Genomic DNA, 70,788 nt, shown 5'->3' on the forward strand with positions numbered 1-70,788 from the left:
ATAAATGTTTTATTTGAGTTATGCGCGGTTCTTAAAAAAATGATTAGATATGTTAATTTTAATGATAAAATTAGTATCATTTATTAAAACGTGAAAGTTAATAAATAGTGGTATAGTAGTGGAAAAAAATAATAAATGTTGTATTGGTATTTGAAATAGACATTTATTTTAAGACAAGGAAAAAATATAAATAAAACACTTATTATGAGACGGAGAGAGTAATAAACTATTTTTTTAACAAAATAAACGTATAATTCACTTACACGTGAATTTAATGTATTTGGGGTGTACATAAAAAGTGCATTTCCGAATTTCAATACATTTTTAGTTTTATGCAGAGCAACCCTCTCTTTGAGGTGAGGAAAGTAATCCCCTTCATCTAAAGATTTGAAAGGGGTGGAATGGAGAATATTAGTCAAAGTCATTTAGATATGTTATTTAGATTCATAATAAGAGTTAGTTATTGTGTTTTTTAAACCATTACCCTGTCCTTCTCTTTTCAGGTACTTCTTTTCAACTTCGCACTTTCTAAATAATTCGTTGTATTCATTTTAAATGATAAAATAACTTCGGTCGCAAGGCCGGATACCAAGATTTTCAAATATATATATATATATATATATATATATATATATATATATATATATATATATATATATATATATATATATATATATATATATATATATATATATATATATATATATATATAAAAATAACTAAGATAATTTTATTAATCATACTTAGATGAATTTAAGTACAACAAAAAAATTTTGTAGGAAAGATGGAGTGAATAGTTATATCAACAAACTGTTAAGTTTCTAGTTCCTTATCTTTGTTGTAAAGTCTTGACTCTTTTGTAAGCAACACAATCTTAGAAGACAATCTTATAATAAACAATTGTTCTAGTTAATATTTAACGCAATCTGTTAAGAGTAGAGAAGGTCAGGAAAACAATTACATTGTAAAAAGAGATCAAGGTGATGAGGTTTTCTTTGGTAGAAACGGTACAAACAAATCAATGGAACAAATAAACAAAATGTGAGGACTATTAACAACTTGAAACTAGATACAATTCTACAGACATGAAGCAGATGATATTTACATAAGACAAGATTCTAATTAAAGACTATGACACAAACAAGGCAGATTGCTTTCTTGCATGCGAAGGAATCAGCTTCACCAGCATTTCGGCAGGCACTCCCTTAAGCTCTGTGACAGATAAGCAACACCAGTATTACAGAATAGTTCGATGCGATGATATAAGAACATGATACTCGGATGAAAATTAGTTCTTACCATTCGCTTTGAAGTTAAATAAAGGAGGAAGATGACGCCCATTTGGTAGGCGGGTATTTGGATCACGCAATTCATCAAAGAACGGATGAACCAGAGCCTCCAACTACATTTCACAAGGCACAAAACAAAACAATTTTTATAATTCTATATTGGAAATGATTGTAGGACTATTTACGGCTTCTGCATATCTTGAGAAAATTATACACTCACAGCTGTGCTTCGAAGATTTGGAGAGTATTGCAGTAGTCTTGAGACGAGATCCACAGCCTCAGGTGGCATACGCTTGCGAAAGATCTGATGATGACCATTTGTATATATTATAAATAGCACTACGAAAGAATATGAATAAATGGACTGGAAAAAATACCATTACAGTACCTTGTGCCATGGATGAGCTTTGATTTGTGGGAATTTGAACTCGGTGTAATTAGGATTCATACACTTTATTTCTTCCCTTGTTGGGGTACCTAAAACCTGCACGTGAATCCCGAAATTCGTAAGTGATGAAAGTTATCGCATGGAATTGAACAGCATAAGAAAATAGGGGACTAATTGTAATGAATATCTACAACCTAGTTACTTAAATTTAAGTGACGATCATTCAAAGCAAATATCAGTCGTGCAAGGAAAAAAAATGAAAGTAAACAGATATCTTGGATTTTAGAGTAAAATAATTCAGAATTCATCTAACCTTGATAATTTCAACAAGCTGATCAACTCCACTCGCACCAGGAAAGAGAGGCTGATAAGAATATGAATTCATTCTTAGATTCTAGAGATATGAATTCCAAATAGATGATAATCAGATATACTTAACAGGTAGATAGATACCTGGCCAAGCAAAAGTTCCCCAAGTACACATCCAGCTGACCAAATGTCAATAGCCGTGGTGTACTCAGTTGCGCCAAAGATAAGCTCGGGAGCTCGATAATATCTAGAACAGATGTAAGATATGTTTGGTTCACCTTTGACCTGTCAAATATATACAAAACTTAATCCCGATAATATAATGGATAGACCGTGAAAACAGACAATAGGGTTTTCAAGTTGAAGATTACAAACCAGGACTTTTGCACTTCCAAAGTCACAAAGCTTCAGCTGGTGGGTGTGAGGATTGACCTGTTATGAGATAACAGTCAAATGAGATATACATAAACTATTCTATCGGATATGAAACTAAATTAGTCTCATAAAAGGAAAAGTACATCTAGAAACAAACTAGAACTACTCCATACAATGATTTAAGTTGCATGATGCAAATCAACACAAATAGACTATAACATTAAAGAAAAAAGTTACCAAACATACCAGTAGATTTTGAGGTTTTATGTCCCTATGAGACACTCCAACACAGTTATGTATATAAGCTAGTGCTCTACATATCTACAAAATAAGAAATAGAAGGAATGAGAAACAAAAAAAGTGGTATGCACAGTAAATACCATAATATCTCTAAAATTTACGGTAAATACAAAATTTGATAAAGTACATCGAAGCATACCTGGTAAGAATAAAGTTTTACATATATCAATGGCATCCTCTGATTCATTTTGCTATAGTGTCTGATCACACGATGGACAGTCTCAGGAACAAACTCAAGTACCAAGTTAAGATATAGCTCGTCTTTTTCAGTTGTTGAAAAGAAACAATGCTTCAAAGTTACAACATTAGGGTGGTCCAAAAGGCGCATTGTTTGTAATTCCCGGTTCTTGTACCTCTTGTCTTGAAGAACCTTCTTTATAGCCACAGTTTCACCTGTCTCCAAGCATTTTGCCTGCACGGTAAATGAAAAAGAATATAATAAGCATCAGTTAACTTCAGACTATATCCAATTAAAAGATGCAAATGAAAAAAACACGGAAGAGACTAACCTGAAAAACTATGCCAAATGATCCTTGTCCAACCGCACGCTCAGCCATGTAACTTATTGTCTACAATCATAAAATCGTCACAAACATCAAACAATGCATAAATGACCATGTAAATATCAACACACCGACAAATAATCCGTCCAAGAAACGAAATAATAGAAACAAACCTGCTTTGGCTGACCATTTTTACCACCAATGGTAGTGACAATTACATGTCCTGCTTCAGTACTACTTCCATCTACCACACTTGCTTCCATTTCCTGCATTTTTTTCGACAAAGTTTTGACATAAGCCGAGTGTATGTTAGGATAAACAATTTAATTAAGTGTTTATTCCATGACTTATATATAAGCTATTTCTATATAAAATCCATTATCCTACTTTTGATAATTCTTCAAAGTTTATACAGAAATAGAAGGCAAACGTGCAACAAGTTGCGCCACTACTCCTTTTTTAATTGCGCCACTACTCCTTTTTTAATGACAAAACCATTTTTCATAAAAACTACGTTCATAGACCTAAGAGATACAACATTGATATTCATAAGCCTTTAGACTCTCTGGAAAAGATATATTAATAACTCCTTCCAAACAGTCTCACGAATATTTTTGTCGGTAAATAAGCTAAAATAAGTCAATCCAAATAGTCCCTAAATGTTTACGAAGTTGCTATAGGAAAATAAAATAGACATTTTCTATGATTTATATTCACCTTGTCATCCTTAATCCTCATGCCAAGAATCTCCTCAGGTAACCTATCAGCAGCAATTACTGAACTTGCATTCACATCTCTTAATCCAGAAGCAGGTGCTACACCCGCTGTTGCCATCATCACCACCACAAGCAAAGTAGATCACAAAGATTTCTTTCGCCTTCAATTCAACCAACAACTACCTAGGTCATATAACCGAAGAAAATTGAACTAAACCCTAAACAAAACAAAAAACTAGCTATTTCAACACCAATTTCAATTTAGCACCAAAATCTGCACAAACAAAAAATTAAAAAAAAATGTTAATTTAATATACTAAAATGGAAATGAAACCAGAGACAAAGAAAACAAAATATAATTAACTGAAAAAATTGTTTAAAATGATTACAGCAATAAAACCTAATCATTAACAGATTATATCCAGAAAAATATATGAGAGGTTGAATTGGGAAGAGAAACTCACGGATCCTGATTGAGGGAAAACAAGAGAAGAGTGAAATGAAGGAGAAGTTTTGAGAAAATGCAGAGATGTTATTGTTTTGGTTTTTGTTTTGTGGTGTGTGATTTTATCTTGTTATCTAATCTTGTTAGTCAACAAAGACAATAAAAGCGCTCAGACAATTCTTGTTCTTTATTTTCAGAACTTTTGACCATTCAATGGAAAAATAACCAATGCCTTTTACTTTATTGATAAACACGTTACACATGGCACGTTATCTTTCATCCTACCAAATCACCTTCTATCATTGGTCTTTATTAATTTATTTTTTTATATTAAATTTTGAAAAACTAAAATTTTAAATGTTTATTTCTATCCATTAATATTCTGGAAGTGAATTTAAGATTCAAACTTATTAATACTCCTCTGAAGGAGAACATTTATGAATCTTAAAGTCGAAGCATCTTTTCTTCTAATGTCGAAGCAAGATCTCTTAGACATATGGGAAAGATGTGATGCAACAACATTGTTGTTTTTTGGATTGATGCTTCAATTTCTGTTGAAATTTTATATAGTCTTTCTTTCTTATATTGAAAATGTTCAAACACTTGTGATTGAAGTATTGAACTAAAGATTCAATTTTTCAGAAGAGGTCATTTTTGCATGACTGTTCTTCTTCAACATTTTCATTCAGTATATATTATCAAGGTAACAAAAATTGTAAGTACATTTTATAATAATCTCAAGACTATATGAGTAGATCTTGTAAGTTTATGGTCTTAATCTATTGTACATGTGAAGCTACACATTCAATCAATAAATAGCGTGATGCGGATTTCATCATACGTTTTTCAAAAGAATTGAATGATTCTTTCAGTAATAGCAAGACTAGTATACAAACGATGAAACTCTTTTTAGAAATTTGTAACTTTTATATCTTATTCTTTAGTAAGAAAGACAAAATGGGAGTATCTTATCTAAAAACCCTTACATTTTGTACAACGATTACAATCAATCATCCTACCCTAAAAGATACTCCTTGAGGAAGAGGATGATCCTTTAGTCGGTGATGTGGTTTGCATTCATAAAAAAATACTCTTTTGTGCCAAATGTGATCATATTATTGACATTTATTACTTTAAGCATGTCATTCTCCTTGGATTCAAACTCAAAAATAACAACACCGCCAATAATGCTATTATTGATGACTTGGGTGAAGAAAATTTCTCATCACCTTCTTCTGAAGAAGGTTCCAAGACTTTAACCTTGGAGATAAAGTCTCATATATATCACAAATTAATAGCTCTTATCAGCAAATTTAATTATTCTAAAATTTGTTACCACAATTAGTCATGTTGTATCAGGTATTGTACTCATTTGTAGCCAATTAGGTAACACATTTCATGGTATATAGATAATAGAAATAAGGGCCACTAATTACATTTGTCACACTCTAAATATTTCTAATCTTGTACTAGTTAAAAAGTACAGGTGTGTGTGTGTGTGTTTTCCCTGCAATGGATGGGAGACTCAAAGTCTTTGTAGGTATATTATGTTATATGATGGGTAGGAATTGTCCACGACGGCGAGAAACCCTATACAATGGTGTTTTACGGTGGTTTTAGGAGTCCTGCTCAATTGAGGTGAAAGGCTTTGCAGATGACCGGTGTGCTTAGGTATACGCGTATGAGATATGGTCAGTATGTGTTAATACCTTGTTAAGCGTTATGCTTTAGAGTGTAATGATTTGTCCATCCCTTCCTTGAAGGGAGGAATTATATATATATATATATATATATATATATATATATATATATATATACCTTTTGAGCCTAGGGTTTTAGTAACCCTAGGTGGCAACAACCTCTCCCCCTAATCAGGAGAAGTTATTGACCGCGCATCCTTCAAGAGTTATTGGAGGACTATCTCTCCTTTGACTAACATCCTTACATGTCATTAGTACTCTCGAGTGAGTCTTCAAGTTATCGCTTGGGTGATACAATTCTCAGGCGAGAGCGCCCTAGTTTAAGACCTTCACAAATATAACATTACATAATCCTTCAAGAACAATGGTTTTGCTAAGGACAAAATATCTTTAAGCCTTTTTTTCATTCGAAGTGCGCCCTTCGCCTTACTAGTGAGTCCCTTAGTTGAAGGTGACCATACTTAAAGAGAGAGTCCCTTGGCTATGGGCGAGTCCCTCACCTAAATGCGACTATATTTAAAGGGCGAGTCCCTAAGCTAGGGCGAGTCCCTCACCTGAAGTGACTGTATTTAAAAGGCAAGTCCCTCAGCTATCGACGACTTTTCTTTAACGACAATACTATAGGAGAATATGTCTCGTTTCTTTTAGGTTAGGACTCGAGATGTTAAAACGTCACTCACTAGTGAAATCTTGAGTGTTTTGTGGTAGAAAGAGCATGGATGGTAATTAATGTCACTCATGATGAGGTTTCTTGGGAAAAATAATCGATTCTACTTCTTGCACGCGTCTTCTAGGTGTATAGATTTTACCATTTTTTGTGACAGTTACCCCATTGGATGAATGTATGCTATGTGCCATTGGGTTTCCCCTATATTATTTTAGAAACCCTTTTCCTTCCTTTTTCTTATTTTTCTTTCTCTAGAAACGCACTTGGGTGAAAACATCTATTCTCCTCCTCCTACGTTCCCATCGATCATGGGAAAGAAAACTAGACTTGACTATAGAAAATTCATGCTTGAAACCACTCCAAAAAAAGAGAAAACATGATGTTTGATGCAACCACTACCCTTGATGACCTTACATCTAGGAATCCTGGCTCAAGAATTATTAAAATGTAACATGTCCCAGCAAGAGCTTGAGATTAGAAGCATCATTCAAAATTGAAAGAGCCCTAATTTCAAGACCTCCCTCTTTGGCATGCCTACAAATTTTATTCCATGCCACAACTCCTAGCTTCCTTTAACTAGGGTCTCCAAATCAAATAAAGTTCATGAACCCTTTTTCCAAGTCCTTAAATAGCTAGTATTAGAAACCTATTTTTTTTTTAAAAAAGCATTGTCATAGTTATAGTCAACACAACATGTTCTTAAGTGTTTCAATTTTTTAAATAATTTTAAGACTCTTGATTTTTTTAAGGAGATTAATTACTATGCACTGTCAAAGTAAAAAAGTTTATACTGTCAATTGATCACCATCATCCATTTATATTACTTTATAAATGGTTAAAATAAAAATCAAACTTTTCTCAACATCAAACATCTATGATTAATTGACGGTATAAAATCATTTTATATTGTTAGTGCATTTCATTTAAATTCTTTTCTAAATACTTACAATTTTAATTTTTTAGATAATACACATAGACACATGTCAAATTTGTACTTATTTTTTATTCACTTCTTTTTTATTTAAATATAAATTCTTGGAATAATTACTTGAATTCGCGAGGCTTTAATAATGAGTTATTCCTTATTTTAAAAGTGATTAATGAACACTTATATCTAGTTAATAAACAAGGTAACACTATCAATATTGCCAGAGAAATCGGTCTAGTGGTGATTTGCGCTGGACTTGGTAGGGAGAATTACGGTTCGATCCACCGCAACTGTGATCGGGAGGGGGCTGGAACCACTTGATGCCATAACTGACCCCCGAACCGGACTAAACTGGTGGTGATAAACCAAAAAAAATCACTCAGAGGGTAAGAGTAGCTCCAGCGGGTGGTTGTTTCACATATTTTCCACCTGGCCAACGTAGCATTCAATTTTATAACCGTTGGAGGCTGCTTAGATGTACAACCGTTGCACTGCACTGCAACGACACTTTAGAATAAAATAATAATAAATTTTAAAATTTGTGTCTTAACGTCTCTTTCCTTTTTCTTTTCTTTTTTTAAAACAGTTTTAGTTAGCTATAAATACACCCTATTTGAAAAAATTTACACACAAATTTTCTTTCACTCTTTTATTTTCTCTTACGTTTTCAATTTCTCTCTCAAAATGTCATCACTTTACTCTAAATTTTGAAATTTTTATCTTACAATTTATTCTCATTAGTCTTCATTTGACAATATATTTAACCAAATTTTCACCTTTTTATTTCAAAATTAATATTGTTTAGGCCAAATGGATCCTAATCAATTTAATTATCAACAATCTATGTTCAATTTCATGCAAAATTATCAAAATCCTAATCCTCAAAATTCTCAACTCCCATCGATGCCAACAAACTCCGCCGCTTTTTTTCCGTCATCAACCGGAAACACTCCGCCGCATTTTTTCCGTCACCAAACTCCGCCATATGGTCAACCGTCTATGGAATTTTTTCGTCATGAACCGGAAACATCGATCATGTTTATGTCCGAAAGTCAAGTTCCACCATTTTCAACTCAAGTCGGTATTGGAAAAGAAGAAAGTTGTCCCGTTACAAAAAAAGCTCGAGAGGTATTTTCGAGGGATGAAGATATACTTCTTATCCAATCATGGCTCAATGTTTCAAAGGATTCAATTGTAGGAGTTGATCAAAAAGCTGAAAGTTTTTGGTTAAGAATCACTACCAATTATAACGGTATCATGGAGAGTTGCGGGAAAAACTACGTGGACAATTAAAATCTTGATGGCATCGAATAAATGGCTTGGTTCAAAAATTTGTTGGGTGTTACAAACAAGTTGTTAATGGAAAGAAAAGTGGGACATCAGAGAAAGATATCTTGGCTGCTGCATATGCATTTTTTGCTCAGGATGAAGGTACACCATTCAATCTTGAGTATGCATGGTGATTGTTAAAGGATGAACCTAAATGGCATTAATGTGTTAAACCAATCCAATGTGTTTAACGATATTTTGGATGGACATGCTCCCACTGTGAACTATACAATCACTGGAATATCATATAATATGGGATATTATTTAGCGGATGGTATATATCCTAAGTGGGCTACATTTGTCAAGACCATTTCAATACCGTAGGGAGAAAAGAGAAAACTATTTGCTCAACATCAAGAATCAGCTAGAAAGGATGTGGAACGGGCATTTGGAATGCTTCAATCTTGATTTGCAATTATACATGTCCCAGCGCGTGCCTGGCATATGAAAACCCTCAAGCATACCATATATGCTTGCATCATATTGCACAACACGATTGTTGAAGACGAACGCCACACATATGGAGGTGATTTTGATTACTCTTATGATAAAGTAGATGATACATACTTAACAACTGAGACATTTAACGGTCCTCATCCGAATCTTGCAACAAGACTACAAAGAAGAGTAAGTCTTCGTGAAAAACAAGTTCATCGCCAACTTCAAGGAGATCTAGTTGGGCATATTTGGGAGCGTTTTGGACATGAGAATGATGAAAATTAAATTTGAGTAATTCTGTTATGTTATTTATTTTTATTGTTTTTAATTATATGTCGTGTATTTGAGATTAATTTTAATTATCATTATGTTTAATTTTAATTATTTATTTTATATTAATTTAAATGTAAATTATTATTTTAAATCAATTTAAAATGAATAAAATATTAATATATAAAGTAAAGACGTGGGATCTAAAATGAGTTACATCATTGGAGTGAAAATTAAGTGAGTTGCTTCAAGATGATATGACTTAGTAGATCAAAAAAACCCAAAATTAAGTTGTACCATTGAAGGTGCTGTTAATCTTTACATTTTATTTAAAGCCTTTTAAGCTCATGTTTTAATTCAGTGATCAAAGTATGTAGAAATAAATTGTCAACTAATGACTATAAATTCAAAGTTTCAAACTACCATTTCACACGCAAGTTAACAGAATTGTTGAAGACTTCCAAGCTTTGTGAAAAATATAAATAAGGGGTGCTTGATTTGACCAACTATAAATCTCTTGTAGTAATCAATTTTGAACGCTGGCCATTTAAGAGGCTTCAAGTGATTGGCTATCTTTCATATGTTGACTATAAATTCAAATCATTGATTAGCTGTTTTTGACAAATTCTATGAGTTTCAAGCTAGCATTGTCGGTCATTAATTATCGCTACTACTAGGAGTAATTTGCTTCAATAATTGTTTATTTGATGGAAATTATTTACTTAATACTTTACTCTAACTTAGGGGACAAAACTACAAAGATTATTATCCGATGAATCATTAGATAAAGCCAATGCATTCCTCCAACCCTCAAAGATTCAGATAACCAAGAGTGGCCTCACATATTTTTAAAGAAAATTAATTTCATATTTTCAGAAAATCTGCATTATCCAAACTATTCTCCATTAGAATTTATTTTATAAGAATAAAAGTAATTAAATTAATGTAGTATACCTTGTTAAAAGAATAAAAGTTATTAAATTAATGTAGTATACCTTGTTAAAAGAATAAAAGTTATTAAATTAATGTAGTATACCTTGTTAAAAGAATAAAAGTAATTAAATTAGTGTAGTATACCTTGTTAAATATCTGCATTATCCGAACTATTCTCCACATTTGGTTGCTTATATTTGAGGATGATGATACAATACTCTACCACTACATGTCTTAAAGTGACTACTAAGTGAGGGTTTAGTTTTGCGGCAATCAAAGTTGATTCAAAATGAATTAATTATATAAAATTAATTATAATTAAAAGTGAGTTGAAAATAAAACATTTTAAGTTTGCATGTGTATAAGTGAGTTGAATTATAAATTTTAGAGTAATAATCAATTTTAAACTAAAAAACTCTAAATTATATATGAGTTAAAAGATAGTGCACTGACAGTGTAAAATAGTTTTACACTGTCATCCAATAGGGAGTCATGAATGTGTATGTCATTAAAGTTTTTTTAAAATAAAAGAATGTTTTAATTGGATGCATGGTGGTGATTGATTGACAGTAGTGTATGACCCATTTTCTCATTATATATCTTAAAATGGAATCAATTTATCTTTAAATAGAATAGGTTTTAAAAAAAATATTAATTTCACTATAAGAAAAATAAATATCTGAAAAATCAATTTTATACCTTTCGAATCGATTTTGTGTCTTCCAAATATAAAATCTAAGTTGGATGGAAATGTTGGGCGTGGACATTTGAATTAAGAAGTGTTGTTTTATGTTGAAAGTTGAAACACACTAATTTAGCATGTTAGAGAAACACGCTTGCATTGTTAATTGTTAATGAGGATTTATAAGGAGTTCCAAACTAAATTTGGTAATACATTATTCTTTAATTTTTTGTTTATTATTAGTCATAACTGTTTGGTTAAAAGTTTATATTGTCCTTTTGGAATTATATAATGTTTCTTATTTTTTTAATTTTTTAATGTGTGATTATGGATTTTATTTTTTATTGGGCTTAATAGTGAGACGACCACCATCTTTCTTAGGTGTAGTGTAGGAATAAATAACAATGTTATGATTATTTTTCAAACATATTTGTTGTTAAAAATCCCTCCCCACTCCTTGTGAACCAAACATACTTGTTGTTAAAAATCTCTCCCCTCCCCTCCCCCTCCCTTCTTTGAACCAAACATATATTTAGTTAAATTTCCTCCCCTCCCTTCCCCTCCATTCCCCTCCCCTCGATTAAATTCCCTCCCCTCCCCTCCCCTCCCCTTCGTTGAACCAAACGGACCCTAAGAGATTTTATTTTTACATCAGTGATACTTCTTAGAATTTCATGAAATTGACAAAAGTTCCTTCAAAGTTCTAGAATCTGGAACGTGTTTTTGAAGAATTCGGATTCTAGAATATAAAATTGTTGAATACATAAACAAACACAACAGATTACATTTCAAATACAACCAATAAATTGTGAATCATTAAAAACATCAATTGAATACAAATGATATTATAGATCATACAAACTTGTTACTTCATCAAGCTCAACCATGTATGCTATAATCTCATTGAATGTTCTAGGTCAAGTCAAGCTGGAATAAATAGAATATGTATAAGATAGCATCTAACTAGACCAATCATTAGATACTATTTAGACCAAATATTGAGAACATGATTCTCAAATCATTGTCGTTTTGAAGTTGCATATAGTGAATTGAACATGTCCATCGTTGTCGACTGACGGACATCAATACTTAACATTTACCACCCTCTACATGTCACGATGGTTGAGACAAAAAATTATTTTATCCTATGAATGCTTTAGATTAGATAGTGTAACGTCAATATTCCTCGTGAGAAAATGAGGATCAACCCATTTGTTGTTGTAAACTGCTCTTAGGCTATAATTCATTCGGACTAGGTATGGAAAGGAAAATTTCATTGTTTTTTCTTATGTGAACTCCAAATGAATCATACACATTGTTTTATACAAATTCTTGTGTACTCTAGTCCATGAAAACTGTGGGTACAACTGTTGCAAATTATTAATGATAATTAATAATATGATTGTGTTCCAAAATGACAAGGAAAATATGTTATGATTTGAATTTTGAATTCGAAGAGTGGTAACTCTTCATGGAATGTTGCAACTGTTGGTGAACCATGCTGTGGGCCAAAAGTCATAACTCTTGGAAAAGAAATTGTTTCACCAAGGGTCGCTACCTTGTGAAACAATATCAGCATGGCCTATAAAATCATAACTTTGGATTCAGAATTCTTAATCAGAAAAAATGCAAATCCTTTAGAACAATTCCAGAGCACTTTTCGCTACATTCGAGTTTTCGCCGGTCTTGCGCAAACTCGATAAGGCTGAATTATCCTGGGTATTCCTGCGTAGAAACTCCAAGACAAATTGGGAGTGCTTGAAATACTATAAGGAAAGTGTTCCGTACACGATTCTAGCCTCGATTCCATTCGGTTTAAATTGATTTTTCTAACAATCTTATAGTAGATCAAGCAATGACAAATCGAGGCTTTCGTTTCAAGCATCAAATGATGAACAATTGTGTCGGTGATACATTCTAAACACAAGAATATTTTCGTTATTATAAATCCGGGTATGTTTTATTGTTTTTCATAGAAAGTAGAAGAGTGCAAAAATCATGATATCAAAATCTTAAATATTATGATTTTTCAATAATAATTAATTTATATAAATCAATGATAAAGAAAACAGTAGTGCACAAGAACATTATCGCATTATAGTTCTGTAACTATATGTATATTTTTTCATTCTATATTTATATTCATGAAGTTCATGTTAATATATGTTAATATAGTACGCTGTTCTAAATGCGTATCTAAATGTCATGGAAATACTGTGTTCCAAATTGTATTCATAAAATTAACATGTGGCGACAATGCTTATATATATAAACTAATCAAAGATAATGAATAAATAAACTATACACCTGTTTGTTTGATAATTAGTGATTAAAGTGTATAATTGAAAGTAAGTTTTGTTTTGGAATAAGTTTTTCCGAAAATATTTTTGAATATTCGGAATCGAATCGAATTGCTTGATTTGAACAGTAGAATTGTTAATACAAATTGGTACTGTATGATCAGATTTTGAAAAAAAAATATATATATATGTTTTGTCCTCTGAAAATACATAAACAATTTTCTTTTTCAAACTTATCATGTGAATAATTATTCAAAGACTTGTAATATCTTTACACAAGGAATTGTGATGCAACCAATTTTCAATCTCATAATATTCAGTGGTTTGATTGTAAAGTTTTGTCCTTTTGTTTATTTTGAAATTAATTTGCACAAAGAAAATAATTATGTCGTGATAAATAAATCGGTGGAAAGATAAATTAAAATTAAAAGTTTAAAATTTTAAAGTATAAATTGAACTGGTTGATTATTAAAGTAGTCAAATTTATTAAAATTTATGATTTCTAATCATGCAATTGAGTTTTGATTCGATTTATATGAGAATACTTGTTTGTATTCAACGAGACTTATCATTATAAGACATATAATGATCATTAAAAGATGATTCATAACGAGATGTAGAATTTTGAGAATCTTATCACGGAAGATAAGGAATTCGAGATTCATATAAATAAGAACCTCGTGAGGAAGGTTCTCCGCGGATTGTTGAAATACAAACCGAAAGTTCATCAATGATTGTTGAAAAACAAATCGAACATAGAATAAGCAGAAAGTCTAAAAGGCTAAGGATTTAGGACCAAACAAAATCGACTGTTGACATATTTCTTTTATCTAGTAGAAGAAAATAGTGAAAATTTTGTTCGTAAGACTCCTATTATTCTTCAAGTGGAAGATGATCCTAAGATTTACAATGAAGATGTAATTTCAAGGGACTCTTGGAATAATGTTATCCAAGATGAAATGAATTGAATTATGTCAAAACAGAATTCCTAAATGGAAATCTCGATGAGGAGATTTATATGGACAAATCAGAAGGTTATATGCCTCCTGGCAATGAATAAAAGGTGTGCAAGTTTTTCAAATCCTTGTATGAATTAAAATATGCACCAAAACAATGGCACCAAAAGTTTGATTCTATCATTGCAAGATTTACAAATTAAAGAGGAGACACACAAGTTAGGGGGAGAATTTTCAATATTATCAAAACAAGAATTCAAAGAGTTTGTCATCATCAAAAAGGGGGAGATTGTGAAAAATACATCTTATATTTAGTTTTGATGAAGACAAAGGTTGTCAAATAAGAAAAGGATCTAAAGTGTCATGTACGTTAATGATGTGGTTGATCAAGAAGGTTGAACATAGAAGTTCAAGAGAAGATTTGAGAGAAGTGAACATAACTAAGGTACTCATTGCAATTCATACTATTTATTTTAAATTGCTCATAATTTAATCTCTCACTTCATCTAAAAAACTTCTTGCATCATCATGCATGATTATCTAAAAACCTTTTTCATCTAATTCTTATGATAAGTGTTTGTACACAAAGTTGTGTAAGAATTTTGTGATATTCCTCTGTCTCCATGTTGATCATTATCAAAGAGACGAATGAAATCTTAGAAACAAAGAGGTTTCTAACTTCCACATTCAAGATGAAAAATCTTGAAATAGTGGGCACTCTTTGCGATCAAAGTAAAACGAAAGAGTGGGGGTTGAGAAAACCACATTCAAGATGAAAAATCTTGAAATAATGGACACTCCTTTCGATCAAAGTAAAGCGAAAGAGTGGGGGTTAAAAATATAGTCAAATGCACTATATTGAGAAAACTTCCACATTCAAGATGAAAGATCTTGGACTATTTGACATTCTTTGGGGATCAAAGTAATGAGAAAATAGTGGGGGTTGTGAACTTAGTCAAATACACTTTGTTGATAAAGTTCTTGATAAGTTCAAACGGTCACGTTTCAAGAAAGTGAATATTAAATTTGATCTTAGTGTCAAAATGATGATGGAAGAGTTATGGCTATATTAGAATACACAAGTGAAATTGGTTTTCTAATGCAATGTACTATATGCGATATAGCAGTTGCAAATAGTAAATGAGTAAATTTACTAGCAATACAAATAGTGAGTATTGGAAGGTCATCACAAGGATTTTCGGTCACAAGGTTTTTTGATTATTTCTTAAAAACCAAATCTTGACTTCCATTATGGTAGGTTTCCTGCCATATTAGAAGGATATACCAATATGAGTTGGATATCTAATGTTGGAGATCATATATTTACAACTAAGTGGATATTTACACTAGTTGGGGGTGAGATTTCTTGGAAGGGCAAGAAACAAAGATGCCTCACTCTCTTGACCATGGAGCCATATTATGTGAATCTCGCTTCCACTGGTCAAGAAGTTGAATGTTTGAATGACCTTCTGTTGGAAGCTCCATTGGCTAAACACAATGTTTCAAAAGTGTTAACACAACGTGACAGTTAAAGCCAGTTTAGCAAGAGAATTCAGATAAGTGTAAAATGAAAAGTTTGGGCAGGAGGCCTTAAACATTCTTTCGTGAGAAAATTGATTAAAGATGTAATCATTTCATTCACATATATACGATCGATCTATAATTTGAATGATTCATTTACTAAACCACTGGTCAGGGATTTAGTAAAGACAATCTCAAAAGGTGTGAGGTTGAAACTCCTTGAATAAGTGTTCCAACAATGATAGCAACCCAATCTGAAGTTAATACATCTTAACATAAGATTCAATGGGTAACAACAAGTCGTTGATTTGGAAGTTGGTGCAACATTTTGTTACAATGTTGACTATTACATAATTGAGGGTTGAGTTTTTTTAGAAACTCTTAATGAAGTTCTATATCGAGGAGGATATGTATCTCAAGAAATAGATACAAACTGAACTTCACCTATATGAATTTCAAGATGGTGCCGTCTTAAAGTGAGAGTTGGAGTTTCTCTCATGGAAAATTCATGAAAACAGGAAAAGCACATGGCCATAAATAGTGCTAGGCGAGATATGTAGGCGAAGAACCTTTAAAGAGTGTGTGTATAGTAACGCCGGTCTGATCACATGGGATAACGGTTCAAAGCATAGCTACCTAACGTTCCGATTAGGCTTTGCGTTGTCTTTACTAAGGTTAAGTTCAAATCGAAAGATACTTAATTGTATTAACACTCTTTTGCTTTCTATATTCTGGAATTAGACTTGTCATTATTAGAACAAGCGGGGGATTGTTGCAAATTATTAATGATAATTAATAATATGATTGTGTTCCAAAATGACAAGGAAAATATGTTATGATTTGAATTTTGAATTCGAAGAGTGGTAACTCTTCATGGAATGTTGCAACTGTTGGTGAACCATGCTGTGGGCCAAAAGTCATAACTCTTGGAAAAGAAATTGTTTCACCAAGGGTCGCTACCTTGTGAAACAATATCAGCATGGCCTATAAAATCATAACTTTGGATTCAGAATTCTTAATCAGAAAAAATGCAAATCCTTTAGAATAATTCCAGAGCACTCTTCGCTACATTCGAGTTTTCGCCGGTCTTGCGCAAACTCGATAAGGCTGAATTATCCTGGGTATTCCTGCGTAGAAACTCCAAGACAAATTGGGAGTGCTTGAAATACTACAAGGAAAGTGTTCCGTACACGATTCTAGCCTCGATTCCATTCGGTTTAAATTGATTTTTCTAACAACAACCTATAAGATACAAAACAATTTTAATGACATATTTCAGATTATAAAATTCAAACCATGCACACACAAAAATTCAACATGAGTTTATATTATAGAATTTAAGTCCAAATGAAACTTCACATAATGATTTTAGATTATAATGATACCTTTCAGATTAAAGAATTCGAACCTTAGAAAAAAAACTTAACATGGATTTAGATTATATAATAACTCAAATGACACCTCTTAGGGTGGTTTCGAATTCTATAATCTGAAATAGTTTGTACGAAATAAGGGTATTTTTTTCTAATAACACCTTTAAATTACACCAACATAAATAGTAACCTTAAATAACATTAAAAAATAATTTAACCAAAAATATTGAAAGTCATGTACTAGTATAATGTAATGTGCCAAGCTGATTACATGATAATGTTGTACACAAAATGCAATCTAATTCAAACGAAACGATCCAAAAAACATTGCATCCTACGGAATTGCCGGAATTGCAAGGGAAATATTGAACTCATCATCTTCTTCATCAACAATCAACAATGTAATCTTGACTTCCCTCAAAATCTCCTATAAAATTGTGTGGATATCAATGTTCATACAACTTTTGTTGAATATTATACGAGTGTGTTTTATAGTATAGAATTTGTCATAAAAAATTTCAAAATATTTATCATCTTCACAAGGAGGATTGTTATAAGTTGAATAAGAGTAAAAAAATCATGTTGGGTGAGAATATGGAGTAGAGAAACCGTATAGAGGGGTGAATTGACCCTTTTACAAAATTTACCATTTTTCAAAAAGAGATATCATAGGTTTTCAAACGCGCGGAAGTCTTAAAGCAAAAATAAAGACATTATGCTTTAATTGGAAGTCAATCACAATTATATACACAATTCACAAATATCACAAATTGTTCAAAGACAGTATACAAAAAGTCACACATTATATTCAATTAATAAGTTTTAAATTACACAAAATGTGTTCTTTACAAGAATTTAATTATTGTAGGATTCTAACACCCTAATCCGCAGATTTTAACCGGCACTAAAACTTAATTAGGTTCCAATTCTAACAAAACCTAAGCTCATCTAATGAATCGTTACCAACAAGAATTAACGATAAACTACGCTAAGAAACAATAACCTAACATGCAATAACCTACAAAAATTAAAATGCAAGAGAGAGAGAGAGAGAGAGAGAGAGAGAGAGAGAGAGAGAGAGAGAGAAGAGAGTACACCATAATGTATAGTGGTTCGGCTCTATCGTCCTTGTATGAGGCTAATCCATTCTCCAATGGTTTCTCATTGAAAGTAAATCATCTAATATGTTTTGAAAAATATTACACGAGTTTATACAATCACCAATCCACAATAATGCTGAGAAAAATGAATCTCCCATCTTAATGTCGAACTCTTCTGCAAAATCTTGATCGGATTCTCGCTTCTTGAATCTTCCAGCTTCAATAATCTGCTTCAAGTCTTCATGTGTGACAATCATCCTTGATCCCACTGATTTCTTGAGTGATAAATTGTCCAAAGATAAAGAAGAACTCATATCCTGTCTATAGACTTCCACATAACACTACTAGGTTCAACCTGGAGAGAAGAACATCCTTATTTTCACTGAAATTTGTTACTACCAATCACAATAACTATAATCTTCCAAGCTTCTTGAAATCTTTACCAAACCTCTAAAAATGTTTAGTTTTAAGGCGCGTTTCCTTCAACAACTACAAATCTCCATGATTAATATCTAAAATCAAACCAGTGGTTGAAGATGAAAGAAATTTTGTTTGCAAGAGTTTTTTAGTTTTAAACAAAATGAGAGGTTGTTGATTTCAAAAAATAAAAATGTTGATTATGAAATTACTTTTTAAAAATAAGATGACAAAATAAATGTATATGTGCTAGAGATTATGCACAAAAATAGGTGAAAAATGGTTGTTAGATTCGAGTCAAGAGCATTTGTGATTTGAGTCAAATCAGTAAGTAGAGTGGAACAAAATCAACATAAAGAAAAATGACCCTTTTCCTTTCATTCGAGTCATGTTGTATCTATAATTCGAGTCATGAAGGCTCGTGATTCGAGTCATTTACAAAGCTTGACTCGAGTCAAATTATTTACAACTAAACAGGAAAAAGTGAAACGAATTGTGATTCGAGTCATGTAGGATGTGTGATTCGAGTCAAATGAGGCCGTGGCTAACCTGAGATATTTGATTCAAATCATGTGCAACTTGTGATTCGAGCCGCAGTGTTGTGTGATTTGAATCATATGTAAATTGCGATTCGAGTCACGAACACTAAAATTTTCATGTTCTCCTCTGTTTGATTTGATTTGAATCATAGATTGTGAGTGACTCGAATCACACATTAAATTTTTCAAGTTTTTCAAAATATATAGCTTGATATTTTACTTCCCACGCAACTTGAATCAACCTCAAATATGGTTTTTGTTCCATTAACTCAAGCAATTGGCTGAAAACATAATGATCATACTCAAATACAAACTATTTAATTATGTATGATAAAACGAATGATGTAAAATTGTGAAGGAGACTCAATAAACAATAATAACCATAAGAAAGCTTAGAAGACATGCAACAAAACCGTATTAGAGTTTTCCCCTTGAATAAAATAAAGACATGCAACTTCAAATTATACTTGTATTTAGAACATTAAATGACATGATCTAATTGATTTTCTCATTAGATTTCCTACACATTCATTTTACATTTATGAAGTGTTACCATTGTTCACAAACCAACTATATATGCAATATGTATCCCCGGTAAAGTCATTAGTTGTTGTGGTGGGAAAATTTGAGGGTTGCTCGAAAAGTAATAAAGTCGCCGTCAAAGTTTGTTAAAAGAGAAAAACGTTAATAAAACCCTTTCAAAATAAAAAAATGGTCTTTGAAACCAAATTTAGGTTCAAAATTCGATTATGCGTATGGAAGTTATTAGCACCCTACAACAAGCGTTTTAAGAAAATAGTTAGCTCTAATTGATTTTGCAAGAAGATATTGTTAACCTTATTATATTGATTTTCTCATACTCATCGAATAAGAAATATAACATATTTACAGGCAAAGAGAAAAAATGATTTTTTTATTATTATTGTGCTTGTAAATATCTGATTCTTTCTCCTACGTATCTCCCAATGCCATGGAGAACTTAAATTTACGTAGTTGTTGTGTGTAAAAATATTGTGTATGATTGATTTTAAAGAAAAAAAGGTTTGATCGTATAAACAAGGAAAAAAATTGTTTGTTATGATTGTTTTTAGAAGGAAGACAAGTGTTAGAACAAGCACGCGGTGCGACTTATGTCCGAACACTCGAGGATAAAAAATGATGTACATCAAGTTAATCCATTTTTAATCCAATTTTATTTTTAAGAGAAATGACTTAAAACAAATAGAGTTGTAATCTTTTAAAGGAAGATTAGCATAAGAAAAAGAAAGTTTTACGACTTGCGTTCAAACACTTGATGATAAAAGGGATGTACATCTAGTTAATCCTTTTTCCATCCAATAAAAGGATGAGCTCAAAATGATCAAGTTGTTATTTTTTAGAAAGGAAGACAGATGTTAGAACAAGTAAGGAGTACAACTTGTGTCTAACCACTTTAGGATAAAAAGGATGTACATCTAGTTAATATTTTTCAATCCAATTTTGTTTTTAAAAAGATGAGATTCAAAACTATTAAGTTATACAAATTGCCTCTAGAAAACTCGACGATTAAGATAGATGTACATATATTTAACTGTTTCCCAAAGGGTTTTGGTTTTATTATTTTCCTAATGAACGAAATTAAAAAATGGCCAAATTATTGTTGGAACAAGTTTGGTTCATCAACTAGTCGTTGAAGTTTTGATGATAACAAGAACTTTTGTATGAAGAACAATTTTTTACTCTAAAGGTTTGTTTAAAGAGTGCAGATTTTACTCATAGATTATGGACTCTAAGTATGCAAGTTGTGGACTCTGGTCAAGTGGACTCGTTGAAGTGTCCCTCCTTAAGTCCAATATAGAACTCCCACAGAAAAATTTCTTGGTTTGGTGGGATGAACATGATGACGGCCTCGTTAAAGTGAGCAAGATAGTACCTCAGTGATTCTAACGGACCCTGTAAAATGTTAAACAGGCTTGTTGTGGATATATTCCTATGACGGCTGGTGGCAGACTCGTGTACTAGGATCTTTACCAGTTCCTGATAGCTATTGATGAAATCACATGGTAAACCTATGTACCATCTTAAAGTGGCCTCTGAAAGTTCTAAATGGTAGTTTACAATTCATGGAGTCATGCGCTCTTATGATGGCCGGTTGTGTATTGATGGAGAAAATATGCTCGTAAGGATTGTTGCGCCCATCAAACTTGCCCAAGGAGGGGGGCTTGAAGCCCTCGAGGACATATGCCCTCATATCTCATCTGAGAGTGGTTAGGGGTCGAACAATTCCATCTCCTCTAGGAGATTAAAGTCATGTTGGTGCAGTCTGATGTTGCGGACGTCATCCTTTTGTGTATGATTATGGCGGCATAGCTCGTCCATGACGACACACAACTCCTCAAGAGCATGGGCATCACCGCTACCGTTGGTACCTTCTAGCGTAGTTGATACCTTCTAGTGTATTCTTGTGGCATATCAATAGTTAAATTCAAAAGGATTTTGTTTTACACAATGTTATTTATGTTCGTGCACTAAAAGAAAAAAAACATTTGAGATTGTTATTTTTAGAAGTTGTGGAGGTTTGAACTGTTAGTAACCTAGATTGCGAAAATTTATCAATTATTGCAAGACCATGTGTCACTAACCTATTTTAAGACCCCTTAACCTTTTGATACTTAATAACATAATTGTGACTGTTGTAACCGTCATCAATCGTGGTTGATGTTTTGTATTTGAAAATTTATTGCAAGAGTTGAAACTATTTTTAAATTATGACAGTTCAAATCGTCATCATGTGTTTTTGATAAGTGCCAAAGTGTAATTATTTTTTATATAGTTTTACGGCACTTATTGTCTCTTTTCCTCAACTTGTGCGTGAATTCGCACGTTTTAGTTATATTTGTACATATTGTATTTAATTTGTGTTTTTGATTTATTTGTGTACCATTTGATAGTTTTCTATTCATTTTGTAGGTATTGATGCGTATTTAGAGCATAAGCAATAAAGTACCGAAAACACAACTTCAAACACGCGATTTTGAGCAATTCATCAACTAATAAAGCTCAATATAAAGATGAGAAAAATCATCAATTTGGTTTCCATTTAGTCATTTTTAGTTAGACTATTGAATAAGCTTTCCAACGCTTCGAACCGGGCGCAAATTGGAGTTACGGTTCTTAAGTTATGGTCAAAATAAGATTTCATTTTTCAGTTGAGTGTGCTAAGCGCGGATTTGAACGCTAAAGGTGGTCTGGCTGGTTTGGAAAGTGTTTAAATAGGGAAAAATCATATTTTTTTTAGGGTTATGCTTTGAGGTATTTGTTTCCAAAGTCATCACCTTCATTTTTCTTAGGTTAAAGCTTAGAAAACAACAATTGGTGGTTGTAATCGGATGATCCGGAGTCGAAGCTTCTTTGCTCGTGATTGACACCGCGAAAGATTTGGTTTTCTTCTCCATTCATCTCTTTATAAGCTTCATTTGTTGGGTTTTTTTGTACGTATGCTTGTTTTGTATGTATATTAATTACTCATGGTGTTGTATAAAACCTCTTTTATAAATCAATGTTAATGTTTATCCTTGTATTTGCTTTGTGCTTGGATTTGCGTTGTGCTTGGATTTGCGTTGCTTTAGAGATAAAATCCTTAAATTTTTTATTGGATGAATATTTGCTAGGTTATAGACTCTAGAGATATATTTAGGCTTAGTAACCATTGTGGGTATCGATTCTTAATGCCTATGTGTTGTTTGTGTTGTGCTGAGAGATCGTCAACACGAGCAAAACGGTTGATTTCTCACTTTGTATTAGACATAACCTCTGTGTGAGTCATATGTGATGATGTTGACGAGTGATTTAGGTTGAGTACAACTGAGTGATGAGTTTAAGTATTTAATGGGTATGTGAAATTCAATCCCGAGAGTTCTCTCTTTTCCGAAGAATGAAATTCTTCTTATGTTCATATTTACTTTTCTATTTTTATGCTTTACCAATTCAATCCAAACTCATAAATGCGAGACTTATCGAGCGGCAATTCAGTACCACTAATCCTATGGAGACGATAATTTCCCGGATAAATATTTCCAAAAAATTTTGTTTCTTGCCGCTTTACCGCTCAAGCAAAATGGCGTCGTTACCGAGGATTGATGTTTCTATTGGATCACATTGTGATAGTTTGTTTGTTTTTTAGTTTTGTAGATATCGTATATTGATACTTGTATACTTGTGTATAGTTATACATACTTCAATTTTGTTTGGTGAACTGACTAAACAAATTGGACTCGGATTAGCTCTTTAATTAGAAATCTTCACTTTTCAACTTGTTTATTCATTTTCACCATTCCGTTTAATAAAAATTGTGTTTTTCTTATTATTCAAGTATGTGCACATATGTGTTGTTTACATATTGTTGTAAATTATATTGTTTCGTAATGTTTGTTCAAGTGCGTGGTTAGGACACTTTCTTTAGATTTGCGTTGATGCAAAATCGTTGGCGTGTCGTAGAGGAAGTTACTACCAAAGCACAACAAAGACGTCTAGCTAACGATGTAAAATAAGCGCTTGCTGGGAGGTACCCTAATACTTGTAAATTACGTTTAGTTGTGTAAATGAGGTGTGTAGGTGATAAATGGAGGTTACACTAGTTGTGTAGTCTGCTGAACTGGTTTTTCTACAACTGGTGTAGTGTGCGTAACCGCGCTTAACGGGCCTTGCTCGGAAGAGCTAGTGAATTATTTTTATTATTTCACTTGGATCTTCTTTTTTTTCCACTTCCACCAAGGCTTTATTGCATAATAATTAATAGTAATGTTTTTAATTCTTTTGTTGTTGTTTGGATTCAAATTTTGACCCGATTACTTGAAATTGCATTTGGTCTTACATATATTTTCAATCACTGTTTCATGCAACTACCACCTTCTTTGAGAACCTTGTATTGGCACCATCACTACATTACAGGCTATCACCATTCGACCATGATTACTCACCATAAACGTTTTCACTAGAAAACAAAATTTTCTTTCCCCAGCAGATATCAAAAGCAAGAAAAAGGCAATTACACCATCTTTTCAGGTCAAATTTCAGGGCTTGGTATTTAATCTTCTTCTACCTTGAATGTTCGAAAGGCTGACACCAATCTCACCTTCAGGTTCAAGATGATTAAATAGGGGCAGCTATCATACCCCAAATTTGTCCTACCTTTTCAATTTTATCTGGATTATGATTTGCATCCATATGCATACTTTCACTAGGTCATTAAACACATCATGCATCACTAATCAATAATTTGGCATGGGATCAATAACCTTGAAGTTAAGGTTTCTCTATACTTTGAGGCATGCATCTTTGCACAAGCTATTCAAGGTGTTTTCCTCATCATCATGGTTTGTGGAACTAAGGTTGTGTTTTCACAATCATTGTGAACTTCTTCTTTCTCTCAAGCTACAGAGCTCGTCAAGTTTTTATTAGTTACTTCAAAAGGAAAAAAGATCAGGGTTCTTTATCCAGGTTTTTGTTAATTCAATTGATGTTAATTGCATTTCATCTTAAGGTTTCCTTTATGCTTCCAGTCTCATCTTCTTCAAGGATTTCTTAAGGCATTATTGTTATGTTGAATTGAAGTACAAGCGTAATTAAGCATTAGATGACACACCCTTTGATTAAAAACAACAAGAGTGGATCCCGTAGAGTACTACAAACATGAGAAGTGCTAATACCTCCCTCTTGCGTAACCGACTTCCGTACCCATCTCTTGGTCGCGAGACCATCCTTTCCTTGTTTGAGGTTTGTTGGATATTTCCTTTCCTTTATTATGATAAATAAATTTTAGTGGTGACTCTGTTGTTTTTTTCACGGTAGCGACAAAAGGGCAGGACAAATTTAAGGTATGACAATTGCCCCTATTTAATAGTCCTAAACCCGAAGGTGAGATTGACACCGAACTTTCAAAAATTCAAGGTAGAAGAAGGTTAAATATCAAGACCTGAAATTTGTCCTAAAAAGTTGGAGTAAGTGTCTTTGATATCTGCTGGGGGAAGGAAAAAAAGTTTTATGGTAAAGAGGCTTATGGTAGTAACATGTAACATGGTACAAAATATTTTTACAAGTGAGTAGAATTGGTTAACACGAACGAGTATTAAAAGAAAAGATTAACATGGACGAGTGTTGAATGATACACTTTATTGGTATTTTTACTATTTTAAGCAAATATGAATTCTAGATTATTTTGAGAGTTGTTTTATAAACTAAAACAAATTAAAGTAAATATTAATAATTCTAGATAGATGTTGGGATTAGATTACAATTACTATAACCAAAATGTATCAATGATCAATCATACACATTTTAGCCATCAATTTATATAAGAGTTGTTGTGCTATATTGACACCACCAATTTGACATTGTGTCCTTTACACTGTATCATTTACACTTCATTGCAAGTGAGGTCCAAATTACAATACATTCATATATTTAAAAAAAGAAGAAAAAAGTAGATGGAATGGTATAAATGTACGGTGTATATGTCATATTTTGGTGTAATTCTATCATTTCTCTTTATATAATTACCGATTGTTCAACAACATTATTCATATTTAAAATAACGTCATAATATCAATCATATTATTTATTCAACAATCTCCTAACCTTATGAACAGTTAATATTATCATATGAATGTAAATTTTTAAAAATGAGACGGAATATAATCTATTTTGCAAAAACACATCTCAATAGGGTAAAACATGAGCTTACCACTAAATCAACATGTTTAAAATTTCAAAATTTTAATGTAACCGTGAATCTAAAATTAATTCAAGCTTAAAGATAGTATGAATAAGGAAAAATACCCTTTTTTCGTCCTTTAACTTTCACTCGGGGTCCATTTTGGTCTCTTAATTTTTAAAAGTTCAAATCACTCCCTTATCTGTTAAATTGGTATCACGTTTATCCTTCCGTTTGGTTCCTTTAGTTGTCTAATGTTTTTATTATCTACGTGACTTGTTTGAATGCAAATGTGGATAATATACTTTTATATGTTTTTATCCTACAAAGAACAAGTCTCATTTCCACCATTCTCATTTCCATACTTATCATCTACTGAATACAAAAGGTTGAAGCTCTGGGTTATCTCCATTTGAAGGTTGCAATCGGAAGAGCCAAGATTGACACAACTGAAGCACCACAGGTTTGTCATTTATAACCCTAAATGGTTCTGGTTTTTGCTTATGTTACGCATTTTTTAGGGTTATTTGTAGGGATCGTTCGCACTTAGGGTTAAATCAGGGATTGTTATTTTTAAGGTTCGTTCGTTCTGATTTAGGCTTTTTAAAACACGATTCTTATTTAGGGTTTGTTTTGATTCAGTTCTAATGGACAAGTTTATGTATCTAACTATTCACCGTAGTGGTGAATTCGTTGATATTAACAATAGTCAGTATGAAGGAGGAGATATTTCAGACTTGAAAATAGATGCAAACACGTGGGTCTATTTTGAATTTGTTGGTGTTCTTAAGGAGTTAGGTTATAGGGAGTTTGAGAGAATTTGGTACAGAGATCCTACATTTGGCATGATTGAATTAGTTGATGATAAAGGAACCTTAGAAATAACTTATCTTTACAGGGTGTATTTAAGTGTTCACATTTATATTTAACATACAGTGTGTGAGCCAGAATATTGTGATATGCCTATAGAAGCAGAAGTATGGAATGATGATATTGCAGATGATGAAGAAGAGTTGATTTCAAAAATGTGTGAGGAAGTAGTTGGTCAAGAGGAATGTAATGTGACTGTTAAGAAAGAGAATGTGGATTTGGATGAAGGCAATGTGGAGAGGGAAGAAGGAAATGTGGTTAGGGATGAGGGCAATATGGTTAGGGATAAGGGCAATGTGGTAAAGGATGAAGATAATGTTGTGAGGGATGAAGGAAATGTTGGTGAGGTGCATGATGAGTCTAGTATTGATAGTGGAGACGACAATGTTTATGAGAATTATGAGAGTGGTATGGAAGTGGGATTTGATGATTCATCTGATGGTTTTAATGATTTATAGGAAGAAGATTTGGATAATCTTGTTGAATATGAATCAAAACTTGAGGAGGAACAAAGCAAAAAGCAATTGGATAATGATAGTTTGGAAAAGGAAATAGATAATGATAATGAATAACTTGAAAGTGGATGTGATAGTGATAATAGCAATGGTGGTGTTAGAAAGAAGAGTTACCCAATGTTCAAAGTGAAGAAAGACATGGCAGATTTCAAATGGGAAGTTGGAATGTTATTTAGGTCAAAGGATGACTTAAAGGAAGCTATAACATCATAAGTTGACCAAAGTGGGAGAAAAATGAAGTTCACAAAGAATGACAAAGTGAGGGTGAGGGTTAGATGCAAGGATGGGTGTCAATGGGAAGCTTATTGTTCCAAATTTCCAAATGAAGAAACATGGCAATTAAGGAAGCTGGTTGACAAGCATGAGTGCAGTAGAGACTACAATGTGAAAATGATGACCACTAAATGGCTAAGAAAGAGAATTCAAAATTCTCTGAAAAACAACCCAAGGATGAAGATTAAGGACATAAAGGTAAAGGCTCAAAGGAAGTGGAATATGGGTGTTAATAAGACCAAGGCTATAAGGGTGGTATTTAGAGCTAGAGACATGGTTGATGGATCTTTCTTAGGGGATTATACAAGGATATATCCTTATTGTCATGAGATTTTAAGAGCTAACCTATGGTCCACTGTGAAGCTTAATGTTGATCCAGTTCCAGAAGGTAATGATGACCAAAGACCATATTTTAGAAGATTGTATGTTTGCTTTGCAGCATGTAAGGAAAGCTTCAAGTTATCTATACATATCATAGGTCTAGATGGTTGTTTTTTAAAAGGGCTATGTGGTGTGAAGATTCTGGTTGCAATAGATAGGAATCCAAATGATCAGATGCTCCCAATTGCCTTTGCACTTGTAGAAGGAGAGAATATAGATAATTGGACATGGTTTTTGCAACTGTTGATTGATGACCTAGGAGGGCAAGAAGAAAGCTTGACATACACATTCATCTCAGACTAACAAAAGGTTATGGTTTATATTGTTTGTTATTATGATTTATATATATTGTTTGTCATGAATTATATTGGTTGTTCTGAATTATATTGTTATGTGATATTGCAGGGTCTACTACCATCCATGGATGAACTGTTGCCAGGTGTTAAACAAAAATTCTACATGAGGCACCTTTATAATAACTTTAGGAAGAAGTACCCTGGTAAAATGTTAAAATATGTTATCTGAAAGGCTGCAAAGTCAACATACGTACAAGCATGGGAGAGAGAAATGAGGTCTATGAGGCTTATCAGTGAGGAGGCATATTTACATATGATGAAGACATCTCCAAGATTCTGGAGTAAATCATACATTAAGATTATATGAATTTAACAAGTTGTAATTTGTAATATGAAACTGTCTGCCTAGTTTAATAATGTATTATAATGTTGTAATATGTAATCAGGTAACTAACAAATGTGTTACCCTACTCAACAACATGTCTGAGGCATTCAATCGTGTGATCCTTGAGTCAAAGTCTAAGCCTTTAGTAACAATGCTGGAAGAGATCAAGACTTATTTTATGGAGAGGTAGGCTACCAATAGGACGAGGTTTCAGAATTTATATGATGATGCAGTGCTGCCAAACATTAGAAAACAAGTGGAGAAAACAAGTTCCTACACCAACACGTGGATTGTAAGGTAAACATATGCAGGATTTCATTATGTAATGTGAATTTTTGAAGTTAATCATGTAATCTGATAATTGGTTATTCTATTATGTAGGATATCTGATGGACATATTTTTGAAGTTAAGCATGTGCAAGATTCAACTAATATGTTCACTATAAACTTGAAAGACCACTTATGTTCATGTAGAAAGTAGCAACTGTCTGGTTTGCCATGTGTTCATGTCTTGTCATGTATGAAGAGTAGGAACTTTATATTCGAAGATTACATTCCTCAATACTATAAAAAGAGTAGGTATGTTGCAGTCTACAAACCGGTTATATATCCTGTGAATGGTTCAAATTTATGGGAAAGGGTACAATATCTAGATGTGCATCCTCCAAAGTACAGAAAGATGCTTGGTAGACCAATGAAGAAGAGGAATATTTCACAAGGAGAGATTGATGGGACCGATAGAAAAATTAGGAGGATAGGGATGATTCTGAAGTGCAGTAGATGCAAGAAGTCAGGGCATAACAAAGCCATATGTGAGGTGACAGGGCCTGCACAACCTACTCAACAATTTTCACAACAACCTTCTCAAGCTACTTCACACCAAACTGCTCAACATGCTGCACAACCTACTCAACAATCTTCACAACAACCTACTCAAGCTACTTCACATCAAATTGATCAACATGTTGCATAACAAAGTCAACAATCTTCATAACAACCTACTTTATCTGCTGCTCAGTCTTCTTAGACATCCAGAATTAGACAGTCTTGCAAATAAGACAACAATAGGCAAGGCAAAGAAGTTGGGTGTGAGAAGGACACCTACTCCTTGGGTACTACCAGGACCAACCATAAGATTAGGTGCATAAAGAATTGGACCAACAACTAGGACGACAACCCCAACAAAGAGAACCACATCCAAGAAGAATGTCTAGATTGTTTTTTATATTTTGACATTTATTTCCTAGATTATATTTTGGATATTTAGCACTTTTGAAACCTCATTTGGGTTTATACCATGTTTGTTATAAACATGTCTATTTGGAACATGTCTGTTTTAAACATGTTTGTTTTGATGGTTGTTGTAATCTTCAAGCCCAAACTAGTTTTGGTGTCTATTTAAAGTGGTACATTAGAACTTCAAATCGGTGCTTTATAACTTCAAAATTATTGATTCCATTTGTTCAAAATTAAAAGACATAACTGGTAAATAAAAGGCAAAATACTGATTTCAAGTTCATAATACTGCTACAGAACTGGTACAACTGATACAGAACCATGACTAACACATAACCTAAACTTTAAAAAAACACATGACCAACAAAATTATCACAATCATCAAGCTACAACATTTTCCCAAATTCATCATCTTGTTCAACTGCCTCTATATTTGATGAGTGTTTTTCCTTATTTCTTCAGTTGACAGTCTAATTTTGACAACATCCATTTGTAAGTCTTCAATATTCTTTCCAAGCTTTTCCAACCTAACCATCCTAATTTGCCCATTGTTATCTTTAGCTTCGTCGAAGAACCATTCGAAAAACCCACACCCAAGATGCACAAGTCCCTACATGTCACACATATTGATGTTCAATTTCTTAAACTTAAAAACCAACAATCTGTGAACAAATAACATACCTTAAAATGAGGACACCCCCAAAATTGTCTTCCAAATCTCTTAGCCGTCTTTGCCCTTCGTAGAATGGCCTTATCTCCAAAATGGCAAACCAGTTTCCATGGCAGATTCGACATCGTACAAAGCTGGAAATTCAAACTTTCATGGCTTCCTTGTATCATAGAGGAAGAACAAGTCGACGATTTCATGACTCTGGATTTCTAGAAAACCCTAGCCCTCAAATACTTCATAAGATAAAATTATTAGTTTTAAAGAAACCTTAACCCCCAATTTGTTCAGACTCTATTTTACGTGATTTCTAGAAAATACCCTTTTAATGAAGGAGATGAAGCCCAACCTCCACGTCATATGCCACGTAAGCAGTTCAAACGTCCGTTTCCATAAAACAGACAGAAAGGACTTACGTGATACCATTTTAATAGATAAGGGAGTGATTTGAACTTTTTAAAAATTAAAAGGCCAAAATAAACTCCAAATAATAATTAAAGGACGAAAAAAAATATTTTGTCTAACATCAAACACAAGTTACCATTAATTCAACCTTTTATTAACGTGACTATTATTCAATTTACCATCTACTCAAGTGTAAAATTTTCTATTTTATTTACATTTTTTTTTATTATGGTTTAAACTCATTTTAATAAATACCTACTCCAAAATAATTTTGATCTAAATTATTCAAACACTATAAATTATAAAAAAAAAACATTTTTTTAATTAAAATATTAAAAATACAAACCCCATTACATTTAATTAATTTTATGCTAAAATCCATTCATGCAAAATTTATTTTTATCATTACATAACAAAAATAATCTTATTGAATTGAAATCAACTATACACTCATTAAACCTCCCACTTTACTTTTACCACTAAAAAAAAGAAGAAAAAAAAGAATTAATTAAAGCGTAGGTGAAGCCATGTCACACGTCACCAGTAGTGGTGAAAATGAGAAACCCGTCAACAAGTCTGAACACAAGAGCAGATTAAGATCCTCGGTCGGCGCCAATCCAATACCCATATTGCCCCTATCCCATCTCTAACCAAACACTCCACAAAGTCAAACCTCCAACATACACCTATAAGTATAGGCAATTCCGTCTTTCCATCATAACAACTTCCAACACGTCAAACATCACGCGTCAGCCAGAAAGTACATCCACGCGTCACCCCATTGCGTGCATGACAAACGCTTCTCAAGAATCCTATGGTTCACAAAACTACACGTGTCTCTCATCCGAAGAAGTTTACCGGTAGCCGCCAGTACCTACCATAGCCACTTATATTGTTTTTCAACACAAGCGTTGTGGAAACTATTGATCATTATTTTTCCATCGAAATAGAAACCGCGAGAAAATTCGCAAGAAAACCTCAACAGAAAAAAAATAACAAGATAATAAAAATCGTTAGCGTCGAATCTTTTCTACAATTGATAGCATTCAGCTCTGTGAAACGTTGAAATTTCAATCGGTTTTTCGTTTGGTAAAGAACACGGAGGTTGTTAGAAGAAGAGAAAATGGTGGCTGAAGCAGAGGTTGTGTGTCAACAAAGCGTGGGGGTGTTGGATGTGAAGTATTTTCCGAATAAAGGAAGCAATATTCATGAGATCGGTGATGCAGATGCTGTAACGCCTTCGAGTTTCGATCGAGTTCGTGCTTCTGAATCAGTTTCGGCTGAGTTACTTACTACAAAAGAAGTTAGTTTTTTTATTTAGACCCTTTTGATGATTTCTTCTTTTTCTCGTGATTTTGTGTTGTTGGGCTGTGTAGATGCTGATTGGGTTTGATGGGTTTCTTTTTTTCTTCGGTTGTGATGTGAATTCTTTGAGTTCTCTTTTGGATCGAGGTTCTAACAGAAGCAAAAAGAAGCAAAATTGAATTTTATTTTGGGATCAGTAATCTGCTTATGTATTGAATTGTTGATTGATTGATCTTAGGAGATGCCTGATTTTGATAATTCTTATGGTTTGTTTACTTTTTTGTTGCTTGTTTTTGATTTGGGAAGTTTTAGTCCAATCGGTTTTTATGACGATCCCGAGTTTTTTGTTTGTGAAACTCTCTCTTTCAGTTGTGATTCTTTGTTGACATAGATACGTGTGTGATTGATCTTATAGTTGTTGATGATACCGAGAATTGACCAAATCCTCCATTAAGTTGTTAGTGATTTTGCATTAGATTTTAGAAATTGTAATTATAATATGATTGTGCCTTCACTGTGCACTCAAAATGTTTGTAATTGTGTTCATGCATGGAAAACTAACTGCTCTGCAATGTGACTTGAGAGCTTAAGGATAGCGATTTTTATTGAATAAGAACTCTGTTAGTTGTATAACTTGCATCAAACATCTCATGTGGTAGTTTGAGTATTGTTTTTTCTGTGTATAGTGCATTTAGTCTCTTGATACACTGGTTCTCATTTTCTGATTTGTATTTTGTTGTTCTGGTGTAGGATGTAAAGACTGCAGACATAATCTCAGAAGCTGCAGTTCTGCAATTTGTACCCTGCATCCGTTCGGGTAGTTTTTCCGACATTGGGCCACGGAGATACATGGAAGATGAACATATAAGGATAGATGATTTGACTTCTCATCTAGGATCACTATATAAATTTCCTAAACCAAGTGCCTTTTACGGGGTAATTATCTTTTTCACTTGGGTCCTTTGTTTTTAGTTAATCTCAGTTCTAAATCTAATTGAGCTTTGGCAAATGTCTCAGGTGTTCGATGGTCATGGAGGACCTGAAGCAGCAGCTTATATAAGAAAAAATGTTATAAAATTCTTCTTTGAGGATGTCAATTTCCCTCAGACATCTGAAGTTGATAACATATTTTTACAAGACGTAGAGAATTCCCTCAGAAAGGCTTTTCTTTTGGCAGACTCGGCTATGGCTGATGATTGCAGTGTGAACACTTCTTCAGGGACCACAGCTCTTACTGCAATGATATTTGGAAGGTAGGTCCATCTATCTTTTCAATCCACTATCTTATGTTTGTCTCTTTTCTACATTTGTTATAGCTCTAATGTATGGTTGCTATTAGCTTGACATGTTGGTGCAAGAATTTGGAAGTTGAAAGAGGATAGCAAAAGCTATATCTCAAACCTTTAAGAAGAATTTGAGTTTAATGAATTTCACTACACTAAACATGTTTCATTAGATATGATTCATGTAGGATATTATGACATTGTATGACCTAGGTAGTAAATCCCACTTAATCGAAAAAGAACAAAATTTTATTGTTGCATTAGCTATGGAGACGAGACAGCCTTCCTGAATATTTGCTTGACTGATTTCTAATATGTTTTTTTCAGACTTCTAATGGTGGCTAATGCTGGTGACTGTCGAGCAGTTCTCAGTCGAAAAGGAGAGGCCATTGATATGTCTCAAGATCACCGGCCTATTTATCCATTAGAGCGGAGACGAGTTGAAGAATTGGGCGGCTATGTAGAAGATGGTTACCTAAATGGTGTTTTATCAGTTACCAGAGCATTAGGGGACTGGGACATGAAGTTACCTAGGGGTGTTCCCTCACCATTGATTGCAGAGCCCGAGTTCCGTCAAATGGTTCTAACAGACGACGACGAATTCCTCATCATAGGATGTGATGGCATCTGGGATGTGATGTCAAGCCAGCATGCCGTTAGCCTTGTACGTAAAGGTTTGAGGAGGCACGATGACCCAGATAAGTGCGCCAGGGATCTAGTTATGGAGGCATTACGACTCAATACATTTGACAATCTTACAGTGATCATAATATGTCTCTCTTCCATTGACCATGGGGAGTCAGAGCCATCCCCACCCCCCCAACGGAAACTGAGATGCTGCAGCCTCTCTGCAGAGGCTCTCTGTAGCTTGAGAAATTTGTTGGAAGGAAGTGCGAGCAACTGAATGTATATACAGTTCATTAAATAAAGTGTTGTGGAGGTTACATACGCTGTTTTTGACTGCTTCAGTTTAGGCGTAGGAAAAAGCAGCCATCATTTTTTCACGTTGTCTGTTGATGTACATAGCTCAGGGTTAGAGGATGGTGGTGTAGATATGTTGTAATATTTTTACATTATTATTTTGTACTAGTCATTTTTTTCCACTATGACCGCCACATTCATATCATATTCTTGTATCTCAATAAAATTTTGTTCTGAATATATTAGTCTATATCGCATTCTTTATATTTACAGCCATTGCATGATAAAAGGGTATTTATTAAGATTCATTTGCATTATTGTATAGAAATACATGATGTACAACTAGTATGGGCACATGACTTAAAGGAGCTGACAAAGGTAGATCTAAATCTAAAAAGTGTAAGAAATGCATGCATTACTAAGTACAAAAAATACAGAGAAATAACCCTACACCTTGAAGGGTAGCAGATCCTGATAGTGTATCTGAATTTATAGCAGTACCACGAGGTTGGGGGAATTGTAAGGTTTAAGAACAGCTCATCTGCATTATGTTGATGTGTTTGTTTTGTGCATCAAGACCATGATTTCCATCAGAGCTGTGAGGAACTAACATTTAAAAATAGGATAACCAACACTGGCATGATAACCGTGCCCAAATCTTTGTGAAATTCAATCAGTGTTTGGACAGAAATAATTGCATATGATCATTTTCCGAAATGTAGTCCTAAAAATCAGGACAATCATTTGTAGCTTTTTGCAAAATTAGCAAATCTTTCCAGACCACGTTGAAGTAAACTTTCAAGAAAAGGCTGCAGTGCCTGCAGATTAAACCATTACAAAGGGTTCTTAAAGCTGAAACACAGATAAGAATCCATTATAACCGGGAGTAAAGTTGGATGAATGAATGATTTAACTTCTTTAAAGTGAGCAGTTAATAAAGTGAAAAAAAATCAAAACTATATTTTTAACAATCACTGATTTGATTTGTTTATCAATGTTTGATATTTTAAAGTGAGCATCTCACTTTAGATGAGCATGATCCCAAATGAAAAAACTAGGAAAGTATCAACCACTTGTCTTGTTACGTTTTATTCATCCCAAATAATGAAAAATGAGAATTCTTTTACTGTTTTTGTCAACTAAAGTAATCAAGAACTTTACATTTTATAAAGGCTAGATTACTTACGGATGCCACTGGAGATAAAAGTTGAGGAACCTCATAAGAAACCGTCAGCTGTAATGGCAAAAATACAAAAAAGCAATAGTTAGTGCTTGACTTAAAGGCTGAATGGGGACCGGGGAGAAAAAAAGAAGGAAAAAACACTATGTACTGTTACTTTTAAGTTTCCTAATTTCATGTTAGAAGTTAAAAGCGTGGAAAAAACTGTTGATGGGACTGATATAAAGAGTTATTCCTTAGTGTGGATACATGTGATGTGCCACCTAGTCATGCACTGGAATGATAAAGATAGGCAATTATTTGGCCCAACAGGAACATGCAGTGAATCAGTGGTGCAGCTAGTTGAACAAATACTACATTGAGAAACTTACAATTGGTATTGATTTAACCCAATTTCCCCCCTAAGTATGGGATCAAAGTAAGTCGGTAACAGTTGTACAAGAAAGATTGAATTGTTATCAATATATAAAGGTGAAACTAGTAAAAAATGTATGAAAGGCCTTACTTCAACTATGCATGAAGAGGGACCTTTTGGAAAGAATCGTACAGCGCCTCTGCCACATGAGAAATTAAGATTAGATTAAAACTAGTCCTAAGCATGCTTATGCAGAATGTGTTTTTTAGCCACTAAATGACTTGAACAAAAATACAGCTAGGAATTCTTTAATCATGGTTGAAGCATTACATTTTGCAAACATTGCTAGAATCAGCTATAGATTTCTAGTCCTAGCACAGGTGTTAGTGACAACACAACACAACATAATCATATGTTAAATGGCACACAAAAATACTACCTTTTGAATTTTGATTACTAATTGAAACATTTCACTGCTATAAGGATAAAGGCCTTTTATTTCCTCAAGACAAGAGATTCTGCAGTATTTATAGTGTAGAAACTTACACATATCAAGTCAAACTCTAAGATTAGAAACCTTAAAATGTTTATTCTTAGGGTATATAAACAATGGATACTGCAATAAGAACCTGCCAAGGACTATGGTGTTAAATTCCTAGCATATATATTGGAACAAACTACTTTTAAGTGACCTTCACTGCTACTCAAATACTAAATCTTCAGCTTTTTTACTTTGGGCACCAGTTTCCTTCTTTTTCGTTACTCAGCAGAAAAACAGCACAAATATTATACTTCGTGAAGTAAATTCAGCCAATTAAACATAATCAAGTGTAAGCGTAAACTAATAGTATCTTTGGAAAATTAAACAAAATAAGAAAGGGATGCATGGCAACAATTACAATGAATGAGAAACATTCATATCACAGTTTATAGTTAATCAACTTAACTCCCCCCTCTCTACTCTTTTTAGCCTTTTCTTGTTCACAAAACAAAGGTTAACGGCAAATGTAAAATTTTGTAAATTCTTTTAATTTTGTAAATCACTTGAGCACAGCATCAAGTTCACTTCTTGTAGCAGGTTTAAATTCGAAGCTTAACAATTGACAAGCCAAACTACAGTAATGCTTGGACAGATCAATATAATGTTGAAATGTGTATGGAAATTTTTCTTCAGTGTCTTACAGGTCAATTGTCTCCATAATATGTTGAACTATAAAAAATTCCCAAAGAAAAGGAAATTAACCTCATGATATTCACTTATAAAAAAATGTCCTTGTCAGTTACCTGTTGGGGAGACCTTCCAGAGATCGCCAATGAATTTTCTGATTTGGAGTGGGCTGCAAGAAGGTAATAAAATATGAATACAAAATATTAATTTTAAAGAATATTTACAAAAAAGAAGCAAAAGAATTAGGTAGACAATCTTTTCCTGCATATTACGAGCAAGCCAAGAGAACTCAATATTTTGACCAAATGCCTTATATTTCAAGGACCATCGCGATAGGTCAGGTTTGTCTGGCAATATCTGCAAAACGGATCCAACGTTATGCATAAAAATAAAATTTTATTTATTTACTACATTTTATATTTCAATGAAGGTTGCATGTTTATGATACCTTGAACAGTTGAAAGCAGATATAATTTGAAAGTTGTATTCATTAATCAAAACATGAAGAGCATAAATTTCAAGCTAAATATTTGATTTACAAAAGAGAAACAAGCAGAAGCAATATTTTGTGTTTCCTCATGTTATAAATAGCTTACAACAACAATGAAGCCTTATCCCTCTAAGCAGGGTCGGCTACATGGATCAACTTCCACCATAATGTTCTATCCAGGACCATGCTTTTATTCAAATCGTTAATCTCAAAATCTTTCTTAACAACTTCTCTTAGGCTATGTTTGGGAGTTTGGAGGGGAGGTGAGGGGAAGACTTCCGAAAACGAATTTTTAAAAAAATATAGAAAAATATTTGACATTTTTTGAAAAAATGATATTGTTTAGAATGATAAAAGAATCATTATCATTACAAAATTTTTAATTTTCAAAATAGTATAGCAACCTAAAAGATATTTGGAAAATTTATGTAAGCCCTCCAAAACCCTCCTTCAATACAATTTTTGAGTTCCCCCATTTTATGGGGTTTTTGGTATTATGAATAAAATCAAACTCTCTAAAATCCTCCTACCCAAAATCCTTTTATTCTTTTCACCCAATTCTTCCTATTTTTCAAAGCCCTCCCCTCCCTTCCCCTCCAAACTCCCAAACATAACTTAATAGTTTTTTTAGGTATTCTTCTATCTTTAGCTATTTCACTCCTCTCCATCTGACCTAGTCTACTTACCACATAATCTATAGGTCTTCCCTTTACATGCTCAAACCACCTAAGTCTTATTTTCTAGGTAATCTACATATTTTCACTCTATATATCCAAATCGTTATAAATAGCCTGCACAATTCAATATTGTCTTATGTGAATTGAGATATCCTTATCATCAATGCACTTAATCTAGCCTGAGAGGAAAAGAGGCAAGGTTGCATCTTGCATGCAGCATGCCATGATTCCATAAGGTAAAGGGCTTCATTTCTTTTATAAATTAGAAGGAGAGAAAGCACACCTTAACAGTGGAAATAAAGGGCATCCATTCCGGGATGGCTTCACGATCAGAATAACACGCATATGCTACAGACACCGGCACATCAACCTCCTTCTTAACCCTGCAGTTGGCAATATTCTTTTTTCATTGAAAGCAGTGTTATCAAATATCCACCATGACAGCGCCATGGCAGATATACATGGTGGTTTTTGGGCTAGCTGGAATGGTAAATATTGGCCAATATTAAGGATTTTTCCGCCGGCACCACAAGGCAGTCGATATGGCGGGATTTTGGCTCTCCGCCATTGACAGCACCAATTGAAAGTGGGAAGTTGTGAATGTGTCAGCTTAAGGAAACCAAACATAAGTGCTAAAAACTGACACCCATTGAGAAATATACAACATTAATCACACAAATTGTTAAGAGTTAATCATATTGATGCTATAGCCCCGTCATTAGCCGAAATCGAAATATCTGCTAGAACTGGGTCACAATTTGTATCGATTAAACAAATTGTTGGAACACCAACAAAACACAATCCCTACTAGAGGACTATGAAATAGAAAAACTATAAACGAACATCAAAACGCATGTGGCAATTAAGTGATTACTGAAATAAGTGATTAAGAAGTGAAAAGGAAAGGCGTTAGTTACGTGCAATCCTGCCACTGCATAACAGGAGAAAAACGCTTGAAGTGACGGGAGGTTGGGGATCGCTTAGGAGAAGTGCGAGGGAGGTTGGAGAGGAAGTGATTGGAAGAGAGTGGAGTTGCGAGGAAGGTTCTGGAAGTAAAATTGGCGCAAAATGTGAGTCTAGCAGTGCGATTCAAAGCTGGAGTTGTTGAGAAAGTGCCTATGACCGTTGCGGTTGCAATCGAAGACATGGTCCAGTTTTTCAGAATTCACACTTCTTCTCCTTGCAACTGAGTCTTTTCTCTTCCCTACGACCGTGATGATTCATTCGTGGTGAAATTGTGAGTCACACAATAATCCACGTGCGGATGATCGATCCGAGACACTCAATTGTGTTTTATTTTCCTTAAATTTAATACAGGATATTTTACAGGATTTAACCTCCTCAAAGCCAAAATTATACCTTGCACCCCATAATGAATTATTTTAACACCCTTTTATGGAGTGGACAAATTTTTTGAACGAAGGAGATAAAATTTTTCAGTAATGTTTTTGAAATTTTTGGTATTTGTAAACTACGGAAAATCTTAATTTTATTATAGAATAGTTTTCTCATATATTTCGCTAAAATTTTCCGTAGTTTTTTCATTTGTATTTTTTTAACGATCAGGATTTTGCTGACATATTTGGAGGATTCTGAATGCACTGACAAATGTGTGTGCTCTAGAATCAATCTTCATTTGTATAAATACGGGCATATGTTATAGAAAAAGACGTCTAAAAAAATGTCTCTTTCTGAATTTCTGATTAAGGCGAAAGTATTTCAAAGGAAACAACCCTCCTATTGAATTCAAGCTTCTAGATGGCACCGTAACCCTCGCCAACTCGAGTTTCGCGAAGATTGGATTGATAGTAACGAAAGGGTGAAATACAACATAATTGAGTAGAATACCGACGAAGATGTCAAGGCCATGTGCAAATCATTTCGCCATAGGATAACTAAAGGTCCGATCGAGTTGGATACGCAGATAACAAGATCCGTCGATGACATAATGAAGGATGTTGAAACGTCCAAAATCATTTGCTAGTATCTAGGTTTTCATGTTTAGTGTTTTTTAATTTATGTTTGTTGTACTGTTTTATGTTGTGTTCATCTTTGAATCATGTAATTCTCAAAAATATTATGCAATAAATAAGTACGGTGATAAGAAGTCGACGTCACAAAATATACATATAATACAAACAAAATATAATACACTTACATAGGCCCTTACAGGCTATGTCGACTATCCTAGATAAACATGTAAAAACCTCACCATCCGGGTTTACCAAACCCGTGAGTTTATCTGTGTTGCACCCCAATTTTTGACCTCTGAGATCCCATCATTTTCTAAGTGTTATGATCATTATTGTTATACCCCAAAATTTGCCTGCATTTTTTTTTATAAAAAAAGAGAAGTCAACAGACTTCTGTCTAAAAATTTGGAGTTTTATACAATCTTGGATTTTTATTTCATAAATATCCTGATTTTATAAATACTCAATTTTTAGAATTTTTTATACAGTATTTTGGTTCGCTGCTAAATTTATTCTTACATAAACGCCAAATACTGTTTATCACTTCATACACTATTTATTTCAGATTTATTTTCAGATAAATAATGCTGACGCAGTTGGTACAGAATTAAAATTTGCAGGCGCGGAGTCCGGGTTTCAGATTATACTGCTAGTTACCAGTCAAATCCGCTATCAGCGCAATTCTCCGTGTTTGTACCATCAGTCAAATCAATTTTTCGCACTTCAAATTTCCAAGATTTTGTTCTAGAAGTCTTCTGATAATCACGTGATCAACAGAGACTCAACACTGCACAAAAATCAGGTACGCCTAATTGTCTCCTACACAAACAGCCCCTAACTAGGTTTTTTTGTTTTTTTTTTCAGGAGAACGAGTTTTTGAGACCTCAAATGGATTTCATGGATCTCCATATGTCTCAAAGTACCACCAGACAAATTTTCAAACTTCGATTCGCTCGGACGCACAGTCAACAGCTCAAATAGTCAGCAGACGACCAGTTTGACCAAAAAGTCAACAGACAGTCAAAAATGCAATTTTTTGTCAACATCCATATTTTGTCAAAAGATTCATCATGTGATCAATGGTTGATCATAATTCATCAAGAAAAGTTCAGAAATCGACAAAACTCAAAATTGCAAAATTAGAGTTTTTTACCTAAAAGTCAACTGAACTTTGACCGACCATAACTCTCTCATAATTTATCAGAAAAATTCCAACCAAAACTCATTCTCAAGGAAATTCAATTCTCTACAACTTTGATGTTGGGACCAAAGTCAAGAAATGCTTCCGCCTAAGAGATATAAGCCAAAACATTACAGGTCATTTTCAAAGTCAACAAAAAGCAGTTTTTTGTCAAAGCCCATATCATCAAGATAACTTCTCCAAATGCAAAAACGCTTCCAAAGTGGCTTGTAGAGGACATCTTGGGCTTTCCAAAAAGTACAAGAACACTTTCATAGGATCAAAATTGAGGGATATATGCCTTGATGAAGTTGACCTTTTTTGGGAAAATGCATAAAACAAGTAATGACCAAAACTTGATTCTTTTTCAAAAAGGCCAATTCTTTTGTGATTCAATCTTGATTCCCATATGTCTAAAGGGCATCCACGACCTATCCATGATTCATGACACTTTTATTTCATTTTAATTAAATTTTATTCATTTAAAGTTTAATTAAAGTGAGATAATTCAAAGATATTATCAAAGATGCTTATGGTTGCCAATCAAGACCAATTCAAGATGCTTAAAGATATTATTGCAAGATTGAAGAGAATAACACTTGAGTGTTTTAACCATGGTTAAAGAAATGCACTCATTGAAAGAATATTCCATTCTTTTTCCACAAAATTAATCATGACAATTCCAACTTGCAAGGCTTCCATATCAAATCATTTGCCTATAAATAGAACTTCATTTTCTTCATTCAAGAGGAGGAAAAAAAGGGGGAGGAACACAAAGAACAACAACAATCACCACAAAGTCATAGCTTAAGTTTATATTTTTGCAAAAGTTTCAAGAAACTTGTAAAAATCAAGGCTCATTCAAATAGCCACTTTCAATCAATTTCAATCACTCTATTCCACTCTTGGTACATCATAGAGTAAGTACAATGTAATTTTTAATATGTAGTAGTGTTAGGAGTTCATGAATTAAAAACTCCATATTTATGCATATTTTCAATTTCTCAAAAAAAATTGTTTTAATTTTAGTTTTAAGTTGATAAAATGTTTATTTAATTTTTAACATTAAAATATTTTATTTCTTTTCATAATTAATTTATTTTGCTTAATTAATTAGTAATTATGTAAATATTGCTTTTTTTAATTATTTTCAACCAATCAAAAAACTCCAAAAATATTTTCCTTTTAGATTTAGGTTTATATTTTTTATAATCTAATTTTTGATATATAAAATAATATTTTTCTTGTTAAGTTTAGTTATTTGTATAATTATTTGTTTAATTAACTTGTTAATTAACTTAAAATTAATTCCAAAAAAATCGCAAAAAGAATGAATTAAGTTTAATTTGTTTTATATTTATTTTTGTATATTATTTGATATTATTTCTTATCTTTTTCCTTTGTCCCGAATCAGAATAAAAGATCAAATATGGTAGAGATTGTATGCAGTTGATTTAAGACTTTTGGAAATTTATCGTGTAGTCGCTATGATTCTATCAAGCTTCTGATAAATTTTCATTAACTTTAAATCCGAGATCATCATTCACTCACCATCGATCTTCACTAACATCGTGGATATACTTGACTAGCTTCAAGATGATTCGCGTGCTAACATACTAACAATTAACTTTAAATTCCGCATTTTATTATATTGTTTTTTATATTTCTTGCTTTATACTTTATTTTATCATTCATCATATTTATGTTTATGTTATTTTTTCTTTGTCCATTTGGACATATTATTTATATTTCTGCTATTTTTTATTTGTCCATTTGGACATATTATTTATATTTCAGCTATTTTTTCTTTGTCCATTTGGACATATTATTTATATTTCTGCTATTTTTTTTTCTTTGTCCATTTGGACATATTATTTATATTTCTGTTATTTTTTCTTTGTCCATTTGGACATATTATTTATATTTCTGCTATTTTTTCTTTGTCTATTTGGACATATTATTTATATTTCTGCTATTTTTTCTTTGTCCATTTGGACATATTATTTATATTTCTGCTATTTTTACTTTGTCCATTTGGACATATTATTTATATTTCTGCTATTTTTTCTTTGTCCATTTGGACATATTATTTATGTTTCCGCTATTTTTTCTTTGTCCATTTGGACATATTATTTATGTTTCCGCTATTTTTTCCTTTGTCCATTTGGACATATTATTTATGTTTCTGCTATTTTTTCTTTGTCCATTTGGACATATTATTTATGTTTCCGCTATTTTTTCTTTGTCCATTTGGACATATTATTTATGTTTCCGCTATTTTTTCTTTGTCCATTTGGACATATTATTTATGTTTCCGCTATTTTCTCTTTGTCCATTTGGACATATTATTTATGCTTCCGCTATTTTTTCTTTGTCCATTTGGACGCATTGTTTATGTTTCCGTCATCTTCCTTTTGTCCATTTGGACCATATTTTTACCTTTAAGCTAAAACATTAATAATCAAGATAAAACTTAACAAAAAAGCACTTTGCACACTTGCACCTCTATGGTTTTCCCTCTTATTACTTTTTTTTTAATCATACCATCATTTAAGAAAAGTATTAAATGCATAGAAAAGATCTTATAAATTGAGAGTAGATAACTCCTAATTGCTTGCTCAAATACTTTCATTTTCAAACAACGTATTTTCAAAACTTCTCATCTATTTTCAAAACTTTCATCTGGTATTTGAAGGGCATTATTCCCGGTGAAACTCTTCAGATACCTATGTGACTTATTGTCCATCTTCACTTCTTCTATTTTCAAATCAATAAAGCATTTAAAAAGTGAGCTAAGCAATTAAGAGCCCATGGATAACCATGGATACAAAGGGTGCTTAAAACCTTCCCTTTGTATAACCAACCCCCCGAACCCAAAATCTGTCAAAAGGTCTTTCCTGTTCTTTTATGCCTTTCCTAAATGTTGGATAAAATAAAAGTCAGTGGCGACTCTTGCAATAATAAAAAAAATAAAAAAAAGAGAGCAAGGAGTCAGTTCGTAAAAAAAACCGAGTTACAATATGCAAGAACAACAATCAACTAGAGGCGACTATCCGGGTTCCCGGTGGAAGGTGAAGGTGGTGGTGGCCGCATGTCGTCAGCCCGTTCCTCAGTAGCAAAAACCCTAGTACCAGAAGGCCCTGGAACATTAGAAGACTTTGTAGTCGGTATTATGAGACGAGGGTGTGATATACTGCTATACTACTCCAAGTAACCATCCTCGCATTATGAAGGATGTTGTACCAAAACTGCGCTAGCTCTCATCTCACGAGCAGAGTTAATGATGTGACTCTAAAACCATTTGTCAATCCCATCAGGTGGAGCCTCAGGTATTCGACGAGAAATGCCATGAACAAAACCAAATTGTCACAGACACCTCTCAGGCAGGTGTCTAGCCACGTGGTTATGCCCTAAATACAATGTTGAGTCGTCAAATGGGCGATGGGGACGTTGCGCTGTGTATAGTGTCCATACAACATTATCTTCTGTCAACGCATCAAGCCTTCTTCCGTACTCCATAACACCACCTCGAACCGCCTGCCCTTCCATCTCCTCGCCAATGGAGCACTTGGTGAGACACACTACAGTCTTCTATCATAGATGTCGGGGAAATGCTCGTATATCTATCACTGAATAAATAAAAAATGATTAATATAACTTTTAACAAATAGACTCAAGTTACAACGTTAAAATAAATAAATGTTAGTATACTTGTAATAGACTCAAGTAACCAACTAGCTGTTTGGTATAAGGCTGGAAACCAATTCCAACGGTCGTGTATAACATAGTCAACGCTGTCACTCCCCAAGCTCAATTTGGAGTTTCTATGCTACTAAATAATCAAAGGTAGCGAACATTCTATATAAATTCCAGACTTGTTCACAAAGAGAGCACATGCCATCAGATGTAGCATGTACGCCCTAGTGGCAGCCTCATACCTCTTCGCCGCCACAAACTCCTCATAAATGTACCTCAACAAAGAAATTCTAAGGTGCAAACCTATATTAATGGAAAAATCCTCGAGCCTCTCACCCTCATCTACCTCAAAATCATGTACAACATGTACCAGCGCAGTCGCCTAGTTAATATGAGAAGCAATGAAGAATGTACCAGCAATGAGAATATGAAACAAAGATGAGATATCATCTAATGTAATAGTCATCTCCCTAAATGGAAGATGAAAGCATGATGTCTCAGGGTGCCACCGCTCAATAAAAGCCGACAAGAGGGAGGTGTCATGCTTAGCACGGTCTAGCGCGCGCAGAAAATTCTGCCTTCCTTGCTTTGTGCCAGTGTAAACACTTGACCCTTTTTTTTCCACTTTCACCAATGTTATTTAGTAATAGATAATATTATTATTATTTTAATTCTTTTGTTGGTTATTTAAACTCAAATTTTGGTTCGTTATCGAAGATTTTTAGGTGATTTTTTAAGATTGAGTGTTTCAACCAGTAGATGTATGGTAATGATGTTTTTGAAGTTGTATCATTCCAGGTACTCATTTATCGCTTTCTATAGCATAACATGTTTAGGAAAATTTTCATTTGTACAATTATCATGTCATTCATTCTTTTGCATTATTTACTTGTTGATTGAATCACTTTAGTTCCTAAATCCCAAACGTGAGGAAGTTTTCCATTGTTTATATATGCTGGAGGCCACAATCTTTGTTTTAACTAGATTTTATTATGTTTAATTTGTTATTTATATTTATTTTATGAAATCATGTAAAGGATCAAGACATTTTGTTTCATTTTGAGCACAACCACCTAACCAAATAGTCAATTCACCTTATGAGTGTGTGATCATGTGCTAACCCGTTTGAGATTTTTGTGAATCTCCATGTGGCTTTTGAACTTGATGCTTGTCTATGAGTATTTAGTTCTCCTTTTTGCATGGATTTTGATCTTTGTTTTCATGAACCCTCAACCATGATTTTTGGTTTGATTTTTTACCTTGCCTTAGAAAGTATGAAGTATTTACACTTTTATGTTGGTTGAATTTAAGTTGGGGAGAGAAATGCTTGCTACTTATTTGGTTGTTGCTATGAGGCTGAGAAAATAAAAGAAAAATGAGAACAATAAATAAAATATAAAATAAAGATAAAAGATAAAAGTTTTAAAAGAAAAAAAAAAGAAGTGTCGAATAATTGTGCAAATAAGTAGTATGATTGGTGGGACAATTTGGGAATGTAGAAGAAGTTTGTTTGAAATTTTGGTGCTTGAAATTTTGTGGATTGATCACTCCTTTAGGTTTAGGCAAGTTTTTGTTTCAATTAGATTTAGAAATTGCCCCTTGTTTGTTAACCAAACCATATTATAATCTTGAAAAGCCCTTGTGATTCTTGCTTTTGTATTTTTGATATGATTTTTGGATAAATGCTTAATTTAGTCCATTGTTTGCAAGATTGTTGGAATGAGTGTCAAAGTCCCTCATTTTTTTGGGTGTTTCTTCATCCCTTGATAAATTTTTGCTAGGTGTGATTCATGATTGAACTTGTTTTGTTTTAGAATTCTTGATATGATTTTAGTACTTATAATTCGTTTTGTTTACATGTTGTCGTTGTAGGATTGTGGTAAGTATTACTTTGTTAATGCATTTTTGTGTTAAACATACATTTGTTTTTGTTTTTCAAAACTTATTGATTCATGATTCTTTGATTTTTTACTTTTGATTCTTTGAGTTAATTGTTTTTTGATTGAGGACAAACAAGTTGAAGAGAGTTTGATAAGTGTCAAATTGTAGTTATTTTTGTATATAGTTTTGCGGCACTTATCAACTCTTTTTCCTCAACTTGTGCGTGAACGCGCACGTTTTCGTTATATTTGTACATAATACATTTTATTTGAGTTTTGATTCGTTTATGTACCGTTTGACCTTTTTTTATTCATTTCAGAGTTATTGGAGCGTAATGGAGCCTCGAGCAATAAAGTGTCGAAGACACGACTTCAAAATATGTAGTTTTGGAGAAAATAATGTTTGAGCCGGCTAAGCCCCATCTTTAGTGAGCTGCAACTTTCATGGCAGAGGCAAAGCCAACTTCGCAAGCCCGCTAAGTGCGCTCCCTTTTCTTGTGCCAGATGTTTTTGTAATAAGTGGCAGCGCGCGCTAAGTGGCATAAATTTTGCCTATATCTTTCTCATTTCAGCATAGTTAGGGTTTATGGTTTTCGGTAATTTTCGTCCCAACTCCATTAATTTCATTCTTAGGTTAGTTAACTTAGAAAACAACAATCGGCTCTTGCAGTTGGATGATCAGAGGTAGATTTCTCATCAATTGTAGCTGATAACCCGTGAGATGTTTGGTTTTTCTCTCTCCCTCTTTGTGTATTTCTCTTTTGTTGGGTTTTGTTTGTATATTTACACTAAACATGTGTATATTTGTTGATCATGGTATTGCATAAAATCTGCTTTACAAATGAATCTTGTTGTTTTCCTTGATCTTTTTGCATTTATGTTTAGATTTGAGATGTTGTAGAAATAGACATCACAAGTCTCAATTAGGGAAGGAAATATGTTAGTGTCTCGATTCTAGAGATAGGGTTAGAGCTAACAATCACTATTGGTATCAAAGCTTAATGCTTCGTGTTTGAGTTTCATGCGAGAATACGAATGATTTTTAAATGTGATTCCTTAGGAGTCGATTGATAATGAGCGCACATACAGACGCTAAACATAATGTCAGGCCTAGATGAAGTAAGATATAAAAAGAGATCAAATCATACATCTATACTTCTTGACACATACATCCTTACCATTCTCATCCTTATCCAAGTTTCTATTTATGGGCATTAGAGTGTCAATTGATTTTGCGTCATCCATACTGAATCGCTTTAACAATTCGTGACAGTATTTTGTTTGACATACAAAGGTTCCTTCATTGATATGTTTGATTTGGAGTCCACGAAAGTAATTTAACTCCCCCATAAAACTCATTTCAAACTCATTATGCATAAGCTTAGACAACTCCTTAACCAATTGCATGTTAGTAGAGTCAAATATGATATCTTTAACATAAATTTGAACTAAAAGTAAGTGTTTTTCTTGAAGCTTAATGAAAACTGTTGTATCTACACTCCCTCCAGAATATCCTTAATCAAGTAAGAATTTTCTAAGTCACTCATATCAAGCCCTATGGGCTTGTTTTGAGACCAAACAAAGTGTATTTTAGTTTGTAAACATGATTAGGATACTCATGATTTTTAAAACCGGAAGGTTATGAAACATACACTTCCTCATTAATATGTCCGTTAAGGAAAACACTTTTTACGTCCGTTTGAAATAATTTGAAATTCTTAAGGCATGCAAAGGCTAGCAAAACACGTATATCCTCAAGGAGGGAAACTGAAGCATATGTTTCCTCATAATCAATGCATTCCTCTTGGTTATGACCTTGAGCCACTATTCGGCCTTTGTTCCTAGTTATCACTCCATTTTTGTCTAGTTTATTTCTAAAAACCCACCTAGTGCATATTACTTGATGATCAAGTGGACGAGGGACAATGTCTCAAACATCATTTCTTTTAAAGTGGTTTAACTAATCTTGCACGACCATAAGTCAATGCTCATCAAGTATAGCATCTTTTTCATTCTTAGGTTCAACTTGAGATACAAACCAAAGTGATAACAAAATTTACTTATCTTAGAGCATGTAGTCACGTCTTTAGTGATGTCTCCGAGAATTTTGTCGATTGGATGATCCTTGGATGTTCTCCATTCTAAGGGAATACCATAATCTTTAGTTTGACTTTCATCCTTTTTTTAGAGTCGTCATCTTCCTCCTCATCCTCAGGTTTCGCCAATTCAGGTTGATCAATTCCTTCTTCGGCATCATTGAGTATATCTTTTGAAGATACACTTACATCATGAAAAGAAGTACCTTTTCCGACATTTCTCGAGCAACATAAGCTCTTCTAAACTTTCTAGATTTCTTGTGTTGACCCTTTTTCCTGCCTTTGTCAAGCAGTGGACAATTCGACTTATAACGACCGATTTTGCCACAATTGTAACATGAACTTTTTTAATTTCCTTTCTTATTATCGTCTTCCTTTGAAGAGATTGATTGTCTTCTGAATTTGATGAGGTTTTTGCCGGAGTTCCTTACACAATTTCTTTTGATGTACCTATTGTACCTCTTCACAAACAACCTTATCTCTTGATCATCCGAATTTTCATAGTCACTAGTATCACTATCACTTTACTCAATTATTGAGGACCTCAAACTATAATTCTTTAAAGCAATACAATTCTTTTCTACCTCTTTATCCTTGTCTTTCTCCTTCTTTAGCTTCTTCTCGTGCTTTTTCTCATGTTTCTCTAAGCAAGTGAGTTCTTGCTTATGTTCTTTAAGCTTACCAACCAATGTAGTGAGGTCTAGGGTCGTAAGATAATTAGCTTTCTTGATCGCAGTGACCTTTGGTTGTCATTCCCTATTAAAACACCTCAAAACTTTATTAGTAGCAATTTCATTGGAAACTGGCTTACCAACTGCATTCAAATGATTTATGAGATGAGTGAACCTCTTTTGCATCTCGGCAATGGTTTCACCATGCTTCGTGCGAAGTAATTCAAACTCTTGGTTTAATGTATTGACTCTAGCTTGTTTGACTTCATTAGTTCCCTCATGGACAACTTGTAATGCGTCCCACATAGCTTTTGCGGTTTCACAATGAGAAACACGATAATATTCATCAACACCAAATGCGGATATGAGAATATTTTGCTTTCAATCGAAAGACCATTCATTATCATCTCATTGTGCTTCCGGTTTAGGTACGCAACACCATTATTATTGGTCATTGTAATTTCGCTAGGACCATTGATAATAGTGTTCCATACACCCTTATCAACTGAGTTGATATGAATACACATACAAGCTTTCCAATAACTATAGTTTACACATGTGAAAATAGTCGCTCTATCGTACGCCCCTTTGGTCCGATAGCCATTATCTAATAAGCGTTTTTGAAGCACGGAATGAACCAGAAATCTTAATACCACTTATTAGAAGACGACAACTTATCTAACGGAGTGAATAGATCCCCAAATTACAAAATTATTAAATGATGATGAGGTGATCCTTCTTGATAACTGTGTCCTATTTATAGTAGAAGAATTAAAAATGATTCATAATTAATTAGAGACATTAAAACTGATGATTATGAAAGCTTAAGGTTAACACAACGATATTATACCATGCATGCAACATATATTTAAAAATAAAATAAAACAGAAAATATTTTGTCTAGTAAATTTGTTAAGTTTCCATTCCACAATTTGATACTCCCTCCGTCCCACAATGAGTGATCCAAATAGAATAAAATGATGTCCCAAAATGAATGAACCATTTCAATTTCTAATACACTTTTCCAATTTTACCCTCTAATTAATAAAAAAAAGTTCACAATTCCCAATACATAATAAGGATACTATAGTAAAAATGATATTCTCTCTCTTACTTTTTTACACTTTTCTTAATTTGTGTGAAATGGTGTGCTGGGTCAGGATGGAGGGAGTATCTTTTATTGCATCCCCGTTGACGTTTCATTTCATTCTCTAACTATATTAGTAGGTAATAACATGTATTCAAACTTGAAGTAGAAAATCTCAAACCTAACAGTCAAAACTACCCGTCTCATACTACCTTCCTTCTCTACCCTCATACATACCAAAACTATTTTCATAGAGAGCTTCTCCATTTTAACACACACACACACTCTTTAGTTGCAGTGACTCATCTCATCCATGATGTTAGAGTGGTATGACTTTGTATGTATTGGCATCGTTGGATGTTCCATCCTCAGTGCCTTATATGTACTATGGATAAACGAAGGACCCTCTTCCTCTCAGTCCGATTTTGATATTTTGGTTAACACCCTTCTGGAGGCTTCACCCTCACCAGACAATAGAGTGATCATAGGTCATGTCACCACTTCCCAACTATGGACAAGCTGTTGGAGAGGAGTTCATCCTCTCGTGTTGTTAACTACACGTTTGATTTCACTTGTTAGCATGGTTGTGTTATTATCGTTCGATCTTCACGAATACGATGCAACCATCTTTTACTACTACACAGAGTATCTCATCTTTCTTCCTTCCAAATTCCAATTATTATTGCTATATTTCTAATTACTAGCCAGATAATTATCTTGTTTATATGCAGGTGGACTTTCACATTAGTAATGATATATTTTGCAGTGAGTTTTAATCTCAGTTTTTCCACATGATTTGTTAAAATATGTATATATTGTTTTATCTATCTTATTAGCTATGCATTTGTATATTGTTTTTGGAATTAATATAGTTGGGGACAACAGTATCTGCATATGGATGTTGGAAGTTGTTGAACAAATCTCCTCCGGTTCAAAATGGAGAATTTCTGAGAAGAGATTTGGAAACAAAAAGTTTCACCAGTTTGCAAAGCAGGTATGTTGATGAGAAGTTTGAACAAGCAGCAGGTTTCTGGGGTTACCTCATGCAAATTACCTACCAGGTAATCATGTTTCCTTTGGAAAATTATGATAACCAATATTGTAATCAACTTGAACTGATCATATTCTGCATTTGACAGACTAGTGCAGGAGCTGTGATCTTAACAGACATTGTATTTTGGTGTGTAATTGTCCCATTCTTGTCCATTTCTCGTTTTAAATTAAACATGGTAAGTGCATTATATCTTCCATATTAGTAATTGACCAATTGATATGAATGAAATTGAACAAAAAATTGTATTATAAATTGATTTTTGTTGGTCTGTACTTGTTTACAGTTGATGGGCTGCATGCATACTTTGAATGTAGTTTTTCTTCTTTTGGATACAATGCTGAACAATCTTGTAAGTAACACACTCACTTGAATTATAATGCTAGCTATACCAAAAGCTAATGGTTTCAATTTTTGTATGTGTTATTTTTCAGTCTTTTCCATGGTTTAGAATTGCATACTTTGTGCTTTGGAGCTGCTCCTATGTTATTTTCCAATGGGTTATCCATGCATGTGGTTTCACATGGTAAGATATATAAATGTAACTATTAATTTTCACATTCTTTGCTTCTTCAATCATCATCACCTAGATTTTTCTTCCCTTAACAGGTGGCCGTATCCATTTCTTGAGCTTAATACGCCATGGTGTTCCCTATGGTAAAATATTCTTTTAACATAGAGTTTCATGTCTTCTCCAACTTGATTTCTACATACCAATTACTTATTATTTTTACTAATGCATCCATGTTGTCTACAGGTATATCTGCATGGCGATAGCTCACATACCCTGCTACGGCATCTATTCATTGATAGTGAAAGCAAAAATTGATATTCTTCCGAGATTCTTCCCTCATTCCTTCATGAAGTCATACTAGTTTAGTTGTCGCTATAGTTTTAAATTTCAATTGCAAAATGCGGCCAAATGGAGTCATTATTAAGATTGTGATGCCGTTGCAAAGACTTGTAAGACTGTTATAACTATAGTGGGCATGTGAAATAGAAGAAAAGTATAAATGGCCTGTTCACATCTAATGGAAAACCAATATCTGGCTTCACAATCCACACAAGTATTTCCACTAAAAGTGTTCTTCCAGTTAGTTGGACTAGAACTACTGCTAATTTTGAATGGTTTTTATACTTCAAGAAATTTCTGATCAAATTAGAATCACGTTAATTTGATAGGGAAAAGTAGAGGCTGCATTTAGTAAGAACCCAATTTTAATAAAATTTTGTTTTTCAACAAAATTCTCATTGAAGATACAAAGTAAACAACATAACCTGATCAACAACTTGCAATTTGACTATTATATCTAATAACACACCAATTCTGTAAGCAGTAAAATTGAATGATTCCAACATATATTTAATTCAAATATAGAAGTAGTTCAATACTTTTCTCATTTTGTTACACTAGATTGCACATATACACTTGAATTAATAAAGATTAAAAATAGTCACACAAATAAAGAATGATTCCAAAGAATAAACAAATATCAAAGAATGAACAAATAAATGAAGATTAACAACGCTGCAGCGTTCTCTAATCTCACCTTGAGAACCTGTCAGGACTTGTATGGAGCCCATATGCACCATGGCCTTTGCAAATTTCACTCTCCATATCGCCCCATGTCTGCTATTTTTTAACACCATTCTTTTAGTTAAGTCACTATCAGCCAATGTTTGATCTGAAGTTAATAAACCACGCTTATTCTTCAAATTCATATAGTACATGTTGTCCAAATCATTAGGCGTCGAACCATCAAGCACCACCGTTGGGTCTCTTGTCTGAGATTGTGGTGGTGGACACTTGGATTTCAACATCATAGCAAAATTAGGGTCCATCGAAGGATCTTGAGAAAACGTAGAATTGAAAGAGTATAACCGGTTTGAGAAAGAGGAACAATGTGAGACACCAATAGAATGAGCTCCAGAAAGCGTAACCATTTCATCTGCTGATAAACCTTTTATGGCAAAACGTTTGATAAGTTCCTCCGCTTTGAAAGTTGGTGGTGGTAGATTTTGTGTGACTTCGGCCATGATAGAGATTCGACCATCTCTGCGTCCTGATGGTACTGAGTAGTCTATGCCTCCACTAACTCTGCGAGTACTGTCTCTAGCCGCGAAAGCAAGAATGTCTGCACATGACACAGTTTTAGGACATACGGCTTCTATTTGTGCCTTAGCTTCGTTGATGACCTCGAAGCCGTGTAAACTTGGATCGTTTGCAGGATGGTCTCTCTCAGATGGGTTACCTGGTGTGGATTCTAATAATACGGAACCATCACATCCTCTGACAAAGCAATCATGAAAATGCATTCTAATCAAACCAGCAGCTATGCCTGGGTTGAGTGAGACAGCTTTGTTTACCGCTCTTCTAACAATTGCTTCAGCGGATGGACATGTTGTTTTATAGAAACCAAACTTCAAAGATGAGGATGATGCCGATGTTGAAACTGAGAGAATGACTAGAAGCAAGGTAGAGATCAGTAATGCATGGATTCTAACCATTGTTATCTCTCAATATATTTTTGTTTTCAGTATTAGTGATGTGCTAATTAAGTAAGTAGTGTGAGTAGAGAGATGAAGGAAGGGATATATGTTGTTGTTGAATGGTGATTAATGTTGAGATGGATAACATATATGGCTCATCATGAGTATATATATACAAAAAGGGGAGAGGAGGTGAGAGTAGATAGGTCTTACTTTGGAAACAAAAGCGTGTTTGACTGTAGCCTTCTTTCAGTATATTGGTCATAAGTTGAAGCAATCTATTTTTGAAAACTTCGTATGGTTTTGGAGGCTATGTTAAATTAGATAGGGAGAGCGCGGTGAATGTTGGCTGCTACACCAACTTCATCATATACACATTCTTACAAGCAACAAATATAGTGCCTCGTGATTGATTACCAGGTCGTCCTGCCTTCTGTTATAACAAATATGCCAACTTATATGTGTTATAATATTCATTACGTACGTAACTATCAAACATTAGAAAATTCTATTAAAACAAGGTTGATTCAACTAGGAGAAATTATATTATCAATATAAGGTTTTCAAATTTATATTGTTGGATATTAATAATTAATAATTAATAAGTTTTATGTTACAACCGGCTTGTAAGGTGAAAGATGTCACTCTATATATAAATTTTTTGTGGACTCTATCTTTAATCAATGTGAAACTTAATTTTTTTCCAATACACCCTCACGCCAAACACTATTGGGTTAGGTGAACACATAAATGCTGGGTGGCCCGAATTGATTGACTCGTGATATACCGTGATAGAATTAGAATTTGGTTTAAGTCATCCTTGCAAAACCGACTCTTAAGGTGAGAGATGTCACTTTATATAAATCTTTTATGAACTCTATCTTTAACCAATATGAGTGAAACTTTATTTTTTCTCGATACAGCTAATAACAATTTAAAAAAAAAAAAAAGAAGAAGAAGAATATAACACTGTTAGCCAGGAATTTTCCACCGGAATATGAAAATATGGGCAGCTCAAGTAAAGCTCGAGGGGGCGTAAGCAAAAAGATTTGAGAGATATAAGTGGTAGGTCGACAGGGCATAGGTCGAAGGACAATTGAATCCATAAAACCAGCCATAATGATCGAGAGATAGATGAGGGGACTTAGCCAAAATTTTTATCAAGTGAGATGAGTGAGATAGTGGAAAAAGGCATGGCAAGCTGTTGTCAGAAGATGTGGGAAAGTGGTTAAAAGCAGTTTTGTGTGGGATAATGATGTGGCCATTTGTGATTGGTCGACCAGGAATAACAGTTATTTTTATTTTTCCTATATAAGTAGATGTCATTTTCAGTTCTAGAGGGTCGCATTTTGTAACATTGTAAGAAAAGCACAAAATATCAGCAATTAGAGAAACAGACAACTTCTGAAATGTATGCACGCGTCCAACTTTTAGTTCAAAGCAATTTACATTTCAGTCTTTATGTTTAAGTGCTCATTTCAATTTGTCAAATTGATCTACTTATTTCATTTTGTCATATTATTTTACTTTATTGTGTTTTTTCTGTATCCTTTTGATTCTTCACTCAGTTTCGATACTCAATTCAAACACCTAAACTCTTCCAAACTTAACATTGGGTTCTAGGATTTTGTAGCTGATCCTGCAAGTAAACTTTAATAAGAGGCTAGAGACTGTTTGCTAGAAATTTGTCCAAACAAATTGGCACACCCAATGGGATACGTTTGTGTTTGATCCGCTGTCGCGCACAGATAAAAAACGAGTAACTTTTGAAAATATAGTGTAACGGTAACGACAACTCGGATATCGTTCTCACAAGGATTCTTGTAATATTATCAACCAATTGAAGTTTCGATTGGGGGTTTTAAGATTCAATTTAGGAATTTTAGACAAAATAAGCGATTAAATTAAGTGATTATAAAATAAGCTGAAATGACAATCTGCTAATTTGGTTCCTATCTATCATTGATTATTGTAATTCCAACCTCCTAAGTGGATTATCTATTCCTATTCGATTATAATATCCGTTGACAAGCGCAATTGATAGTATAAGTTGTATGTTCCTATTATCCGAATTAAGCAAACGGGATTAAGTTTCATGAATTAAGCAAACATGAATTAAACGGACACGATAACGAATTAAGCAAACGATAACGTGACTATAGTTAGGATCATACAACCAATCAAATTAAATCAATATAGTCTATGCAAATCGAATTAAGCAAACAAGAGACATAGATTAATATTGAAAGGAATAGAACTGAATTATAATTATAATAACCTCAAGGTCGAAACCTGAATACAACAAATTGTCTCAAAGGAATTAGTTCTCCATGGAATTCGTACAAGCTTGCCTCATAATTTCGTGAATAGTAAAAACTTAACTATGAACATTAGCGGCCAGCCCTAGGTAAATGGGAGAAAGAATAATTCGGGTCATAACCCAACTGGGTCAAACAAACATAACCCAGGCCCAAAACTAAATAAAACTAATGATGCAGCTTCAAACGAAATTCTGGAAAATATGCGCTCTAAATCTGACTTTTACTCCAACACAAAAGTTGTAGCTCTTTCTCTTAACTTTCCGGAGATTATTAGAATTCCTCAATCGGATTCCCGGAGCTCCAGTTATGATCATTTTAGTGCAGACTGCTAATGCTGAAAATAAAGTGCGAAAATCAAATAACAATAAAAATAAAATAAAATATAAAAACATAATAAAATAGAAAAATAAGACAAGCAAACCATGGAAATGTATAAGTACAAACATAGAGGAATGTGCATCAAAATGCATTGATCAGCGTTAAGTTTACATATTTTGTGTAGGTTTTGCATGCTTTTATAAGCCATTTCCCAAACACTGTGTGCATGAGATTAAGGAGTGGTAGGAGAATGGTAGAATCTAAAAACACAAGTTTAAATCCAATAGGGAACAACCCTCAGGAGGAACCACAAGGGCGTCACATGCATCAGACATTAGTACGTCTATGTTAAACACTATGGAGGCGTCTTCTACTGTACAAAGTGGGACAATAATCTCACTGAACCAATCGGGGACTCCAATAGCCACTAGCGCAAGTGCGTCTGGTGCATACATGCCCAATTTTACAATGCCCTTATATGGAGGTGGTCGACTCTATGGGATGCCATCGTCGATGATGGCAGGTACACATAGTAGTGTTTTGATATTTGCTGACAATACATCATCACTCTTTTCACCTTACCATGGGTCAGGGCCTCTGGGGAACTAGTTTAGTCATCCCACAAGGATGGGATTTTCGTCCCAAGCGATTCTGACTTTCACCACCAATTATGTCGCGGTTATGAGACAATAGATGGACGAAAGCAATCATGAAATGGTCCACATGCTCACTCAACAATGGGTACCATACTTAGACCATTAATTCAGAATTCGACTCAGAGTTACCAATAATTGGCAACTCAAATAGGGGACATTCTTGGTGCCCCTAGGGCGCCAGTTCGACAGAATGGACACCCTCAACTAGAGGTACAAATTCGACCTGAAGAAGTAGTTGAGGAAACAACCGACAAGGAACAAGAGATTCCTCAGGTTATCAAACAGATACCTAGGGTGGTCAAACGACCTTCCATCATGGTATTTAATAGAAACCAGAATGTTGACCAAGTGGTCAGGCAAGTTCGACAAGACGCATTGGCTGGAGAGCAAAATCTAGAGACCATTGTTGAACAAATTATGGTTCGAAATGACATGAATACTGGTCTTCAACGACCCACTTATTCCTCTCCGTTTTCAATTTTATTTTACAAACATAATTACCTAGGGCATGGAAGGTCCCAAAGTTCACTAAGTTTGCTTGTAACACCAATGAGTCTACTGTCGAACATGTAGCTAGATATCATACTGAGGCTAGTGACATAGCCAATAATAAGGAATTAAAAATGAAATATTTCCCAAATTCCCTCACAAAAAATGCGTTCACTTGTTTTACAATGCTACCTCCAAAATCTATCCACACGTGGACCCAAATGGAAAGATTGTTCCATGAGCAACTTTATATGGGACAGTCTAAAATAAGTTTGAAGGAATTGGCCAGTGTCAAACGAAAGCTCACTGAGTTAATCTACGAATATCTTAACAGATTCAGACTTTTGAAAGCAAGATGCTTTACTTAAGTCCCTGAACACAAACTAGTCAAAATGGCCGTAGGAGGTTTAGACTATTATATCAGGAAGAAATTAGATACTCAATATCTTAAGGTATGTCACAGTTCACTGATAGGGTTCGCCAAATCGAGCGACTCAAGGCCGAAAAAGGCTAGAACTAGTAAATATCATAAGAAAGAGAAAGTTGCTTATGTAGTAGTTGACGAGTATTCTTCAGACTATGAAGATTTAGTCGAAGAAAATGAGATTAATGTAGCTGAACTTAAGCTAGGACTTCCTTACTCTTGCAAATTATTAAAACCATCGAATGGGAAAAATCCCGTCGAAAATGATAAAAATGATAAGTTTACCATAAAGACTTACATTTTTTATATAACTAAGTGTGATGAAATATTCTATTTATTAGTAACAGATGGTCAAATTATTGTTCCTCAAAGACTGGAGAATCCCCCATTAGAACAAAAGAGAAAAGGGGGATCCTGTAAGTTTCATAATTTTCTTGGTCATAAAACATCTCAATATGTCCTTTTCAGGGATTTGATGCATATAAAGCTTTGAAAGAAGCCATATATCCTTTAAAAGTTGAAGAGGCCCTATATGTTGAACGTCTTGAGATTATGATGATCGAAGCTACTGAGGGTTTCGACAAGGAAGAAGAGCTACAAGCTGTTTATCCTCAAGCTGTTGAGGATTTAGTTGACTTTCTGGAGAACTGTAGAGTAAGAGAGTCTAAGGCTAAATTGTGCCCAAAGTGTAATGTTGTATATGATGAGAAAGCTGTTGAGGAATATGAGGTTGTGAGAAGGAAGAATTTTGGAAGAGAGAAAGTCTTTGTCCTAAGGTTTGTGTTCGACAAGAGGGGGTCCCTCGACGCAATGAGGAATACAAGAAGCAGTTCCAACAGCCTCGACCAAGACCTTTTGTCCTTCATCACACACCCCTCAAGAAAAGTGGGTGAAACCAGTGAATCAAACAGGTAGGAAAAGGTTGGTTTTCTTTAGGTGATTTCTGATCATCATCATCAGAATCAAAGCCAAATCCCCTTTTATATTATAACTTACATCATAGATCATGGAAACCATACTGCTTCTATCTATGCTTCTGTTTAAGAATTTTTGAAAGGCCTTATCATATTTATATAAGACAGTTTCACAAGATGCATGTGCTTTAGAAGGAGTTTCTTCAAGTTTTAAACATTTTTTGTTCATAAAAATATTTTCCTTTTCTAAATTAAAATTGTTTCCTTTTTGTCCAGAAACTTCTTTCTCTAGCTTACCATATTCTTCAATTTCATATTCATGAACCTTCTGAAGGGTCTTGAATTTTCGTTGAAGATTCTGATACCTGTTCAGAGATTCAGATAAGCATAACTCTAATTCAGCACGTGAAGGTTCAAAGACTACATGTTCTGGATCAGACTCAATTTCTGTTATGCATCCTTCTGATGTTGTAGCCATGAATGTTATGTTGGCGTTCTCCACATCAGAATCAGATCCTGATACTTCAAAGTCATAGTCATCCCATGTTGCCACAAGACCTTTCTTTTTCCATTGAAACTTCCTTTTCTAAAGCTTTCTTTTCTGATGCTTTCTTTCTTGAGCTTTGAACATTCATTTCTGTAGTGTCCAGGCTCCTTATACTCATAACACGTAACTTCTTTGATTAATCTTCCTTTACCAGATGTTTCTGGACGATCTCCTCTATTTTTGGATTCTCAGAAGTTGGGTTGTCTTTTCTTCCTGAGTTGCTTTACTCTTTTGGACAAAAATGATAATTCATCTTCATCATCAAATACTTCATTGTCAAAATCTTCCACTTCTTCAGCTTGGAAAGTTTTGTTCTTTTCTGACTTGGTTCTTTCTGATCTGGACTTTAGAGCAACAAATTTTCCTCTTTATTGAGGTTCATCTTCTTCTAGCTCTATTTATTACTTCTGAGAGAGCTAACCAGCTCCTCCATAGTTATGTTATTCAAATCCTTTGATAGCTACAGCACAGTAACCATTGGTCTCTATCTTTTGGGTAGACTTCTGATGATCTTCTTAGCATGATCATCAGTAGTGTAAACTTTGTCCAAAACTTTAAGTCCTGCTACCAAGGTTTGAAACCTTTAGAACATATTCTCAACAGTTTCTTCTTCCATCTTGATTATCTCATATTTCTAAATTAAGGCCAAGGCCTTAGTTTCTTTGACTTGAGCATTACCTTCATGTGTCATTTTTAAAGAATCAAGAATGTCCTTTGTTGTATCTCTATTTATAATTTTCTCGTACTCATTGTAAGATATAGCATTGAGAATGATGGTTCTAGCTTTGTGATGATTCTTGAACATATATTTATGTTCATCATCCATTCTGCTTTTGGGAGCGGGAATACCAATAGCAGAAACAGGTTCTTCATAACCATTTGTGATAATCTCCCAAAGATCAATATCATATCCTAGAAAGAAACTTTCTAGTCTATCTTTCCATTAGTCAAATCTCTCTCCATCAAATATAGGAGGTTTAGCATTGTAACTATCTCTTTCATTTATGTTAGCAGCGGCATCCATAGAAGTTTTTCTGACACTGAACCTCTCTACACGGTTAAGTGTTTGGTTAGAAAATCAACAATAGAGTCGGAGCTCTGATGCCTATTGAAGGTTGAGAAAAACACAAGAAAAAGGGGGGGGGGGGGGTTGGATTGGGTTTTCTAAAAAAAAATCTTCTAAAAAAACTATTCACCAAAATCAATAAGATAGAAATGAAAGAGGTTAACATGTTTAGTTTATACAAGTTCACCTTAGAAAAGGCTAATCTAGTCCACCTGCCAAGGTGATTTCGCCTTAGAAAAGGACTTAATCCCCTAATCTTAAAATATTGCAAACAACCTCTAAGAGTCTAGAAAGACACATTAGCCCTCTCAAGTATTCAAACTAACAACCTAGTCACTTGAAGAAAACAAATATCAATAGATTACAATAGAAAGTGTTTACAACAAATGCTTTTAAATAAGCAGAATGAAACAAAGTTTAAGAACAAAAGATAACACGAATCCTGAACAACAGCTCTTGTGTTCCTAGAGATTTTCTTAGAAATAGATTTTTCACAATGAAGTGTTTAGAACAAACTAATATCTTTGATTTCTTTCTTTTTCTTTTCTTACGTTGAAGTTTGTATGTTGTAGTTGAAATAGTTTGAGTTACTTGAGCAGATTCACCGTAAAAATATGAGCGACATTAGCAACTTTCTTCAATGGTGAGTGTCTCTATATATAGTCGTGATTTCCTTGCCAGCTAACATAACAGATAAAATATGATTGTGGGAGACAAAGAGCACACAAAAATTGAGTTTGTACATACGTCCTTGCAGTAGTGGTGGAGAAGGTAGTGTACTATTATACCATTAAGCTTCTAGCGCAAGTTTATGATATTTCCTTTTAGAATATACTTCTGATTCTAAAGTAACGAGAGCATGGAAGAGATCAAGTAACGTGAACATCCCAAGAGAATTTTAGTCTTCACAGTCAGAACATAGTCTTCAGAGTTAAACGCAACAGCTTATCTAAACGACACATCTTGATTTCTAAGCTAGAACTTAAGCCTATCTGAGCTTCGAAATATGGACTTCTGATCTGTAAGAGTAGCTTATCTTAGAAACACTTGATGATCCTTTTCTAACGCACATTTAACATTTTTCAGAACTATTGATGTTACTTCATAAATGGATGAATCATTCTTCTGAGGTGTGTCAGCGCGGATTCTGATGATCTTTTAGATAGCAATCCAAAATCAACCAAAATGTTATATCTGTGCAAAATTATTTCATATAAAATATTTGTATTGTTATCATCAAAACTAAAGATTGAGTGCAGAACCAAATCTTATTCTAACAGTTATGAATGAAAAAATCACGTATTTCGAGTATTTTTATAATTTTATCTCTAATATTTCAAACAATGAGTAGTTCTGAATTATTGGACTTTATTATAATTGATGAATGCAAAAAAAAAAATCACATATTTAGAGAGCAATTTAAGAGATATAATGATCATAGACCATAAAAAAAATTACCATAAACTTTTTTATTGCGTATAGCAGGTCATCCATTATGTCAAAATGATTAGATCGATGCATTACAAATATTAGCAATTTCTCATTGCACTCATACTATTTCTTTCGGGCTCTGCGCGAAAATACTAAATTGTCTCTTGTTTTTGAAGATATATCTTGTGACCCACCAAATCTCATTTATTTGTTCATTTTAGTTCAAAGATATAATCCGAATAAACCTAAGGTTAATTCGGAGATGTATCTCTGAAAATGCCCTTTGTTTAAATAAATATGAAAAAAAGAATAATAATTTTTGTATTTATTATTTAATTTTATATCACAAACCTATATTGTTGCTTAGTTTCACAATTTAAATTATTTTTTACTGATAATACTTCACTTCAATTACATTATAATATATTTTAAATTGAATATATTTTAAATTGAATTTAACAAATATTTATCAAGTCAACAATAAAAACTAAAAAGAAGATTAAGTAAAAATTAAAGTTTTATTTTTTTGTCAAATTGTAAAAAAAAAGTTTTAAATATATAAAAAAAACTTTAAATTTGTGATAAAAATATTACTTTTAAATACTACATTTATCATATATGATAAGATTATAAGCACTTAAATATTTATTTTTCTTTAATAATAGACATTTAAAAGGCAATTGTATTTCACTATTTTTTTTTTGTTTTGAATTAGAAAATAACTTCATTCAATAGATTCAAAATACAATACAAAACAAATGATCCATATGGATCCAACAAACACAACTACTCCGAGAATCAACAAAACAACCCTCATTACGGCATGAGCAACATGCTCAGGTAAGATATAAGTTGGACACAAGTCCAACATCTATAAACCACATTATCAATAATTTTTGGCCCAACACTGTCATAACTAACTATGTCACCAAAGCAATTCTTGTTCATGTATAGTCAACATTCATGAATAGTCTCAGTAAAAACACACATCAAAATCTTTGCTCTCCATCCTTTCTTAGTGTAGTTACTCATAATCCATTGAACCTCATCGTTCCATCCACGCAAATTATGAGATATATTCTACTAGTTTAACATAAATTACCAAATATTTTTCATGTTAGTGCAATAAAAGAAAATGTGGTCCACATTCTCGATTTCCTTGCAAAACCCACACAGATTATTGTTAGTAAAGTCAAATTTCATTAAACGCTCCTTAGTGGCAAGACGGGTATGACAAACCATCCATATAGTATGAATAGCTTTAGCTCTGGCTACATTTCCATACATAAGGCTCAACCACGATACCACTTGGTCATCATCAATCAAATCCAGATATACGACTTTAGTGTGAAATTTAGTGCTCTAAAACATATTTTGTCAAGCCAACACACTACCCACCTCATTCCTAGTTTTCATAATCCATGAGCATGAATTCCTCATGGGCATAACTATGATATTTTCCCCTTTGGAGTAGTACGTATGAATCAAACAAATCCACATGTTATTTGCCTTCCCATAAAGGTTCCAAAGGAGCTTAGACAGACTGGCACAATTTCACTCTTGCATGAAAATAAGGTTGACCCCCCCCCCCCCCCCCCCCCCCCCCACCTTCTTGGGTCTGCACACCTTACTCCAAGCAATAGGTGGTTTTCTGGTAACTCCGTCCATGCCAGACCATAAGAACGACCTGCAAATAACTTCAACTCTCTTAATCGCTTGCTTAGGTGGAGGCAACACTTACATCTAGCAATTACTACTAGCAAACAGAGTGCTTCTAATAAGATGAGTTCTACCAACAAAGTTAAGCATCCTCGAACTTCAATGCCTAATTCTATTCACCATTTTCTCTACAAGCATAAGACAACTATTCACATATAAATTTTTTACTAGTAAGAGGCATGCCAAGATACTTAAAAGGTAAGGATCCCTCCTCAAAAAATGTGACACACGGAATTTCCTGCTTGACAACGTTACCAACATTACCAAAATACACATTACATTTAGCAAGATTCATACATAACCTTGTGGGTTCAAAAAATAAACGAAAAATCCTGCATAACCAAGTGAACAAACACAATATCACCTCTAGAGAATAGGAGAATGTCATCCGCAAAACTGAGGTTGATGATTTTCAACTTCTCACATTTTGAATGAAAGTTGAAGTCAAGATTTCTAGCCATCTTTCTTAGGACTCTATGGAGATACACCATCACCAAGACAAATAAAAGATGTGACAGGGATCACCTTGTCTTAAACCACATTTAGCTTGTATATTTCTAGTGATAGAATTATTGACCTTGTACCTGTAGGAAATCGATCTCATAATGATGATGAACTTCTTAGGAAAGCTAAGCTCAGTGAGAATGTCTTCGAGAGCACTTCATTCCACACTATCATACACTTTTTGGATGTCCATCTGAATCATACACCTAAGAACCCCACTTTTAGCATTATAGTTCTTGATCGACTCATACGCGATTGTACAACAGGATATGGGGCGAAAGTCCTTAACCATACCGGCAGAATTAGATATAGGAATAATTGTCACCAAAGTATTAACAACTTTGTAAAGCCTCCCTCGAGCAAATGATTTTATACCATAAATTTATATTGATATATATCTTTCAATTATTTTAGGCAAGATGGTATTTTCTTTTAATTATACTAGTAAACATTTATTTATTTACTATTAATAACTCATGAAGAATTATCATTAAAATGCATAGTTTTTTTTATCACAACAAACTCACTGAATTTCATTCAATAAAACATGTTCAATATAAAGAGGACTCGAATTCAACCAAGAATTGACCGCCCTTGCAAGTTTTTTTAAAATGCATAGTTAATATTGGAACAAATGGTATTTTCGGAGATACATCTCTGAATTAACTTTATATTGATGCAACCAAATAGGTGAGCAGACTCTTCTCTTATTGTATTTCAATAGTACACACTTATTGTGTTTTCCTATATGGTTGGAAGATACAGATATAGTAAAAGGCCGGCTAGTAAGAGCAGTTTCATATAGATCATCAACAGTCATGAATTCTCAAAGATAGCCCAAATGGTTCAATGTTATTGGGAAGGTACATAAATAAGAATACAATACAATACAGGAATATTTACAGAGAGTTTAATAGTTGACATTATGTGCAGTATCCAACAGTTGACATTATGTGCAGCATCCAAAGGTTTTCTCCGTACTATAATACATGTAAAGAAACCCATCCTCATGCTTGAACGATCTATAAACAGAGTCCATCACACTGGCTGCAAAAACAATCACAAACACAACAACACAATGAAACAATAACAAACAAAAAACGAAAATATTAGAATAAGATTAGGAATCATAGTGCAAGTTTATTACCAGTTTGAGGTAAAGTATTCTTGACAAATACAAAAAGAGCTTTTCCAGCTGGTAAACTAAGTCTGGAACTCAAAATATGAATGAAATGCCCAACAGACAAGTCTCTTGGAACAAGATATCTATCACAATTATAACAAATTCTAAAATTATTGATACAGTTTTTTTAAGCATTTATCAAATATATGTAATCATGTTTGCCCTAATTTTTATTTATACAGATATAGTGATTCTGGTCTTACTTTTTCTTCTCCAATTCAGGTAGATCGCATTTGGAATACCGTTCCACAATCACCTGAAGAAGAAGATGATTATTATTATCAACAAAGAGCGAAAATTGAAATTCAATTGGGGGAAAACTGAAATCGAGATTTATTTAAGAGGAAAGGGACTAACGGGGATTCGATCTGGGAATTTGGCGATAATATCACGCGATTCTTCAAGCCTTTGTTCTGCAGAAACCAAAACGAGTGTTAAAATTGATGATTAAATTGGATGAATTTAAAAAGAATTAAGAATTGAACGAACCGAAAGTATACTCGTCCTGGAAACAAGAGGTTCTTCCCATTTTGGAAATTTCTTCTTCAAATTTCAGTTCAGTTCTATTAATAGATCACGTATTTATTGGTCAAGATAAATAAAATAAAAAACCCTTATCTTAGATGATGATTGTGGATAAGCACAACCTCGAAAGTAACTAGTGATATATTGGATTTATTGTATGCTCTAAGCACAAGCGGGGATAGCTCAGTTGGGAGAGCGTCAGACTGAAGATCTGAAGGTCGCGTGTTCGATCCACGCTCACCGCAATTTCTTTATTTTATCGTTTTGGGCTTGTATGAGAGGTAACGTATTTGATAAACATTTTTGCCTTTTCGTGTCTCTTATTGTTACTTTCATAGCATCGTTTATCAACATCACTTTCATCTCTGGCACGAGGTCAGACACCACACGTGCTTTCTAGTTTAGGTTTTAATATCTTATGTAATATATGGGGTCCTTTTTCACGTTAATACATTCTTTCTATCATAGTAAAGATATTCACACCAAACCTCTTGAGTTGAAACACCTAGACAAATAGGACTGTTGGACATAAACATCAACGCATCCTAAATATTGCTCGTGGTCTATTATTTCAATCTAATCTTCCCATTGTTTTTTTAGAATCATAATGTAACTTATGTTGTTTTTATCATGAATTTACTTCCTTCAAAAATCTTGGACAATAAACACTCATAATTGATTTTGCACAACAAAAATCCTGGTTTAAGGGTTTTTGGTTCTCTGTTATGCTTCAACACTCACTGCTCATAGAACTTAATTTCAATCTAGAGCTAGAAAACCATATACTTAGGACACAAAGATGGTGTTAAAGGCTACATTATTTATGACTTGCATACTCATGAATTATTTCTTTCAAGATATGCTTTTATGAGAATGTTTTTTTTTTTATTATTTCATGGCACTAATAACCAATTTTCAATGAATACTACTGAATATTCCATACAAATATTATAGTTAAATTACGAAGGATCTAACAAATTGAGTTTTAACAACAGAGTTTTTCACATTCATTTTACAAGTATGTCCACAGAAGGATAATAAATAGGAGTAAGTAAATAATATTTGCACAATTTACCCAATACATAGAAAAGAACCAGTCCTAAATCTCGGTCATTTAGTTTATGAACACATCCATACATGACCTATCAAGTTTTATTAGTTGCAAATCAATGAAACCTTAACTTGTCCCGAACTCCAATGATTCCCATCTGAAGGGACGGAACATGTATAGAACTTCAGGTGAGCTTTTGAACAGGAGAGCAACACAAACACAGACTGCTGCTATGGCCACCATAGAGAGCATTGCAGGTCTGTATACCATAGACCTCCCTACTGCAGTTCTACAAGAAATTTTAGTATCACAAAGTTTACACTGCCCATGGCCACGTTTTACTTCAGCTTTTCCAATCTCAAATCCAGTGAGAGACTCGATTTGCTTCTGCTTCTGGTTTGTATTGCCCTCTGTCTGATTGCTAGGGATCTCGACTACCACATGAGCTGCTACTTGTCTCTTGTTAATTTTTCTCTGCACCAAGTGAATGTAAGTATAATGGCCACGTAATCGTGCATAATCTTCAGGTGTGGAGCCTGTGCTGTCACGGGCATTCTTCCATGCTTCAATTCCCACCTGTAATGAAAAAACTGTTATCAATGCTGCGCTATGGAATGCATGATGTACTATATTTCCAAAAGGACAAAATTAGGGGGGAATGGGGTTGAGGGGTTCATAATTCTACTCATTCACACAAGACACGGTACTGTATCGAACATGAGAAGTCAGACAGTTTTAGTCATCAAAATAGTTTGGCAGGTCATCCAGCAATTTAAAAATGATTCAAATGTCCCTAGCAGTAGATAAATGTGACAATAAGTCAAATAATTAAAGTTGTACAAGTTATAAGCTGGATTCAGATATGATAACTCATGGAGTAAACCAGAGAGCTAAATGCAGCTTTGTAAATATTAAAAAAGAGCTAGATGGAGCGAAGATCCAAATAAAACCAACAAGAAAATCTCCAACATATTCTTATAGTGATATAAGTTACAGTGGCAGAAATTTTACCATGCTAGGATCATTAGTAAGAGCATCCAGTACATCCTCAGAACCATCTTTTCCCGCTGCTATATGGAGTGGTGTCAAACCAGCAGGACCAACAGCATTCGGTCTAAACAAGAAGCTTAGAGTCTCTCCATCACCTAGTGCCTTGACTTCGGGTCTTAGTTCATCAGATGTATTTTTAGGAACATATCTCAAAAGCAACTCCACTAACTGCTTGCTATTTCTCCTTACGGCTCTGTGAAGGAGGCCCATCTCTGTAAGTGCTTGATACAGGGTAGGGTGATCTCCTTTGTTCACAGTTTCATCAAGCAGTATGTTCAACAGTTTTTTCACCACTGCACACCAATCATGGTCCATGGAAAACTCCATAAGCCAAGTGAACCGTTCTAATGGAAAGAGATCTACATCGGAATTCAAGTGAACCATCCTATATTTCAATTGACTTCTGTGAAGAAGCCAGCCCATTTCATGAATGAAATCCATAGCTTGACTTTTGGCTTTAATTTTTCCAGTCCTTTCAATATCTGGAGCAGTTTCACTTAGTTCTAGTAAAGGCTCAAGCACACGAATCTCTGAGCAAACATCCTCCTCTGCAACTATGAAAGGAAAAAAGCTGCTACTCAAACCCTGGTCCTCAATCTAACAAATTAAAAAAGGAAGTAGAAAGCTTAGGCTCAGCAACATAGAATTGGGGCAGGAGTGCTTATTTTCTATAAAAAAATACAACACTAGAAAATGGATGCATTCAAATTTAAAGACAACTTATAAGTTAGGATATCCTTGACACTCAGCAGTAATCAACGTGTGAAAGTGTACCAAAAAAGTTTAAAATGGGTAAAAGAGGAAATTATCCCCTCACTTAATAACAACTAGCCTGTATTCCCTGCCTACTTTTTCTCTGTAGATAATTTGTGAGTGAAGAAAAGCACCTCAATAAATCCTCTTCCATTCGTCACAGGGACTGAACAAGAAAATTGAATGCACTGAAGTTCATCGAGCTCCTTGGAGCATTGATCTGTTGACTCATGAGCATCTTCACACACCAGATAGTTTCCTTCTAAAGCACACATTAACCTAAGGACAAGTGTAAGGGTCATATGAACACCAGTCCAATAAAAAATCATATATTTAAACAAAATCCTGGAACTCGAGAGTAGGTCCAAGTCACATTACAAGTTAGCATTTAATTTAGCTACCAACAAGCAAAGGATTGACAAGTCACAAAGCAACAGAGACTACCTTGTGGCAGGGCGCATTAGGTTGACACCTTTAACTGAAAATTGAGCTCTCTTTGATGCTGGTACAGCAATTGGACTAACAGTCCAAATCTTGCTATAATTTCTGCTTCTAGAAGGTAGTGATGTATCTATTACAACTTGACCTGCACCATAAAAATAAAAGTAAGAAACCTAGTCATATAAATAAATTTTTGACTCATGTTAATTTGACCCCTAAGAACTACAGCAGAGACATGAGAAGAGACCATTGAAAATGAATGCCATTTGATGCTGCACCCTGAAATGAACCCATCCACTTCTCCAAAATGTATCATCTGAGACATCCAGCAGCTTACTCAAACTGGAAGTCAAATCACAGCACAGCTGCAAAAAAGTAATCAAGTCATCTAAGGTAAGGATTGTTACAAGTTAGCAGAAATAACTGCCGACGTATACAAGTTAATAGTCTTGGAAGGAAAAAAACTTACATCGTCCCACACAGCCTCAGCCTGACGCAGATAAATAGTCAAAACAATACAACCAGGTCGTATGTAGCTCTCAATATCGGTAGGACTGTGGGATAACCAATCAAGAATCTGCCAATTGAAACCCTCAGTATGATTAAATTTCAGAAAAATAAAATGAGAAGTTACTCTTAGCTGCTGTAGAAAACTTAAAATACCTGTGCTCTAAGTACAAGAGGAAATTCATTTGG

The 70,788-nt window shown here is 33.8% G+C and overlaps 8 protein-coding genes and 1 non-coding gene across 10 annotated transcripts in view; 4 read left to right on the plus strand and 5 right to left on the minus strand.

The window, feature by feature from the left end:
* Positions 1-945: 945 nt before the first annotated feature.
* Positions 946-4,521, minus strand: LOC131643965 (glycogen synthase kinase-3 homolog MsK-2-like). The gene is made up of 13 exons (XM_058914341.1): positions 4,345-4,521; positions 3,882-4,154; positions 3,338-3,430; positions 3,171-3,230; positions 2,801-3,073; positions 2,608-2,682; positions 2,362-2,418; positions 2,131-2,271; positions 1,991-2,041; positions 1,678-1,773; positions 1,510-1,593; positions 1,300-1,402; positions 946-1,212 (listed from the first exon to the last, which is right to left on the minus strand). Exons 2-13 carry the CDS (start codon positions 3,999-4,001, stop codon positions 1,130-1,132), a joined length of 1,236 nt encoding a protein of 411 aa, XP_058770324.1. The 5' UTR covers positions 4,002-4,154; positions 4,345-4,521; the 3' UTR covers positions 946-1,129.
* A 23,267-nt stretch (positions 4,522-27,788) lies between these two features.
* On the plus strand, positions 27,789-29,862 carry LOC131652524 (uncharacterized). Its single transcript, XM_058922405.1, has 5 exons — positions 27,789-28,471; positions 28,614-28,647; positions 28,951-29,075; positions 29,271-29,304; positions 29,416-29,862. Exons 1-5 carry the CDS (start codon positions 27,789-27,791, stop codon positions 29,860-29,862), a joined length of 1,323 nt encoding a protein of 440 aa, XP_058778388.1.
* A 2,237-nt stretch (positions 29,863-32,099) lies between these two features.
* LOC131643966 (probable protein phosphatase 2C 49) lies at positions 32,100-34,911 on the plus strand. Its single transcript, XM_058914342.1, has 4 exons — positions 32,100-32,500; positions 33,253-33,438; positions 33,520-33,755; positions 34,113-34,911. Exons 1-4 carry the CDS (start codon positions 32,321-32,323, stop codon positions 34,687-34,689), a joined length of 1,179 nt encoding a protein of 392 aa, XP_058770325.1. The 5' UTR covers positions 32,100-32,320; the 3' UTR covers positions 34,690-34,911.
* Positions 34,912-35,001: 90 nt separating this feature from the next.
* On the minus strand, positions 35,002-39,874 carry LOC131643967 (uncharacterized). The gene is made up of 7 exons (XM_058914343.1): positions 39,494-39,874; positions 38,860-38,959; positions 37,671-37,766; positions 37,526-37,578; positions 36,392-36,440; positions 35,893-35,940; positions 35,002-35,524 (listed from the first exon to the last, which is right to left on the minus strand). Exons 1-7 carry the CDS (start codon positions 39,721-39,723, stop codon positions 35,447-35,449), a joined length of 654 nt encoding a protein of 217 aa, XP_058770326.1. The 5' UTR covers positions 39,724-39,874; the 3' UTR covers positions 35,002-35,446.
* Positions 39,875-51,309: 11,435 nt separating this feature from the next.
* Positions 51,310-53,253, plus strand: LOC131615412 (uncharacterized). Its single transcript, XM_058886738.1, has 8 exons — positions 51,310-51,804; positions 51,891-51,924; positions 52,032-52,220; positions 52,299-52,388; positions 52,497-52,562; positions 52,645-52,736; positions 52,820-52,867; positions 52,968-53,253. Exons 1-8 carry the CDS (start codon positions 51,473-51,475, stop codon positions 53,083-53,085), a joined length of 969 nt encoding a protein of 322 aa, XP_058742721.1. The 5' UTR covers positions 51,310-51,472; the 3' UTR covers positions 53,086-53,253.
* A 296-nt stretch (positions 53,254-53,549) lies between these two features.
* LOC131615396 (peroxidase 5-like) lies at positions 53,550-54,819 on the minus strand. The gene has a single exon (XM_058886737.1). The coding sequence runs from the start codon at positions 54,716-54,718 to the stop codon at positions 53,645-53,647; it is 1,074 nt and encodes a 357-aa protein (XP_058742720.1). The 5' UTR covers positions 54,719-54,819; the 3' UTR covers positions 53,550-53,644.
* An 11,038-nt stretch (positions 54,820-65,857) lies between these two features.
* Positions 65,858-66,994, minus strand: LOC131643970 (autophagy-related protein 8i-like). The gene is made up of 5 exons (XM_058914346.1): positions 66,762-66,994; positions 66,630-66,685; positions 66,476-66,528; positions 66,237-66,355; positions 65,858-66,136 (listed from the first exon to the last, which is right to left on the minus strand). The coding sequence occupies exons 1-5, from the start codon at positions 66,799-66,801 to the stop codon at positions 66,039-66,041; spliced, it is 366 nt and encodes a 121-aa protein (XP_058770329.1). The 5' UTR covers positions 66,802-66,994; the 3' UTR covers positions 65,858-66,038.
* Positions 66,970-67,042, plus strand: TRNAF-GAA (transfer RNA phenylalanine (anticodon GAA)). The gene has a single exon. It is a non-coding gene; the product is annotated as a tRNA-Phe (tRNA).
* Positions 67,043-67,732: 690 nt separating this feature from the next.
* Positions 67,733-70,788, minus strand: part of LOC131643968 (squamosa promoter-binding-like protein 1) — a 7,197-nt gene continuing 4,141 nt past the window's right edge. For both annotated transcript variants that reach the window (XM_058914344.1, XM_058914345.1), the window contains exons 6-12: positions 70,756-70,788; positions 70,562-70,669; positions 70,340-70,457; positions 70,096-70,237; positions 69,786-69,930; positions 68,860-69,495; positions 67,733-68,424 (exon numbers count right to left, since the gene is read on the minus strand). The exon at positions 70,756-70,788 is cut by the window's right edge and continues 42 nt beyond it. In XM_058914344.1, the coding sequence (XP_058770327.1) occupies positions 67,975-68,424; positions 68,860-69,495; positions 69,786-69,930; positions 70,096-70,237; positions 70,340-70,457; positions 70,562-70,669; positions 70,756-70,788 (1,632 nt within the window). In that variant the 3' untranslated portion in view covers positions 67,733-67,974. The remainder of the gene's footprint in view (positions 68,425-68,859; positions 69,496-69,785; positions 69,931-70,095; positions 70,238-70,339; positions 70,458-70,561; positions 70,670-70,755) is intronic.

The sequence above is a fragment of the Vicia villosa genome, linkage group LG1 (assembly GCF_029867415.1).
Source record: "Vicia villosa cultivar HV-30 ecotype Madison, WI linkage group LG1, Vvil1.0, whole genome shotgun sequence".
Taxonomy (NCBI): domain Eukaryota; kingdom Viridiplantae; phylum Streptophyta; class Magnoliopsida; order Fabales; family Fabaceae; genus Vicia; species Vicia villosa.

What these genes read in the sequence shown, in the direction of transcription:
- LOC131643965 (XM_058914341.1), bottom strand. Translation starts at nt 4,001, where the DNA reads ATGATGGCAACAGCGGGTGTAGCACCTGCTTCTGGATTAAGAGATGTG. An exon ending in AAGCTCATCCATGGCACAAG is followed by an intron (nt 1,594 to 1,677) that starts GTACTGTAATGG and finishes GGTCATCATCAG; the next exon opens with ATCTTTCGCAAGCGTATGCC. An exon ending in CAAATCTTCGAAGCACAGCT is followed by an intron (nt 1,403 to 1,509) that starts GTGAGTGTATAA and finishes TGTGAAATGTAG; the next exon opens with TTGGAGGCTCTGGTTCATCC.
- LOC131652524 (XM_058922405.1), top strand. Translation starts at nt 27,789, where the DNA reads ATGAAGTTCACAAAGAATGACAAAGTGAGGGTGAGGGTTAGATGCAAG. An exon ending in TTGATTGATGACCTAGGAGG is followed by an intron (nt 28,472 to 28,613) that starts GCAAGAAGAAAG and finishes GTGATATTGCAG; the next exon opens with GGTCTACTACCATCCATGGA. An exon ending in ATATTTTTGAAGTTAAGCAT is followed by an intron (nt 29,305 to 29,415) that starts GTGCAAGATTCA and finishes TCATGTATGAAG; the next exon opens with AGTAGGAACTTTATATTCGA.
- LOC131643966 (XM_058914342.1), top strand. Translation starts at nt 32,321, where the DNA reads ATGGTGGCTGAAGCAGAGGTTGTGTGTCAACAAAGCGTGGGGGTGTTG. An exon ending in AGTTACTTACTACAAAAGAA is followed by an intron (nt 32,501 to 33,252) that starts GTTAGTTTTTTT and finishes GTTCTGGTGTAG; the next exon opens with GATGTAAAGACTGCAGACAT. An exon ending in AACCAAGTGCCTTTTACGGG is followed by an intron (nt 33,439 to 33,519) that starts GTAATTATCTTT and finishes CAAATGTCTCAG; the next exon opens with GTGTTCGATGGTCATGGAGG.
- LOC131643967 (XM_058914343.1), bottom strand. Translation starts at nt 39,723, where the DNA reads ATGTCTTCGATTGCAACCGCAACGGTCATAGGCACTTTCTCAACAACT. An exon ending in ATGCAGTGGCAGGATTGCAC is followed by an intron (nt 38,960 to 39,493) that starts GTAACTAACGCC and finishes TGCCAACTGCAG; the next exon opens with GGTTAAGAAGGAGGTTGATG. An exon ending in CTGGAAGGTCTCCCCAACAG is followed by an intron (nt 36,441 to 37,525) that starts GTAACTGACAAG and finishes CTCATGTGGCAG; the next exon opens with AGGCGCTGTACGATTCTTTC.
- LOC131615412 (XM_058886738.1), top strand. Translation starts at nt 51,473, where the DNA reads ATGATGTTAGAGTGGTATGACTTTGTATGTATTGGCATCGTTGGATGT. An exon ending in TAGTAATGATATATTTTGCA is followed by an intron (nt 51,925 to 52,031) that starts GTGAGTTTTAAT and finishes GAATTAATATAG; the next exon opens with TTGGGGACAACAGTATCTGC. An exon ending in ACGCCATGGTGTTCCCTATG is followed by an intron (nt 52,868 to 52,967) that starts GTAAAATATTCT and finishes TGTTGTCTACAG; the next exon opens with GTATATCTGCATGGCGATAG.
- LOC131615396 (XM_058886737.1), bottom strand. Translation starts at nt 54,718, where the DNA reads ATGGTTAGAATCCATGCATTACTGATCTCTACCTTGCTTCTAGTCATT.
- LOC131643970 (XM_058914346.1), bottom strand. Translation starts at nt 66,801, where the DNA reads ATGGGAAGAACCTCTTGTTTCCAGGACGAGTATACTTTCG. An exon ending in CCAGGACGAGTATACTTTCG is followed by an intron (nt 66,686 to 66,761) that starts GTTCGTTCAATT and finishes TGGTTTCTGCAG; the next exon opens with AACAAAGGCTTGAAGAATCG. An exon ending in AATTCCCAGATCGAATCCCC is followed by an intron (nt 66,529 to 66,629) that starts GTTAGTCCCTTT and finishes CTTCTTCTTCAG; the next exon opens with GTGATTGTGGAACGGTATTC.